The sequence below is a fragment of the Ascaphus truei genome, chromosome 1 (assembly GCF_040206685.1).
Source record: "Ascaphus truei isolate aAscTru1 chromosome 1, aAscTru1.hap1, whole genome shotgun sequence".
NCBI lineage: Eukaryota > Metazoa > Chordata > Amphibia > Anura > Ascaphidae > Ascaphus > Ascaphus truei.
In genome coordinates this window covers 295,919,404-295,991,492 of record NC_134483.1, presented here as the reverse complement: position 1 = coordinate 295,991,492, position 72,089 = coordinate 295,919,404, and the positions used below count along the sequence as shown (strand labels likewise).

The window sequence follows — 72,089 nt, the reverse complement described above, 5'->3', positions numbered from 1 at the left end:
GAGACAGTCCGAACCACAAGTACCGGGTCGATGGTTCTGGGCGTATACTGGGGGGACGGGGACGACTCCAATTAACCCCTGACTATACCGGGGATACGCTTATCACAATGCCTTTCTGGTCTGTGCTGAAGCAGGGCATTCTGGCAGCCAAGTGGCTTGACCTTTATTAGTGAGCCTGGTTACCCCCTCTCGGAACCACAGACTTAGAAATCGCCAGCTCATATACAGTGCATAAAATATATTTATATATATACCCTTATTCACCATTTTAATAAAAAATATCACTAAATTCTTCTAAGTCCCTCGGGAAGAGTGAAAGACGCGCACGTTCATTTTCAGCGCTCCTAGACCTTCCTATAAGAAGTTAGCCAAAAAGTAGCTTCGAAAAACGCTTAGGTTAAGTTTCAGAGTTGCTTCTAATGTACCAAAGCTGGACTTAGACATAATTTCACTCTCACAACATTATGGCTGGTTGGAGACAGTCCGAACCACAAGTCCCGGGTCGATGGTTCTGGGCGTGTACTGGGGGGACGGGGACGACTCCCATTGACCCCTGACTATACCGGGGATACGCTTATCACAATGCCTTTCTGGTCTGTGCTGAAGCAGGGCATTCTGGCAGCCAAGTGGCTTGACCTTTATTAGTGAGCCTGGTTACCCCCTCTCGGAACCACAGACTTAGAAATCGCCAGCTCATATACAGTGCATAAAATATATTTATATATATACCCTTATACACCATTTTAATAAAAAATATCACAAAATTCTTCTAAGTCCCTCGAGAAGAGTGAAAGACGCGCACGTTCATTTTCAGCGCTCCTAGACCTTCCTATAAGAAGTTAGCCAAAAAGTAGCTTCGAAAAACGCTTAGGTTAAGTTTCAGAGTTGCTTCTAATGTACCAAAGCAGGACTTAGACATAATTTCACTCTCACAACATTATGGCTGGTTGGAGACAGTCCGAACCACAAGTACCGGGTCCATGGTTCTGGGCGTATACTGGGGGGACGGGGACGACTCCCATTAACCCCTGACTATACCGGGGATACGCTTATCACAATGCATTTCTGGTCTGTGCTGAAGCAGGGCATTCTGGCAGCCAAGTGGCTTGACCTTTATTAGTGAGCCTTCGTTACCCCCTCTCGGAACCACAGACTTAGAAATCGCCAGCTCATATACAGTGCATAAAATATATTTATATAATATATTTATATATATACCCTTATACACCATTTTAATAAAAAATATCACAAAATTCTTCTAAGTCCCTCGGGAAGAGTGAAAGACGCGCATGTTCATTTTCAGAGCTCCTAGACCTTCCTATAAGAAGTAAGCCAAAAAGTAGCTTCGAAAAACGCTTAGGTTAATTTTCAGAGTTGCTTCTAATGTACCAAAGCTGGACTTAGACATAATTTCACTCTCACAACATTATGGCTGGTTGGAGACAGTCCGAACCACAAGTCCCGGGTCGATGGTTCTGGGCGTATACTGGGGGGACGGGGACGACTCCCATTAACCCCTGACTATACCGGGGATACGCTTATCACAATGCCTTTCTGGTCTGTGCTGAAGCAGGGCATTCTGGCAGCCAAGTGGCTTGACCTTTATTAGTGAGCCTGGTTACCCCCTCTCGGAACCACAGACTTAGAAATCGCCAGCTCATATACAGTGCATAAAATATATTTATATATATACCCTTATTCACCATTTTAATAAAAAATATCACTAAATTCTTCTAAGTCCCTCGGGAAGAGTGAAAGACGCGCACGTTCATTTTCAGCGCTCCTAGACCTTCCTATAAGAAGTTAGCCAAAAAGTAGCTTCGAAAAACGCTTAGGTTAAGTTTCAGAGTTGCTTCTAATGTACCAAAGCTGGACTTAGACATAATTTCACTCTCACAACATTATGGCTGGTTGGAGACAGTCCGAACCACAAGTCCCGGGTCGATGGTTCTATGCGTATACTGGGGGGACGGGGACGACTCCCATTGACCCCTGACTATACCGGGGATACGCTTATCACAATGCCTTTCTGGTCTGTGCTGAAGCAGGGCATTCTGGCAGCCAAGTGGTTTGACCTTTATTAGTGAGCCTGGTTACCCCCTCTCGGAACCACAGACTTAGAAATCGCCAGCTCATATACAGTGCATAAAATATATTTATATATATACCCTTATTCACCATTTTAATAAAAAATATCACAACATTCTTCTAAGTCCCTCGGGAAGAGTGAAAGACGCGCACGTTCATTTTCAGCGCTCCTAGACCTTCCTATAAGAAGTTAGCCAAAAAGTAGCTTCGAAAAACGCTTAGGTTAAGTTTCAGAGTTGCTTCTAATGTACCAAAGCTGGACTTAGACATAATTTCACTCTCACAACATTATGGCTGGTTGGAGACAGTCCGAACCACAAGTACCGGGTCGATGGTTCTGGGCGTATACTGGGGGGACGGGGACGACTCCAATTAACCCCTGACTATACCGGGGATACGCTTATCACAATGCCTTTCTGGTCTGTGCTGAAGCAGGGCATTCTGGCAGCCAAGTGGCTTGACCTTTATTAGTGAGCCTGGTTACCCCCTCTCGGAACCACAGACTTAGAAATCGCCAGCTCATATACAGTGCATAAAATATATTTATATATATACCCTTATTCACCATTTTAATAAAAAATATCACTAAATTCTTCTAAGTCCCTCGGGAAGAGTGAAAGACGCGCACGTTCATTTTCAGCGCTCCTAGACCTTCCTATAAGAAGTTAGCCAAAAAGTAGCTTCGAAAAACGCTTAGGTTAAGTTTCAGAGTTGCTTCTAATGTACCAAAGCTGGACTTAGACATAATTTCACTCTCACAACATTATGGCTGGTTGGAGACAGTCCGAACCACAAGTCCCGGGTCGATGGTTCTGGGCGTGTACTGGGGGGACGGGGACGACTCCCATTGACCCCTGACTATACCGGGGATACGCTTATCACAATGCCTTTCTGGTCTGTGCTGAAGCAGGGCATTCTGGCAGCCAAGTGGCTTGACCTTTATTAGTGAGCCTGGTTACCCCCTCTCGGAACCACAGACTTAGAAATCGCCAGCTCATATACAGTGCATAAAATATATTTATATATATACCCTTATACACCATTTTAATAAAAAATATCACAAAATTCTTCTAAGTCCCTCGAGAAGAGTGAAAGACGCGCACGTTCATTTTCAGCGCTCCTAGACCTTCCTATAAGAAGTTAGCCAAAAAGTAGCTTCGAAAAACGCTTAGGTTAAGTTTCAGAGTTGCTTCTAATGTACCAAAGCAGGACTTAGACATAATTTCACTCTCACAACATTATGGCTGGTTGGAGACAGTCCGAACCACAAGTACCGGGTCCATGGTTCTGGGCGTATACTGGGGGGACGGGGACGACTCCCATTAACCCCTGACTATACCGGGGATACGCTTATCACAATGCATTTCTGGTCTGTGCTGAAGCAGGGCATTCTGGCAGCCAAGTGGCTTGACCTTTATTAGTGAGCCTTCGTTACCCCCTCTCGGAACCACAGACTTAGAAATCGCCAGCTCATATACAGTGCATAAAATATATTTATATAATATATTTATATATATACCCTTATACACCATTTTAATAAAAAATATCACAAAATTCTTCTAAGTCCCTCGGGAAGAGTGAAAGACGCGCATGTTCATTTTCAGAGCTCCTAGACCTTCCTATAAGAAGTAAGCCAAAAAGTAGCTTCGAAAAACGCTTAGGTTAATTTTCAGAGTTGCTTCTAATGTACCAAAGCTGGACTTAGACATAATTTCACTCTCACAACATTATGGCTGGTTGGAGACAGTCCGAACCACAAGTCCCGGGTCGATGGTTCTGGGCGTATACTGGGGGGACGGGGACGACTCCCATTAACCCCTGACTATACCGGGGATACGCTTATCACAATGCCTTTCTGGTCTGTGCTGAAGCAGGGCATTCTGGCAGCCAAGTGGCTTGACCTTTATTAGTGAGCCTGGTTACCCCCTCTCGGAACCACAGACTTAGAAATCGCCAGCTCATATACAGTGCATAAAATATATTTATATATATACCCTTATTCACCATTTTAATAAAAAATATCACTAAATTCTTCTAAGTCCCTCGGGAAGAGTGAAAGACGCGCACGTTCATTTTCAGCGCTCCTAGACCTTCCTATAAGAAGTTAGCCAAAAAGTAGCTTCGAAAAACGCTTAGGTTAAGTTTCAGAGTTGCTTCTAATGTACCAAAGCTGGACTTAGACATAATTTCACTCTCACAACATTATGGCTGGTTGGAGACAGTCCGAACCACAAGTCCCGGGTCGATGGTTCTATGCGTATACTGGGGGGACGGGGACGACTCCCATTGACCCCTGACTATACCGGGGATACGCTTATCACAATGCCTTTCTGGTCTGTGCTGAAGCAGGGCATTCTGGCAGCCAAGTGGCTTGACCTTTATTAGTGAGCCTGGTTACCCCCTCTCGGAACCACAGACTTAGAAATCGCCAGCTCATATACAGTGCATAAAATATATTTATATAATACATTTATATATATACCCTTATACACCATTTTAATAAAAAATATCACAAAATTCTTCGAAGTCCCTCGGGAAGAGTGAAAAACGCGCACGTTCATTTTCAGCGCTCCTAGACCTTCCTATAAGAAGTTAGCCAAAAAGTAGCTTCGAAAAACGCTTAGGTTAAGTTTCAGAGTTGCTTCTAATGTACCAAAGCTGGACTTAGACATAATTTCACTCTCACAACATTATGGCTGGTTGGAGACAGTCCGAACCACAAGTCCCGGGTCGATGGTTCTGGGCGTATACTGGGGGGACGGGGACGACTCCCATTAACCCCTGACTATACCGGGGATACGCTTATCACAATGCCTTTCTGGTCTGTGCTGAAGCAGGGCATTCTGGCAGCCAAGTGGCTTGACCTTTATTAGTGAGCCTGGTTACCCCCTCTCGGAACCACAGACTTAGAAATCGCCAGCTCATATACAGTGCATAAAATATATTTATATAATATATTTATATATATACCCTTATACACCATTTTAATAAAAAATATCACAAAATTCTTCTAAGTCCCTCGGGAAGAGTGAAAAACGCGCACGTTCATTTTCAGCGCTCCTAGACCTTCCTATAAGAAGTTAGCCAAAAAGTAGCTTCGAAAAACGCTTAGGTTAAGTTTCAGAGTTGCTTCTAATGTACCAAAGCTGGACTTAGACATAATTTCACTCTCACAACATTATGGCTGGTTGGAGACAGTCCGAACCACAAGTACCGGGTCGATGGTTCTGGGCGTATACTGGGGGGACGGGGACGACTCCCATTAACCCCTGACTATACCGGGGATACGCTTATCACAATGCCTTTCTGGTCTGTGCTGAAGCAGGGCATTCTGGCAGCCAAGTGGTTTGACCTTTATTAGTGAGCCTGGTTACCCCCTCTCGGAACCACAGACTTAGAAATCGCCAGCTCATATACAGTGCATAAAATATATTTATATATATACCCTTATTCACCATTTTAATAAAAAATATCACAACATTCTTCTAAGTCCCTCGGGAAGAGTGAAAGACGCGCACGTTCATTTTCAGCGCTCCTAGACCTTCCTATAAGAAGTTAGCCTAAAAGTAGCTTCGAAAAACGCTTAGGTTAAGTTTCAGAGTTGCTTCTAATGTACCAAAGCTGGACTTAGACATAATTTCACTCTCACAACATTATGGCTGGTTGGAGACAGTCCGAACCACAAGTCCCGGGTCGATGGTTCTGGGCGTATACTGGGGGGACGGGGACGACTCCCATTAACCCCTGACTATACCGGGGATACGCTTATCACAATGCCTTTCTGGTCTGTGCTGAAGCAGGGCATTCTGGCAGCCAAGTGGTTTGACCTTTATTAGTGAGCCTGGTTACCCCCTCTCGGAACCACAGACTTAGAAATCGCCAGCTCATATACAGTGCATAAAATATATTTATATATATACCCTTATTCACCATTTTAATAAAAAATATCACAACATTCTTCTAAGTCCCTCGGGAAGAGTGAAAGACGCGCACGTTCATTTTCAGCGCTCCTAGACCTTCCTATAAGAAGTTAGCCAAAAAGTAGCTTCGAAAAACGCTTAGGTTAAGTTTCAGAGTTGCTTCTAATGTACCAAAGCTGGACTTAGACATAATTTCACTCTCACAACATTATGGCTGGTTGGAGACAGTCCGAACCACAAGTCCCCGGTCGATGGTTCTGGGCGTATACTGGGGGGACGGGGACGACTCCCATTAACCCCTGACTATACCGGGGATACGCTTATCACAATGCCTTTCTGGTCTGTGCTGAAGCAGGGCATTCTGGCAGCCAAGTGGTTTGACCTTTATTAGTGAGCCTGGTTACCCCCTCTCGGAACCACAGACTTAGAAATCGCCAGCTCATATACAGTGCATAAAATATATTTATATATATACCCTTATTCACCATTTTAATAAAAAATATCACAACATTCTTCTAAGTCCCTCGGGAAGAGTGAAAGACGCGCACGTTCATTTTCAGCGCTCCTAGACCTTCCTATAAGAAGTTAGCCTAAAAGTAGCTTCGAAAAACGCTTAGGTTAAGTTTCAGAGTTGCTTCTAATGTACCAAAGCTGGACTTAGACATAATTTCACTCTCACAACATTATGGCTGGTTGGAGACAGTCCGAACCACAAGTCCCGGGTCGATGGTTCTGGGCGTATACTGGGGGGACGGGGACGACTCCCATTAACCCTTGACTATACCGGGGATACGCTTATCACAATGCCTTTCTGGTCTGTGCTGAAGCAGGGCATTCTGGCAGCCAAGTGGCTTGACCTTTATTAGTGAGCCTGGTTACCCCCTCTCGGAACCACAGACTTAGAAATCGCCAGCTCATATACAGTGCATAAAATATATTTATATATATACCCTTATACACCATTTTAATAAAAAATATCACAAAATTCTTCTAAGTCCCTCGGGAAGAGTGAAAGACGCGCACGTTCATTTTCAGAGCTCCTAGACCTTCCTACTGGTATAAGAAGTTAGCCAAAAAGTAGCTTCGAAAAACGCTTAGGTTAAGTTTCAGAGTTGCTTCTAATGTACCAAAGCTGGACTTAGACATAATTTCACTCTCACAACATTATGGCTGGTTGGAGACAGTCCGAACCACAAGTACCGGGTCCATGGTTCTGGCCATATACTGGGGGGACGGGGACGACTCCCATTAACCCCTGACTATACCGGGGATACGCTTATCACAATGCCTTTCTGGTCTGTGCTGAAGCAGGGCATTCTGGCAACCAAGTGGCTTGACCTTTATTAGTGAGCCTGGTTACCCCCTCTCGGAACTACCGACTTAGAAATCGCCAGCTCATATACAGTGCATAAAATATATTTATATATATACCCTTATACACCATTTTAATAAAAAATATCACAAAATTCTTCTAAGTCCCTCGGGAAGAGTGAAAGACGCGCACGTTCATTTTCAGAGCTCCTAGACCTTCCTATAAGAAGTTAGCCAAAAAGTAGCTTCGAAAAACGCTTAGGTTAAGTTTCAAAGTTGCTTCTAATGTACCAAAGCTGGACTTAGACATAATTTCACTCTCACAACATTATGGCTGGTTGGAGACAGTCCGAACCACAAGTATCGGGTCCATGGTTCTGGGCGTATACTGGGGGGGACGGGGACGACTCCCATTAACCCCTGACTATACCGGGGATACGCTTATCACAATGCCTTTCTGGTCTGTGCTGAAGCAGGGCATTCTGGCAGCCAAGTGGCTTGACCTTTATTAGTGAGCCTGGTTACCCCCTCTCGGAACCACAAACATAGAAATCGCCAGCTCATATACAGTGCATAAAATATATTTATATATATACCCTTATACACCATTTTAATAAAAAATATCACAAAATTCTTCTAAGTCCCTCGGGAAGAGTGAAAGACGCGCACGTTCATTTTCAGAGCTCCTAGACCTTCCTACTGGTATAAGAAGTTAGCCAAAAAGTAGCTTCGAAAAACGCTTAGGTTAAGTTTCAGAGTTGCTTCTAATGTACCAAAGCTGGACTTAGACATAATTTCACTCTCACAACATTATGGCTGGTTGGAGACAGTCCGAACCACAAGTACCGGGTCCATGGTTCTGGCCATATACTGGGGGGACGGGGACGACTCCCATTAACCCCTGACTATACCGGGGATACGCTTATCACAATGCCTTTCTGGTCTGTGCTGAAGCAGGGCATTCTGGCAACCAAGTGGCTTGACCTTTATTAGTGAGCCTGGTTACCCCCTCTCGGAACTACCGACTTAGAAATCGCCAGCTCATATACAGTGCATAAAATATATTTATATATATACCCTTATACACCATTTTAATAAAAAATATCACAAAATTCTTCTAAGTCCCTCGGGAAGAGTGAAAGACGCGCACGTTCATTTTCAGAGCTCCTAGACCTTCCTATAAGAAGTTAGCCAAAAAGTAGCTTCGAAAAACGCTTAGGTTAAGTTTCAAAGTTGCTTCTAATGTACCAAAGCTGGACTTAGACATAATTTCACTCTCACAACATTATGGCTGGTTGGAGACAGTCCGAACCACAAGTATCGGGTCCATGGTTCTGGGCGTATACTGGGGGGGACGGGGACGACTCCCATTAACCCCTGACTATACCGGGGATACGCTTATCACAATGCCTTTCTGGTCTGTGCTGAAGCAGGGAATTCTGGCAGCCAAGTGGCTTGACCTTTATTAGTGAGCCTGGTTACCCCCTCTCGGAACCACAAACATAGAAATCGCCAGCTCATATACAGTGCATAAAATATATTTATATATATATACCCTTATACACCATTTTAATAAAAAATATCACAAAATTCTTCTAAGTCCCTCGGGAAGAGTGAAAGACGCGCACGTTCATTTTCAGCGCTCCTAGACCTTCCTATAAGAAGTTAGCCAAAAAGTAGCTTCGAAAAACGCTTAGGTTAAGTTTCAGAGTTGCTTCTAATGTACCAAAGCTGGACTTAGACATAATTTCACTCTCACAACATTATGGCTGGTTGGAGACAGTCCGAAGCACAAGTACTGGGTCCATGGTTCTGGCCGTATACTGGGGGGACGGGGACGACTCCCATTAACCCCTGACTATACCGGGGATACGCTTATCTCAATGCCTTTCTGGTCTGTGCTGAAGCAGGGCATTCTGGAAACCAAGTGGTTTGACCTTTATTAGTGAGCCTGGTTACCCCCTCTCGGAACCACAGACTTAGAAATCGCCAGCTCATATACAGTGCATAAAATATATTTATATAATATATTTATATATATACCCTTATACACCATTTTAATAAAAAATATCACAAAATTCTTCTAAGTCCCTCGGGAAGAGAGAAAGACGCGCACGTTCATTTTCAGAGCTCCTAGACCTTCCTACTGGTATAAGAAGTTAGCCAAAAAGTAGCTTCGAAAAACGCTTAGGTGAAGTTTCAGAGTTGCTTCTAATGTACCAAAGCTGGACTTATACATCATTTCAATCTCACAACATTATGGCTGGTTGGAGACAGTCCGAACCACAAGAACCGGGTCCATGGTTCTGGCCGTATACTGGGGGGACGGGGACGACTCCCATTAACCCCTGACTATACCGGGGATACGCTTATCACAATGCCTTTCTGGTCTGTGCTGAAGCAGGGCATTCTGGCAGCCAAGTGGCTTGACCTTTATTAGTGAGCCTGGTAACCCCCTCTCGGAACTACCGACTTAGAAATCGCAAGCTCATATACAGTGCATAAAATATATTTATATATATACCCTTATACACCATTTTAATAAAAAATATCACAAAATTCTTCTAAGTCCCTCGGGAAGAGTGAAAGACGCGCACGTTCATTTTCAGAGCTCCTAGACCTTCCTACTGGTATAAGAAGTTAGCCAAAAAGTAGCTTCGAAAAACGCTTAGGTTAAGTTTCAGAGTTGCTTCTAATGTACCAAAGCTGGACTTAGACATCATTTCACTCTCACAACATTATGGCTGGTTGGAGACAGTCCGAACCACAAGAACCGGGTCCATGGTTCTGGCCGTATACTGGGGGGACGGGGACGACTCCCATTAACCCCTGACTATACCGGGGATACGCTTATCACAATGCCTTTCTGGTCTGTGCTGAAGCAGGGCATTCTGGCAGCCAAGTGGCTTGACCTTTATTAGTGAGCCTGGTTACCCCCTCTCGGAACTACCGACTTAGAAATCGCCAGCTCATATACAGTGCATAAAATATATTTATATATATACCCTTATACACCATTTTAATAAAAAATATCACAAAATTCTTCTAAGTCCCTCGGGAAGATTGAAAGACGCGCACGTTCATTTTCAGAGCTCCTAGACCTTCCTATAAGAAGTTAGCCAAAAAGTAGCTTCGAAAAACGCTTAGGTTAAGTTTCAGAGTTGCTTCTAATGTACCAAAGCTGGACTTAGACATAATTTTACTCTCACAACATTATGGCTGGTTGGAGACAGTCCGAACCACAAGTACCGGGTCCATGGTTCTGGGCGTATACTGGGGGGGACGGGGACGACTCCCATTAACCCCTGACTATACCGGGGATACGCTTATCACAATGCCTTTCTGGTCTGTGCTGAAGCAGGGCATTCTGGCAGCCAAGTGGCTTGACCTTTATTAGTGAGCCTGGTTACCCCCTCTCGGAACCACAGACTTAGAAATCGCCAGCTCATATACAGTGCATAAAATATATTTATATAATATATTTATATATATACCCTTATACACCATTTTAATAAAAAATATCACAAAATTCTTCTAAGTCCCTCGGGAAGAGAGAAAGACGCGCACGTTCATTTTCAGAGCTCCTAGACCTTCCTACTGGTATAAGAAGTTAGCCAAAAAGTAGCTTCGAAAAACGCTTAGGTGAAGTTTCAGAGTTGCTTCTAATGTACCAAAGCTGGACTTATACATCATTTCAATCTCACAACATTATGGCTGGTTGGAGACAGTCCGAACCACAAGAACCGGGTCCATGGTTCTGGCCGTATACTGGGGGGACGGGGACGACTCCCATTAACCCCTGACTATACCGGGGATACGCTTATCACAATGCCTTTCTGGTCTGTGCTGAAGCAGGGCATTCTGGCAGCCAAGTGGCTTGACCTTTATTAGTGAGCCTGGTAACCCCCTCTCGGAACTACCGACTTAGAAATCGCAAGCTCATATACAGTGCATAAAATATATTTATATATATACCCTTATACACCATTTTAATAAAAAATATCACAAAATTCTTCTAAGTCCCTCGGGAAGAGTGAAAGACGCGCACGTTCATTTTCAGAGCTCCTAGACCTTCCTACTGGTATAAGAAGTTAGCCAAAAAGTAGCTTCGAAAAACGCTTAGGTTAAGTTTCAGAGTTGCTTCTAATGTACCAAAGCTGGACTTAGACATCATTTCACTCTCACAACATTATGGCTGGTTGGAGACAGTCCGAACCACAAGAACCGGGTCCATGGTTCTGGCCGTATACTGGGGGGACGGGGACGACTCCCATTAACCCCTGACTATACCGGGGATACGCTTATCACAATGCCTTTCTGGTCTGTGCTGAAGCAGGGCATTCTGGCAGCCAAGTGGCTTGACCTTTATTAGTGAGCCTGGTTACCCCCTCTCGGAACTACCGACTTAGAAATCGCCAGCTCATATACAGTGCATAAAATATATTTATATATATACCCTTATACACCATTTTAATAAAAAATATCACAAAATTCTTCTAAGTCCCTCGGGAAGATTGAAAGACGCGCACGTTCATTTTCAGAGCTCCTAGACCTTCCTATAAGAAGTTAGCCAAAAAGTAGCTTCGAAAAACGCTTAGGTTAAGTTTCAGAGTTGCTTCTAATGTACCAAAGCTGGACTTAGACATAATTTTACTCTCACAACATTATGGCTGGTTGGAGACAGTCCGAACCACAAGTACCGGGTCCATGGTTCTGGGCGTATACTGGGGGGGACGGGGACGACTCCCATTAACCCCTGACTATACCGGGGATACGCTTATCACAATGCCTTTCTGGTCTGTGCTGAAGCAGGGCATTCTGGCAGCCAAGTGGCTTGACCTTTATTAGTGAGCCTGGTTACCCCCTCTCGGAACCACAGACTTAGAAATCGCCAGCTCATATACAGTGCATAAAATATATTTATATAATATATTTATATATATACCCTTATACACCATTTTAATAAAAAATATCACAAAATTCTTCTAAGTCCCTCGGGAAGAGTGAAAGACGCGCACGTTCATTTTCAGAGCTCCCAGACCTTCCTACTGGTATAAGAAGTTAGCCAAAAAGTAGCTTCGAAAAACGCTTAGGTTAAGTTTCAGAATTGCTTCTAATATACCAAAGCTAGACTTAGACATCATTTCACTCTCACAACATTATGGCTGGTTGGAGACAGTCCGAACCACAAGTACCGGGTCCATGGTTCTGGCCGTATACTGGGGGGACGGGGACGACTCCCATTAACCCCTGACTATACCGGGGATATGCTTATCACAATGCCTTTCTGGTCTGTGCTGAAGCAGGGCATTCTGGCAGCCAAGTGGCTTGACCTTTATTAGTGAGCCTGGTTACCCCCTCTCGGAACTACCGACTTAGAAATCGCCAGCTCATATACAGTGCATAAAATATATTTATATATATACCCTTATACACCATTTTAATAAAAAATATCACAAAATTCTTCTAAGTCCCTCGGGAAGATTGAAAGACGCGCACGTTCATTTTCAGAGCTCCTAGACCTTCCTATAAGAAGTTAGCCAAAAAGTAGCTTCGAAAAACGCTTAGGTTAAGTTTCAGAGTTGCTTCTAATGTACCAAAGCTGGACTTAGACATAATTTTACTCTCACAACATTATGGCTGGTTGGAGACAGTCCGAACCACAAGTACCGGGTCCATGGTTCTGGGCGTATACTGGGGGGGACGGGGACGACTCCCATTAACCCCTGACTATACCGGGGATACGCTTATCACAATGCCTTTCTGGTCTGTGCTGAAGCAGGGCATTCTGGCAGCCAAGTGGCTTGACCTTTATTAGTGAGCCTGGTTACCCCCTCTCGGAACCACAGACTTAGAAATCGCCAGCTCATATACAGTGCATAAAATATATTTATATAATATATTTATATATATACCCTTATACACCATTTTAATAAAAAATATCACAAAATTCTTCTAAGTCCCTCGGGAAGAGTGAAAGACGCGCACGTTCATTTTCAGAGCTCCCAGACCTTCCTACTGGTATAAGAAGTTAGCCAAAAAGTAGCTTCGAAAAACGCTTAGGTTAAGTTTCAGAATTGCTTCTAATATACCAAAGCTAGACTTAGACATCATTTCACTCTCACAACATTATGGCTGGTTGGAGACAGTCCGAACCACAAGTACCGGGTCCATGGTTCTGGCCGTATACTGGGGGGACGGGGACGACTCCCATTAACCCCTGACTATACCGGGGATATGCTTATCACAATGCCTTTCTGGTCTGTGCTGAAGCAGGGCATTCTGGCAGCCAAGTGGCTTGACCTTTATTAGTGAGCCTGGTTACCCCCTCTCGGAACCACAGACTTAGAAATCGCCAGCTCATATACAGTGCATAAAATATATTTATATATATATTATTATACACCATTTTAATAAAAAATATCACAAAATTCTTCTAAGTCCCTCGGGAAGAGTCAAAGACGCGCACGTTCTTTTTCAGCGCTCCTAGACCTTCCTATAAGAAGTTAGTCAAAAAGTAGCTTCGAAAAACGCTTAGGTTAAGTTTCAGAGTTGCTTCTAATGTACCAAAGCTGGACTTAGACATAATTTCACTCTCACAACATTATGGCTGGTTGGAGACAGTCCGAACCACAAGTCCCGGGTCGATGGTTCTGGGCGTATACTGGGGGGACGGGGACGACTCCCATTAACCCTTGACTATACCGGGGATACGCTTATCACAATGCCTTTCTGGTCTGTGCTGAAGCAGGGCATTCTGGCTGCCAATTGGCTTGACCTTTATTAGTGAGCCTGGTAACCCCCTCTCGGAACCACAGACTTAGAAATCGCCAGCTCATATACAGTGCATAAAATATATTTATATAATATATTTATATATATACCCTTATACACCATTTTAATAAAAAATATCACAAAATTCTTCTAAGTCCCTCGGGAAGAGTGAAAGACGCGCACGTTCATTTTCAGAGCTCCTAGACCTTCCTACTGGTATAAGAAGTTAGCCAAAAAGTAGCTTCGAAAAACGCTTAGGTTAAGTTTCAGAGTTGCTTCTAATGTACCAAAGCTGGACTTAGACATAATTTCACTCTCACAACATTATGGCTGGTTGGAGACAGTCCGAACCACAAGTACCGGGTCCATGGTTCTGGCCGTATACTGGGGGGACGGGGACGACTTCCATTAACCCCTGACTATACCGGGGATACGCTTATCACAATGCCTTTCTGGTCTGTGCTGAAGCAGGGCATTCTGGCAACCAAGTGGCTTGACCTTTATTAGTGAGCCTGGTTACCCCCTCTCGGAACCACAGACATAGAAATCGCCAGCTCATATACAGTGCATAAAATATATTTATATATATATACCCTTATACACCATTTTAATAAAAAATATCACAAAATTCTTTTAAGTCCCTCGGGAAGAGTGAAAGACGCGGACGTTCATTTTCAGAGCTCCTAGACCTTCCTATAAGAAGTTAGCCAAAAAGTAGCTTCGAAAAACGCTTAGGTTAAGTTTCAGAGTTGCTTCTAATGTACCAAAGCTGGACTTAGACATAAGTTCACTCTCACAACATTATGGCTGGTTGGAGACAGTCCGAACCACAAGTACCGGGTCCATGGTTCTGGGCGTATACTGGGGGGACGGGGACGACTCCCATTAACCCCTGACTATACCGGGGATACGCTTATCACAATGCCTTTCTGGTCTGTGCTGAAGCAGGGCATTCTGGAAACCAAGTGGTTTGACCTTTATTAGTGAGCCTGGTTACCCCCTCTCGGAAACACAGACTTAGAAATCGCCAGCTCATATACAGTGCATAAAATATATTTATACAGTATAATATATTTATATATATACCCTTATACACCATTTTAATAAAAAATATCACAAAATTCTTCTAAGTCCCTCGGGAAGAGTGAAAGACGCGCACGTTCATTTTCAGAGCTCCTAGACCTTCCTACTGGTATAAGAAGTTAGCCAAAAAGTAGCTTCGAAAAACGCTTAGGTTAAGTTTCAGAGTTGCTTCTAATGTACCAAAGCTGGACTTAGACATAATTTCACTCTCACAACATTATGGCTGGTTGGAGACAGTCCGAACCACAAGTACCGGGTCGATGGTTCTGGGCGTATACTGGGGGGACGGGGACGACTCCCATTAACCCCTGACTATACCGGGGATACGCTTATCACAATGCCTTTCTGGTCTGTGCTGAAGCAGGGCATTCTGGCAACCAAGTGGCTTGACCTTTATTAGTGAGCCTGGTTACCCCCTCTCGGAACAACAGACATAGAAATCGCCAGCTCATATACAGTGCATAAAATATATTTATATATATATACCCTTATACACCATTTTAATAAAAAATATCACAAAATTCTTCTAAGTCCCTCGGGAAGAGTTAAAGACGCGCACGTTCTTTTTCAGCGCTCCTAGACCTTCCTATAAGAAGTTAGTCAAAAAGTAGCTTCGAAAAACGCTTAGGTTAAGTTTCAGAGATGCTTCTAATGTACCAAAGCTTGACTTAGACATAATTTCACTCTCACAACATTATGGCTGGTTGGAGACAGTCCGAACCACAAGTCCCGGGTCGATGGTTCTGGGCGTATACTGGGGGGACGGGGACGACTCCCATTAACCCTTGACTATACCGGGGATACGCTTATCACAATGCCTTTCTGGTCTGTGCTGAAGCAGGGCATTCTGGCAGCCAAGTGGCTTGACCTTTATTAGTGAGCCTGGTTACCCCCTCTCGGAACCACAGACTTAGAAATCGCCAGCTCATATACAGTGCATAAAATATATTTATATATATACCCTTATACACCATTTTAATAAAAAATATCACAAAATTCTTCTAAGTCCCTCGGGAAGAGTGAAAGACGCGCACGTTCATTTTCAGAGCTCCTAGACCTTCCTACTGGTATAAGAAGTTAGCCAAAAAGTAGCTTCGAAAAACGCTTAGGTTAAGTTTCAGAGTTGCTTCTAATGTACCAAAGCTGGACTTAGACATAATTTCACTCTCACAACATTATGGCTGGTTGGAGACAGTCCGAACCACAAGTACCGGGTCCATGGTTCTGGCCATATACTGGGGGGACGGGGACGACTCCCATTAACCCCTGACTATACCGGGGATACGCTTATCACAATGCCTTTCTGGTCTGTGCTGAAGCAGGGCATTCTGGCAACCAAGTGGCTTGACCTTTATTAGTGAGCCTGGTTACCCCCTCTCGGAACTACCGACTTAGAAATCGCCAGCTCATATACAGTGCATAAAATATATTTATATATATACCCTTATACACCATTTTAATAAAAAATATCACAAAATTCTTCTAAGTCCCTCGGGAAGAGTGAAAGACGCGCACGTTCATTTTCAGAGCTCCTAGACCTTCCTATAAGAAGTTAGCCAAAAAGTAGCTTCGAAAAACGCTTAGGTTAAGTTTCAAAGTTGCTTCTAATGTACCAAAGCTGGACTTAGACATAATTTCACTCTCACAACATTATGGCTGGTTGGAGACAGTCCGAACCACAAGTATCGGGTCCATGGTTCTGGGCGTATACTGGGGGGGACGGGGGGGACTCCCATTAACCCCTGACTATACCGGGGATACGCTTATCACAATGCCTTTCTGGTCTGTGCTGAAGCAGGGCATTCTGGCAGCCAAGTGGCTTGACCTTTATTAGTGAGCCTGGTTACCCCCTCTCGGAACCACAAACATAGAAATCGCCAGCTCATATACAGTGCATAAAATATATTTATATATATATACCCTTATACACCATTTTAATAAAAAATATCACAAAATTCTTCTAAGTCCCTCGGGAAGAGTGAAAGACGCGCACGTTCATTTTCAGCGCTCCTAGACCTTCCTATAAGAAGTTAGCCAAAAAGTAGCTTCGAAAAACGCTTAGGTTAAGTTTCAGAGTTGCTTCTAATGTACCAAAGCTGGACTTAGACATAATTTCACTCTCACAACATTATGGCTGGTTGGAGACAGTCCGAAGCACAAGTACTGGGTCCATGGTTCTGGCCGTATACTGGGGGGACGGGGACGACTCCCATTAACCCCTGACTATACCGGGGATACGCTTATCTCAATGCCTTTCTGGTCTGTGCTGAAGCAGGGCATTCTGGAAACCAAGTGGTTTGACCTTTATTAGTGAGCCTGGTTACCCCCTCTCGGAACCACAGACTTAGAAATCGCCAGCTCATATACAGTGCATAAAATATATTTATATAATATATTTATATATATACCCTTATACACCATTTTAATAAAAAATATCACAAAATTCTTCTAAGTCCCTCGGGAAGAGAGAAAGACGCGCACGTTCATTTTCAGAGCTCCTAGACCTTCCTACTGGTATAAGAAGTTAGCCAAAAAGTAGCTTCGAAAAACGCTTAGGTGAAGTTTCAGAGTTGCTTCTAATGTACCAAAGCTGGACTTAGACATCATTTCACTCTCACAACATTATGGCTGGTTGGAGACAGTCCGAACCACAAGAACCGGGTCCATGGTTCTGGCCGTATACTGGGGGGACGGGGACGACTCCCATTAACCCCTGACTATACCGGGGATACGCTTATCACAATGCCTTTCTGGTCTGTGCTGAAGCAGGGCATTCTGGCAGCCAAGTGGCTTGACCTTTATTAGTGAGCCTGGTTACCCCCTCTCGGAACTACCGACTTAGAAATCGCAAGCTCATATACAGTGCATAAAATATATTTATATATATACCCTTATACACCATTTTAATAAAAAATATCACAAAATTCTTCTAAGTCCCTCGGGAAGAGTGAAAGACGCGCACGTTCATTTTCAGAGCTCCTAGACCTTCCTACTGGTATAAGAAGTTAGCCAAAAAGTAGCTTCGAAAAACGCTTAGGTTAAGTTTCAGAGTTGCTTCTAATGTACCAAAGCTGGACTTAGACATCATTTCACTCTCACAACATTATGGCTGGTTGGAGACAGTCCGAACCACAAGAACCGGGTCCATGGTTCTGGCCGTATACTGGGGGGACGGGGACGACTCCCATTAACCCCTGACTATACCGGGGATACGCTTATCACAATGCCTTTCTGGTCTGTGCTGAAGCAGGGCATTCTGGCAGCCAAGTGGCTTGACCTTTATTAGTGAGCCTGGTTACCCCCTCTCGGAACTACCGACTTAGAAATCGCCAGCTCATATACAGTGCATAAAATATATTTATATATATACCCTTATACACCATTTTAATAAAAAATATCACAAAATTCTTCTAAGTCCCTCGGGAAGATTGAAAGACGCGCACGTTCATTTTCAGAGCTCCTAGACCTTCCTATAAGAAGTTAGCCAAAAAGTAGCTTCGAAAAACGCTTAGGTTAAGTTTCAGAGTTGCTTCTAATGTACCAAAGCTGGACTTAGACATAATTTCACTCTCACAACATTATGGCTGGTTGGAGACAGTCCGAACCACAAGTACCGGGTCCATGGTTCTGGGCGTATACTAGGGGGGACGGGGACGACTCCCATTAACCCCTGACTATACCGGGGATGCGCTTAGCACAATGCCTTTCTGGTCTGTGCTGAAGCAGGGCATTCTGGCAGCCAAGTGGCTTGACCTTTATTAGTGAGCCTGGTTACCCCCTCTCGGAACCACAGACTTAGAAATCGCCAGCTCATATACAGTGCATAAAATATATTTATATATATATTATTATATACCATTTTAATAAAAAATATCACAAAATTCTTCTAAGTCCCTCGGGAAGAGTCAAAGACGCGCACGTTCTTTTTCAGCGCTCCTAGACCTTCCTATAAGAAGTTAGTCAAAAAGTAGCTTCGAAAAACGCTTAGGTTAAGTTTCAGAGTTGCTTCTAATGTACCAAAGCTGGACTTAGACATAATTTCACTCTCACAACATTATGGCTGGTTGGAGACAGTCCGAACCACAAGTCCCGGGTCGATGGTTCTGGGCGTATACTGGGGGGACGGGGACGACTCCCATTAACCCTTGACTATACCGGGGATACGCTTATCACAATGCCTTTCTGGTCTGTGCTGAAGCAGGGCATTCTGGCTGCCAATTGGCTTGACCTTTATTAGTGAGCCTGGTAACCCCCTCTCGGAACCACAGACTTAGAAATCGCCAGCTCATATACAGTGCATAAAATATATTTATATAATATATTTATATATATACCCTTATACACCATTTTAATAAAAAATATCACAAAATTCTTCTAAGTCCCTCGGGAAGAGTGAAAGACGCGCACGTTCATTTTCAGCGCTCCTAGACCTCCCTATAAGAAGTTAGCCAAAAAGTAGCTTCGAAAAACGCTTAGGTTAAGTTTCAGAGTTGCTTCTAATGTACCAAAGCTGGACTTAGACATAATTTCACTCTCACAACATTATGGCTGGTTGGAGACAGTCCGAAGCACAAGTACCGGGTCCATGGTTCTGGCCGTATACTGGGGGGACGGGGACGACTCCCATTAACCCCTGACTATACCGGGGATACGCTTATCACAATGCCTTTCTGGTCTGTGCTGAAGCAGGGCATTCTGGAAACCAAGTGGTTTGACCTTTATTAGTGAGCCTGGTTACCCCCTCTCGGAACCACAGACTTAGAAATCGCCAGCTCATATACAGTGCATAAAATATATTTATATAATATATTTATATATATACCCTTATACACCATTTTAATAAAAAATATCACAAAATTCTTCTAAGTCCCTCGGGAAGAGTGAAAGACGCGCACGTTCATTTTCAGAGCTCCTAGACCTTCCTACTGGTATAAGAAGTTAGCCAAAAAGTAGCTTCGAAAAACGCTTAGGTTAAGTTTCAGAGTTGCTTCTAATGTACCAAAGCTGGACTTAGACATAATTTCACTCTCACAACATTATGGCTGGTTGGAGACAGTCCGAACCACAAGTACCGGGTCCATGGTTCTGGCCGTATACTGGGGGGACGGGGACGACTTCCATTAACCCCTGACTATACCGGGGATACGCTTATCACAATGCCTTTCTGGTCTGTGCTGAAGCAGGGCATTCTGGCAACCAAGTGGCTTGACCTTTATTAGTGAGCCTGGTTACCCCCTCTCGGAACCACAGACATAGAAATCGCCAGCTCATATACAGTGCATAAAATATATTTATATATATATACCCTTATACACCATTTTAATAAAAAATATCACAAAATTCTTTTAAGTCCCTCGGGAAGAGTGAAAGACGCGGACGTTCATTTTTAGAGCTCCTAGACCTTCCTATAAGAAGTTAGCCAAAAAGTAGCTTCGAAAAACGCTTAGGTTAAGTTTCAGAGTTGCTTCTAATGTACCAAAGCTGGACTTAGACATAATTTCACTCTCACAACATTATGGCTGGTTGGAGACAGTCCGAACCACAAGTACCGGGTCCATGGTTCTGGGCGTATACTGGGGGGACGGGGACGACTCCCATTAACCCCTGACTATACCGGGGATACGCTTATCACAATGCCTTTCTGGTCTGTGCTGAAGCAGGGCATTCTGGAAACCAAGTGGTTTGACCTTTATTAGTGAGCCTGGTTACCCCCTCTCGGAACCACAGACTTAGAAATCGCCAGCTCATATACAGTGCATAAAATATATTTATACAGTATAATATATTTATATATATACCCTTATACACCATTTTAATAAAAAATATCACAAAATTCTTCTAAGTCCCTCGGGAAGAGTTAAAGACGCGCACGTTCTTTTTCAGCGCTCCTAGACCTTCCTATAAGAAGTTAGTCAAAAAGTAGCTTCGAAAAACGCTTAGGTTAAGTTTCAGAGTTGCTTCTAATGTACCAAAGCTTGACTTAGACATAATTTCACTCTCACAACATTATGGCTGGTTGGAGACAGTCCGAACCACAAGTCCCGGGTCGATGGTTCTGGGCGTATACTGGGGGGACGGGGACGACTCCCATTAACCCTTGACTATACCGGGGATACGCTTATCACAATGCCTTTCTGGTCTGTGCTGAAGCAGGGCATTCTGGCAGCCAAGTGGCTTGACCTTTATTAGTGAGCCTGGTTACCCCCTCTCGGAACCACAGACTTAGAAATCGCCAGCTCATATACAGTGCATAAAATATATTTATATAATATATTTATATATATACCCTTATACACCATTTTAATAAAAAATATCACAAAATTCTTCTAAGTCCCTCGGGAAGAGTGAAAGACGCGCACGTTCATTTTCAGAGCTCCTGGACCTTCCTATAAGAAGTTAGCCAAAAAGTAGCTTCGAAAAACGCTTAGGTAAAGTTTCAGAGTTGCTTCTAATGTACCAAAGCTGGACTTAGACATAATTTCACTCTCACAACATTATGGCTGGTTGGAGACAGTCCGAAGCACAAGTACTGGGTCCATGGTTCTGGCCGTATACTGGGGGGACGGGGACGACTCCCATTAACCCCTGACTATACCGGGGATACGCTTATCACAATGCCTTTCTGGTCTGTGCTGAAGCAGGGCATTCTGGAAACCAAGTGGTTTGACCTTTATTAGTGAGCCTGGTTACCCCCTCTCGGAACCACAGACTTAGAAATCGCCAGCTCATATACAGTGCATAAAATATATTTATATAATATATTTATATATATACCCTTATACACCATTTTAATAAAAAATATCACAAAATTCTTCTAAGTCCCTCGGGAAGAGTGAAAGACGCGCACGTTCATTTTCAGAGCTCCTAGACCTTCCTACTGGTATAAGAAGTTAGCCAAAAAGTAGCTTCGAAAAACGCTTAGGTTAAGTTTCAGAGTTGCTTCTAATGTACCAAAGCTGGACTTAGACATAATTTCACTCTCACAACATTATGGCTGGTTGGAGACAGTCCGAACCACAAGTACCGGGTCCATGTTTCTGGCCGTATACTGGGGGGACGGGGACGACTCCCATTAACCCCTGACTATACCATGGATACGCTTATCACAATGCCTTTCTGGTCTGTGCTGAAGCAGGGCATTCTGGCAACCAAGTGGCTTGACCTTTATTAGTGAGCCTGGTTACCCCCTCTCGGAACCACAGACATAGAAATCGCCAGCTCATATACAGTGCATAAAATATATTTATATATATATACCCTTATACACCATTTTAATAAAAAATATCACAAAATTCTTCTAAGTCCCTCTGGAAGAGTGAAAGACGCGGACGTTCATTTTCAGAGCTCCTAGACCTTCCTATAAGAAGTTAGCCAAAAAGTAGCTTCGAAAAACGCTTAGGTTAAGTTTCAGAGTTGCTTCTAATGTACCAAAGCTGGACTTAGACATAATTTCACTCTCACAACATTATGGCTGGTTTGAGACAGTCCGAACCACAAGTACCGGGTCCATGGTTCTGGCCGTATACTGGGGGGACGGGGACGACTCCCATTAACCCCTGACTATACCGGGGATACGCTTATCACAATGCCTTTCTGGTCTGTGCTGAAGCAGGGCATTCTGGAAACCAAGTGGTTTGACCTTTATTAGTGAGCCTGGTTACCCCCTCTCGGAACCACAGACTTAGAAATCGCCAGCTCATATACAGTGCATAAAATATATTTATATAATATATTTATATATATACCCTTATACACCATTTTAATAAAAAATATCACAAAATTCTTCTAAGTCCCTCGGGAAGAGTGAAAGACGCGCACGTTCATTTTCAGAGCTCCTAGACCTTCCTACTGGTATAAGAAGTTAGCCAAAAAGTAGCTTCGAAAAACGCTTAGGTTAAGTTTCAGAGTTGCTTCTAATGTACCAAAGCTGGACTTAGACATAATTTCACTCTCACAACATTATGGCTGGTTGGAGACAGTCCGAACCACAAGTACCGGGTCCATGGTTCTGGGCGTATACTGGGGGGACGGGGACGACTCCCATTAACCCCTGACTATACCGGGGATACGCTTATCACAATGCCTTTCTGGTCTGTGCTGAAGCAGGGCATTCTGGCAACCAAGTGGCTTGACCTTTATTAGTGAGCCTGGTTACCCCCTCTCGGAACCACAGACATAGAAATCGCCAGCTCATATACAGTGCATAAAATATATTTATATATATATACCCTTATACACCATTTTAATAAAAAATATCACAAAATTCTTCTAAGTCCCTCGGGAAGAGTGAAAGACGCGGACGTTCATTTTCAGAGCTCCTAGACCTTCCTATAAGAAGTTAGCCAAAAAGTAGCTTCGAAAAACGCTTAGGTTAAGTTTCAGAGTTGATTCTAATGTACCAAAGCTGGACTTAGACATAATTTCACTCTCACAACATTATGGCTGGTTGGAGACAGTCCGAACCACAAGTACCGGGTCCATGGTTCTGGCCGTATACTGGGGGGACGGGGACGACTCCCATTAACCCCTGACTATACCGGGGATACGCTTATCACAATGCCTTTCTGGTCTGTGCTGAAGCAGGGCATTCTGGCAACCAAGTGGCTTGACCTTTATTAGTTAGCCTGGTTACCCCCTCTCGGAACCACAGACATAGAAATCGCCAGCTCATATACAGTGTATAAAATATATTTATATATATATACCCTTATACACCATTTTAATAAAAAATATCACAAAATTCTTCTAAGTCCCTCGGGAAGAGTTAAAGACGCGCACGTTCTTTTTCAGCGCTCCTGGACCTTCCTATAAGAAGTTAGCCAAAAAGTAGCTTCGAAAAACGCTTAGGTAAAGTTTCAGAGTTGCTTCTAATGTACCAAAGCTGGACTTAGACATAATTTCACTCTCACAACATTATGGCTGGTTGGAGACAGTCCGAAGCACAAGTACCGGGTCCATGGTTCTGGCCGTATACTGGGGGGACGGGGACGACTCCCATTAACCCCTGACTATACCGGGGATACGCTTATCACAATGCCTTTCTGGTCTGTGCTGAAGCAGGGCATTCTGGAAACCAAGTGGTTTGACCTTTATTAGTGAGCCTGGTTACCCCCTCTCGGAACCACAGACTTAGAAATCGCCAGCTCATATACAGTGCATAAAATATATTTATATAATATATTTATATATATACCCTTATACACCATTTTAATAAAAAATATCACAAAATTCTTCTAAGTCCCTCGGGAAGAGTGAAAGACGCGCACGTTCATTTTCAGAGCTCCTAGACCTTCCTACTGGTATAAGAAGTTAGCCAAAAAGTAGCTTCGAAAAACGCTTAGGTTAAGTTTCAGAGTTGCTTCTAATGTACCAAAGCTGGACTTAGACATAATTTCACTCTCACAACATTATGGCTGGTTGGAGACAGTCCGAACCACAAGTACCGGGTCCATGTTTCTGGCCGTATACTGGGGGGACGGGGACGACTCCCATTAACCCCTGACTATACCGGGGATACGCTTATCACAATGCCTTTCTGGTCTGTGCTGAAGCAGGGCATTCTGGCAACCAAGTGGCTTGACCTTTATTAGTGAGCCTGGTTACCCCCTCTCGGAACCACAGACATAGAAATCGCCAGCTCATATACAGTGCATAAAATATATTTATATATATATACCCTTATACACCATTTTAATAAAAAATATCACAAAATTCTTCTAAGTCCCTCTGGAAGAGTGAAAGACGCGGACGTTCATTTTCAGAGCTCCTAGACCTTCCTATAAGAAGTTAGCCAAAAAGTAGCTTCGAAAAACGCTTAGGTTAAGTTTCAGAGTTGCTTCTAATGTACCAAAGCTGGACTTAGACATAATTTCACTCTCACAACATTATGGCTGTTTTGAGACAGTCCGAACCACAAGTACCGGGTCCATGGTTCTGGCCGTATACTGGGGGGACGGGGACGACTCCCATTAACCCCTGACTATACCGGGGATACGCTTATCACAATGCCTTTCTGGTCTGTGCTGAAGCAGGGCATTCTGGAAACCAAGTGGTTTGACCTTTATTAGTGAGCCTGGTTACCCCCTCTCGGAACCACAGACTTAGAAATCGCCAGCTCATATACAGTGCATAAAATATATTTATATAATATATTTATATATATACCCTTATACACCATTTTAATAAAAAATATCACAAAATTCTTCTAAGTCCCTCGGGAAGAGTGAAAGACGCGCACGTTCATTTTCAGAGCTCCTAGACCTTCCTACTGGTATAAGAAGTTAGCCAAAAAGTAGCTTCGAAAAACGCTTAGGTTAAGTTTCAGAGTTGCTTCTAATGTACCAAAGCTGGACTTAGACATAATTTCACTCTCACAACATTATGGCTGGTTGGAGACAGTCCGAACCACAAGTACCGGGTCCATGTTTCTGGCCGTATACTGGGGGGACGGGGACGACTCCCATTAACCCCTGAATATACCGGGGATACGCTTATCACAATGCCTTTCTGGTCTGTGCTGAAGCAGGGCATTCTGGCAACCAAGTGGCTTGACCTTTATTAGTGAGCCTGGTTACCCACTCTCGGAACCACAGACATAGAAATCGCCAGCTCATATACAGTGCATAAAATATATTTATATATATATACCCTTATACACCATTTTAATAAAAAATATCACAAAATTCTTCTAAGTCCCTCGGGAAGAGTTAAAGACGCGGAAGTTCATTTTCAGAGCTCCTAGACCTTCCTATAAGAAGTTAGCCAAAAAGTAGCTTCGAAAAACGCTTAGGTTAAGTTTCAGAGTTGCTTCTAATGTACCAAAGCTGGACTTAGACATAATTTCACTCTCACAACATTATGGCTGGTTGGAGACAGTCCGAACCACAAGTACCGGGTCGATGGTTCTGGGCGTATACTGGGGGGACGGGGATGACTCCCATTAACCCCTGACTATACCGGGGATACGCTTATCACAATGCCTTTCTGGTCTGTGCTGAAGCAGGGCATTCTGGCAACCAAGTGGCTTGACCTTTATTAGTGAGCCTGGTTACCCCCTCTCGGAACCACAGACATAGAAATCGCCAGCTCATATACAGTGCATAAAATATATTTATATATATATACCCTTATACACCATTTTAATAAAAAATATCACAAAATTCTTCTAAGTCCCTCGGGAAGAGTGAAAGACGCGGACGTTCATTTTCAGAGCTCCTAGACCTTCCTATAAGAAGTTAGCCAAAAAGTAGCTTCGAAAAACGCTTAGGTTAAGTTTCAGAGTTGATTCTAATGTACCAAAGCTGGACTTAGACATAATTTCACTCTCACAACATTATGGCTGGTTGGAGACAGTCCGAACCACAAGTACCGGGTCCATGGTTCTGGCCGTATACTGGGGGGACGGGGACGACTCCCATTAACCCCTGACTATACCGGGGATACGCTTATCACAATGCCTTTCTGGTCTGTGCTGAAGCAGGGCATTCTGGCAACCAAGTGGCTTGACCTTTATTAGTTAGCCTGGTTACCCCCTCTCGGAACCACAGACATAGAAATCGCCAGCTCATATACAGTGTATAAAATATATTTATATATATATACCCTTATACACCATTTTAATAAAAAATATCACAAAATTCTTCTAAGTCCCTCGGGAAGAGTTAAAGACGCGCACGTTCTTTTTCAGCGCTCCTGGACCTTCCTATAAGAAGTTAGCCAAAAAGTAGCTTCGAAAAACGCTTAGGTAAAGTTTCAGAGTTGCTTCTAATGTACCAAAGCTGGACTTAGACATAATTTCACTCTCACAACATTATGGCTGGTTGGAGACAGTCCGAAGCACAAGTACCGGGTCCATGGTTCTGGCCGTATACTGGGGGGACGGGGACGACTCCCATTAACCCCTGACTATACCGGGGATACGCTTATCACAATGCCTTTCTGGTCTGTGCTGAAGCAGGGCATTCTGGAAACCAAGTGGTTTGACCTTTATTAGTGAGCCTGGTTACCCCCTCTCGGAACCACAGACTTAGAAATCGCCAGCTCATATACAGTGCATAAAATATATTTATATAATATATTTATATATATACCCTTATACACCATTTTAATAAAAAATATCACAAAATTCTTCTAAGTCCCTCGGGAAGAGTGAAAGACGCGCACGTTCATTTTCAGAGCTCCTAGACCTTCCTACTGGTATAAGAAGTTAGCCAAAAAGTAGCTTCGAAAAACGCTTAGGTTAAGTTTCAGAGTTGCTTCTAATGTACCAAAGCTGGACTTAGACATAATTTCACTCTCACAACATTATGGCTGGTTGGAGACAGTCCGAACCACAAGTACCGGGTCCATGTTTCTGGCCGTATACTGGGGGGACGGGGACGACTCCCATTAACCCCTGACTATACCGGGGATACGCTTATCACAATGCCTTTCTGGTCTGTGCTGAAGCAGGGCATTCTGGCAACCAAGTGACTTGACCTTTATTAGTGAGCCTGGTTACCCCCTCTCGGAACCACAGACATAGAAATCGCCAGCTCATATACAGTGCATAAAATATATTTATATATATATACCCTTATACACCATTTTAATAAAAAATATCACAAAATTCTTCTAAGTCCCTCTGGAAGAGTGAAAGACGCGGACGTTCATTTTCAGAGCTCCTAGACCTTCCTATAAGAAGTTAGCCAAAAAGTAGCTTCGAAAAACGCTTAGGTTAAGTTTCAGAGTTGCTTCTAATGTACCAAAGCTGGACTTAGACATAATTTCACTCTCACAACATTATGGCTGTTTTGAGACAGTCCGAACCACAAGTACCGGGTCCATGGTTCTGGCCGTATACTGGGGGGACGGGGACGACTCCCATTAACCCCTGACTATACCGGGGATACGCTTATCACAATGCCTTTCTGGTCTGTGCTGAAGCAGGGCATTCTGGAAACCAAGTGGTTTGACCTTTATTAGTGAGCCTGGTTACCCCCTCTCGGAACCACAGACTTAGAAATCGCCAGCTCATATACAGTGCATAAAATATATTTATATAATATATTTATATATATACCCTTATACACCATTTTAATAAAAAATATCACAAAATTCTTCTAAGTCCCTCGGGAAGAGTGAAAGACGCGCACGTTCATTTTCAGAGCTCCTAGACCTTCCTACTGGTATAAGAAGTTAGCCAAAAAGTAGCTTCGAAAAACGCTTAGGTTAAGTTTCAGAGTTGCTTCTAATGTACCAAAGCTGGACTTAGACATAATTTCACTCTCACAACATTATGGCTGGTTGGAGACAGTCCGAACCACAAGTACCGGGTCCATGTTTCTGGCCGTATACTGGGGGGACGGGGACGACTCCCATTAACCCCTGAATATACCGGGGATACGCTTATCACAATGCCTTTCTGGTCTGTGCTGAAGCAGGGCATTCTGGCAACCAAGTGGCTTGACCTTTATTAGTGAGCCTGGTTACCCCCTCTCGGAACCACAGACATAGAAATCGCCAGCTCATATACAGTGCATAAAATATATTTATATATATATACCCTTATACACCATTTTAATAAAAAATATCACAAAATTCTTCTAAGTCCCTCGGGAAGAGTTAAAGACGCGGAAGTTCATTTTCAGAGCTCCTAGACCTTCCTATAAGAAGTTAGCCAAAAAGTAGCTTCGAAAAACGCTTAGGTTAAGTTTCAGAGTTGCTTCTAATGTACCAAAGCTGGACTTAGACATAATTTCACTCTCACAACATTATGGCTGGTTGGAGACAGTCCGAACCACAAGTACCGGGTCCATGGTTCTGGCCGTATACTGGGGGGACGGGGACGACTCCCATTAACCCCTGACTATACCGGGGATACGCTTATCACAATGCCTTTCTGGTCTGTGCTGAAGCAGGGCATTCTGGCAGCCAAGTGGCTTGACCTTTATTAGTGAGCCTGGTTACCCCCTCTCGGAACCACAGACTTAGAAATCGCCAGCTCATATACAGTGCATAAAATATATTTATATATATACCCTTATACACCATTTTAATAAAAAATATCACAAAATTCTTCTAAGTCCCTCGGGAAGAGTCAAAGACGCGCACGTTCTTTCTTAGCGCTCCTAGACCTTCCTATAAGAAGTTAGTCAAAAAGTAGCTTCGAAAAACGCTTAGGTAAAGTTTCAGAGGTGCTTCTAATGTACCAAAGCTGGACTTAGACATAATTTCACTCTCACAACATTATGGCTGGTTGGAGACAGTCCGAACCACAAGTACCGGGTCGATGGTTCTGGGCGTATACTGGGGGGACGGGGACGACTCCCATTAACCCCTGACTATACCGGGGATACGCTTATCACAATGCCTTTCTGGTCTGTGCTGAAGCAGGGCTTTCTGGCAGCCAAGTGGCTTGACCTTTATTAGTGCGCCTGGTTACCCCCTCTCGGAACCACAGACTTAGAAATCGCAAGCTCATATACAGTGCATAAAATATATTTATATATTTACCCTTATACACCATTTTAATAAAAAATATCACAAAATTCTTCTAAGTCCCTCGGGAAGAGTGAAAGACGCGCACGTTCATTTTCAGAGCTCCTAGACCTTCCTATAAGAAGTTAGCCAAAAAGTAGCTTCGAAAAACGCTTAGGTTAAGTTTCAGAGTTGCTTCTAATGTACCAAAGCTGGACTTAGACATAATTTCACTCTCACAACATTATGGCTGGTTGGAGACAGTCCGAACCAGAAGTACCGGGTCCATGGTTCTGGGCGTATACTGGGGGGACGGGGACAACTCCCATTAACCCCTGACTATACCGGGGATACGCTTAATACAATGCCTTTCTGGTCTGTGCTGAAGCAGGGCATTCTGGCAGCCAAGTGGCTTGACCTTTATTAGTGAGCCTGGTTACCCCCTCTCGGAACCACAGACTTAGAAATCGCCAGCTCATATACAGTGCATAAAATATATTTATATATATACCCTTATACACCATTTTAATAAAAAATATCACAAAATTCTTCTAAGTCCTTCGGGAAGAGTGAAAGACGCGCACATTCATTTTCAGAGCTCCTAGACCTTCCTATAAGAAGTTAGCCAAAAAGTAGCTTCGAAAAACGCTTAGGTTAAGTTTCAGAGTTGCTTCTAATGTACCAAAGCTGGACTTAGACATAATTTCACTCTCACAACATTATGGCTGGTTGGAGACAGTCCGAACCACAAGTACCGGGTCCATGGTTCTGGGCGTATACTGGGGGGGACGGGGACGACAACCATTAACCCCTGACTATACCGGGGATACGCTTATCACAATGCCTTTCTGGTCTGTGCTGAAGCAGGGCATTCTGGCAGCCAAGTGGCTTGACCTTTATTAGTGAGCCTGGTTACCCCCTCTCGGAACCACAGACATAGAAATCGCCAGCTCATATACAGTGCATAAAATATATTTATATAATATATTTATATATATACCCTTATACACCATTTTAATAAAAAATATCACAAAATTCTTCTAAGTCCCTCGGGAAGAGTGAAAGACGCGCACGTTTATTTTCAGAGCTCCTAGACCTTCCTATAAGAAGTTAGCCAAAAAGTAGCTTCGAAAAACGCTTAGGTTAAGTTTCAGAGTTGCTTCTAATGTACCAAAGCTGGACTTAGACATAATTTCACTCTCACAACATTATGGCTGGTTGGAGACAGTCCGAACCACAAGTACCGGGTCCATGGTTCTGGGCGTATACTGGGGGGGACGGGGACGACAACCATTAACCCCTGACTATACCGGGGATACGCTTATCACAATGCCTTTCTGGTCTGTGCTGAAGCAGGGCATTCTGGCAGCCAAGTGGCTTGACCTTTATTAGTGAGCCTGGTTACCCCCTCTCGGAACCACAGACATAGAAATCGCCAGCTCATATACAGTGCATAAAATATATTTATATAATATATTTATATATATACCCTTATACACCATTTTAATAAAAAATATCACAAAATTCTTCTAAGTCCCTCGGGAAGAGTGAAAGACGCGCACGTTTATTTTCAGAGCTCCTAGACCTTCCTATAAGAAGTTAGCCAAAAAGTAGCTTCGAAAAACGCTTAGGTTAAGTTTCAGAGTTGCTTCTAATGTACCAAAGCTGGACTTAGACATTTTTTCACTCTCACAACATTATGGCTGGTTGGAGACAGTCCGAACCACAAGTACCGGGTCGATGGTTCTGGGCGAATACTGGGGGGACGGGGACGACTCCCATTAACCCCTGACTATACCGGGGATACGCTTATCAAAATGCCTTTCTGGTCTGTGCTGAAGCAGGGCATTCTGGCAGCCAAGTGGCTTGACCTTTATTAGTGAGCCTGGTTACCCCCTCTCGGAACCACAGACTTAGAAATCGCCAGCTCATATACAGTGCATAAAATATATTTATATATATACCCTTATACACCATTTTAATAAAAAATATCACAAAATTCTTCTAAGTCCCTCGGGAAGAGTGAAAGACGCGCACGTTTATTTTCAGAGCTCCTAGACCTTCCTATAAGAAGTTAGCCAAAAAGTAGCTTCGAAAAACGCTTAGGTTAAGTTTCAGAGTTGCTTCTAATGTACCAAAGCTGGACTTAGACATAATTTCACTCTCAAAACATTATGGCTGGTTGGAGACAGTCCGAACCACAAGTACCGGGTCGCTGGTTCTGGGCGTATACTGGGGGGACGGGGACGACTCCCATTGACCCCTGACTATACCGGGGATACGCTTATCACAATGCCTTTCTGGTCTGTGCTGAAGCAGGAGGTAGAAGAGGAAAAACGGTCACTACTTCCCAGTGAACCAAACAAGTAATTGTTGAATAAAAAGTTCTTTATTTCAAAAGGCTGAGCATCATGAAAACACTCTGACGCGTTTCATCCCTTAGAAGGGACTTTTTCAAATACTCTTTGAAAAAGTCCCTTCTAAGGGATGAAACGCGTCAGAGTGTTTGCATGATGCTCAGCCTTTTGAAATAAAGAACTTTTTATTCAACAATTATTTGTTTGGTTCACTGGGAAGTAGTGACCGTTTTTCCTCTTCTACCTCCTATGCCACGTTTTACGAACGGAGCACACAGGAGTCTACAACTGCAGCAGGTATTCTCCCTATCCTACGGAGGAGGCGGCGTCCAGCTGACACACGCTGCAAGGCATCGCACACAGGCTCCCCGGTCTTCACACAGCTGATTGCCGTCTGGTTGCGGCTCGAGGATCATCCGTGCGTGCTGACGCACCATCACGTGGGTCCCCAGATCGACGCGGCTGGTACAGACACGCAGCTCCCATTCCACCTACATCGGTGAGCAGAAGGGGAAGGCTTGCAAGCCAGATAGCGGTGCAGCGATACCTTTTACCGGAGTGTCAGGCAAGGACGCCACACACGTGGGATTCACAGTATCGTGTACCCGGCAGCCGTGCATGGTTTAATACGGGGTACCATCCCAGCATACTGTTTGCCTTCAGGGGTTGTTCCGGATACCAGTCGGGTAAGGTTAGCATTATTGGGACATTTCAAGGGTCACAGCACTTGTTACGGTTGTCACATTTTCCTGTACCCCTGGTCCACATTTGCTTAATTAACCCCCGACTGGTTTGTCTCATATCCATCATCAACTCCTACTTTATCTTATACTTTTTTCTAATTTATACCTGCTGGAGACTCCACTCCTAGTTACACCTGGACAGAGATTGCTTATCACTATTATATATGATTGTGTAGCATTGGAACTCAGGAGTTTATTCTCCATTTTTTCCCCCTGTGCTGAAGCAGGGCATTCTGGCAGCCAAGTGGCTTGACCTTTATTAGTGAGCCTGGTTACCCCCTCTCGGAACCACAGACTTAGAAATCGCCAGCTCATATACAGTGCATAAAATATATTTATATATATATACCCTTATACACCATTTTAATAAAAAATATCACAAAATTCTTCTAAGTCCCTCGGGAAGAGTGAAAGACGCGCACGTTCATTTTCAGAGCTCCTAGACCTTCCTATAAGAAGTTAGCCAAAAAGTAGCTTCGAAAAACGCTTAGGTTAAGTTTCAGAGTTGCTTCTAATGTACCAAAGCTGGACTTAGACATAATTTCACTCTCACAACATTATGGCTGGTTGGAGACAGTCCGAACCACAAGTACCGGGTCCATGGTTCTGGGCGTATACTGGGGGGGACGGGGACGACTCCCATTAACCCCTGACTATACCGGGGATACGCTTATCACAATGCCTTTCTGGTCTGTGCTGAAGCAGGGCATTCTGGCAGCCAAGTGGCTTGACCTTTATTAGTGAGCCTGGTTACCCCCTCTCGGAACCACAGACTTAGAAATCGCCAGCTCATATACAGTGCATAAAATATATTTATATAATATATTTATATATATACCCTTATACACCATTTTAATAAAAAATATCACAAAATTCTTCTAAGTCCCTCGGGAAGAGTGAAAGACGCGCACGTTCATTTTCAGAGCTCCTAGACATTCCTATGAGAAGTTAGCCAAAAAGTAGCTTCGAAAAACGCTTAGGTTAAGTTTCAGAGTTGCTTCTAATGTACCAAAGCTGGACTTAGACATAATTTCACTCTCACAACATTATGGCTGGTTGGAGACAGTCCGAACCACAAGTACCGGGTCCATGGTTCTGGGCGTATACTGGGGGGACGGGGACGACTCCCATTAACCCCTGACTATACCGGGGATACGCTTATCACAATGCCTTTCTGGTCTGTGCTGAAGCAGGGCATTCTGGCAGCCAAGTGGCTTGACCTTTATTAGTGAGCCTGGTTACCCCCTCTCCGAACCACAGACTTAGAAATCGCCAGCTCATATACAGTGCATAAAATATATTTATATAATATATTTATATATATACCCTTATACACCATTTTAATAAAAAATATCACAAAATTCTTCTAAGTCCCTCGGGAAGAGTGAAAGACGCGCACGTTTATTTTCAGAGCTCCTAGACCTTCCTATAAGAAGTTAGCCAAAAAGTAGCTTCGAAAAACGCTTAGGTTAAGTTTCAGAGTTGCTTCTAATGTACCAAAGCTGGACTTAGACATAATTTCACTCTCACAACATTATGGCTGGTTGGAGACAGTCCGAACCACAAGTACCGGGTCGATGGTTCTGGGCGAATACTGGGGGACGGGGACGACTCCCATTAACCCCTGACTATACCGGGGATACGCTTATCACAATGCCTTTCTGGTCTGTGCTGAAGCAGGGCATTCTGGCAGCCAAGTGGCTTGACCTTTATTAGTGAGCCTGGTTACCCCCTCTCGGAACCACAGACTTAGAAATCGCCAGCTCATATACAGTGCATAAAATATATTTATATATATACCCTTATACACCATTTTAATAAAAAATATCACAAAATTCTTCTAAGTCCCTCGGGAAGAGTGAAAGACGCGCACGTTCATTTTCAGAGCTCCTAGACCTTCCTATAAGAAGTTAGCCAAAAAGTAGCTTCGAAAAACGCTTAGGTTAAGTTTCAGAGTTGCTTCTAATGTACCAAAGCTGGACTTAGACATAATTTCACTCTCACAACATTATGGCTGGTTGGAGACAGTCCGAACCACAAGTACCGGGTCCATGGTTCTGGGCGTATACTCGGGGGGACGGGGACGACTCCCATTAACCCCTGACTATACCGGGGATACGCTTATCACAATGCCTTTCTGGTCTGTGCTGAAGCAGGGCATTCTGGCAGCCAAGTGGCTTGACCTTTATTAGTGAGCCTGGTTACCCCCTCTCGGAACCACAGACTTAGAAATCGCCAGCTCATATACAGTGCATAAAATATATTTATATAATATATTTATATATATACCCTTATACACCATTTTAATAAAAAATATCACAAAATTCTTTTAAGTCCCTCGGGAAGAGTGAAAGACGCGCACGTTCATTTTCAGAGCTCCTAGACCTTCCTATGAGAAGTTAGCCAAAAAGTAGCTTCGAAAAACGCTTAGGTTAAGTTTCAGAGTTGCTTCTAATGTACCAAAGCTGGACTTTGACATAATTTCACTCTCACAACATTATGGCTGGTTGGAGACAGTCCGAACCACAAGTGCCGGGTCCATGGTTCTGGGCGTATACTGGGGGGACGGGGACGACTCCCATTAACCCCTGACTATACCGGGGATACGCTTATCACAATGCCTTTCTGGTCTCTGCTGAAGCAGGGCATTCTGGCAACCAAGTGGCTTGACCTTTATTAGTGCGCCTGGTTACCCCCTCTCGGAACCACAGACTTAGAAATCGCCAGCTCATATACAGTGCATAAAATATATTTATATATATACCCTTATACACCATTTTAATAAAAAATATCACAAAATTCTTCTAAGTCCCTCGGGAAGAGTGAAAGACGCGCACGTTCATTTTCAGAGCTCCTAGACCTTCCTATAAGAAGTTAGCCAAAAAGTATCTTCGAAAAATGCTTAGGTTAAGTTTCAGAGTTGCTTCTAATGTACCAAAGCTGGACTTAGACATAATTTCACTCTCACAACATTATGGCTGGTTGGAGACAGTCCGAACCAGAAGTACCGGGTCCATGGTTCTGGGCGTATACTGGGGGGACGGGGACAACTCCCATTAACCCCTGACTATACCGGGGATACGCTTATCACAATGCCTTTCTGGTCTGTGCTGAAGCAGGGCATTCTGGCAGCCAAGTGGCTTGACCTTTATTAGTGAGCCTGGTTACCCCCTCTCGGAACCACAGACATAGAAATCGCAAGCTCATATACAGTGCATAAAATATATTTATATAATATATTTATATATATACCCTTATACACCATTTTAATAAAAAATATCACAAAATTCTTCTAAGTCCCTCGGGAAGAGTGAAAGACACGCATGTTCATTTTCAGAGCTCCTAGACCTTCCTATAAGAAGTTAGCCAAAAAGTAGCTTCGAAAAACGCTTAGGTTAAGTTTCAGAGTTGCTTCTAATGTACCAAAGCTGGACTTAGACATAATTTCACTCTCACAACATTATGGCTGGTTGGAGACAGTCCGAACCACAAGTACCGGGTCCATGGTTCTGGGCGTATACTGGGGGGGACGGGGACGACTCCCATTAACCCCTGACTATACCGGGGATACGCTTATCACAATGCCTTTCTGGTCTGTGCTGAAGCAGGGCATTCTGGCAGCCAAGTGGCTTGACCTTTATTAGTGAGCCTGGTTACCCCCTCTCGGAACCACAGACATAGAAATCGCCAGCTCATATACAGTGCATAAAATATATTTATATATATATACCCTTATACACCATTTTAATTAAAAATATCACAAAATTCTTCTAAGTCCCTTGGGAAGAGTGAAAGACGCGGACGTTCATTTTCAGAGCTCCTAGACCTTCCTATAAGAAGTTAGCCAAAAAGTAGCTTCGAAAAACGCTTAGGTTAATTTTCAGAGTTGCTTCTAATGTACCAAAGCTGGACTTAGACATCATTTCACTCTCACAACATTATGGCTGGTTGGAGACAGTCCGAACCACAAGTACCGGGTCGATGGTTCTGGGCGTATACTGGGGGGACGGGGACGACTCCCATTAACCCCTGACTATACCGGGGATACGCTTATCACAATGCCTTTCTGGTCTGTGCTGAGGCAGGGCATTCTGGCAGCCAAGTGGCTTGACCTTTATTAGTGAGAATGGTTACCCCCTCTCGGAACCACAGACTTAGAAATCGCCAGCTCATATACAGTGCATAAAATATATTTATATAATATATTAGTAGTAGGGAGGCATACATTATGTCAAACTTTTTTTGACAGGTACCACGCCCCCTTTTCCCCTAAGCCCCGCCCCTTTTGGCCTTAAACCCGCCCTATGTCCCGCCCCTTCCGTATCCGGTCCCGCCCCATCCGTATCCGGCCCCGCCCCCTGCGCATTTTTTAGGTTGCCGCCCCCTGCGCCAAAAAAACGCGGTTGACGCCCCCTACGCCAAAAAACCGCAGTTGACGCCCCCTACGCCAAAAAAACGCAGTTGATGCCCCCTAAGCCAAAAAACCGCGGTTGACATCCCCCAGACTCCATTTTTTATTATGATGTGCATTTTTTATTCTTTTTTGTGATTGGTGCGTACTGTTGACGTAGATTGGAGGGGGCGTATACATACGCGGGGCATGTCCGGGCATGTTTATAGGCTTTTGGGGCATGCCCGAACATGTTTTTTTCATACTGGGGCATGTCTGGACATGTTTATTCTGAAATAACGCCGTGCGCATGTCAGAAAAGTTCAAATGACGTTGAAAAGAGGGCGTAGCATTTTTTTTTAAATTCAGACAGAATACGGCTTTAAGAGGCTAAACCCTCAAGTGTCAGGGTGGCTGAGTGGTTTAAGGCGTTGGACTTAAGATCCAATGGACGTATGTCCACGTGGGTTCGAATCCCACCCCAGACATAATATTTTTATATATTTTTTTTTTATTTGTATATATTTTTTTTATTTGTATAGAGACGGTACAGGGATTAGCCGCAACAGTCGGGGGTTACATATAAATAAAAAGCACAATTGTATGAGTCAAAAATTGCTTATTTTATTTTTTAAAAGATAACAGAGTTTTCACCAGGAAATAATTACAAGACGTATTTACAAGTAAAAAAGTAAAACGGCTGTTAAGGCCTTAATAGACTAAAATCATCTAGAGGCGTGGAGTTAGTACGATACATAGTATAGAGGGACAGCAATACAATGTCTTATTTTACAGAGGGAAAAAAAAAATTAAACAGCTTATTTACAGTTTCAACCAGTCAGCCGACGGCAATAATAGACTACCCCTCCTCTTGTTTAGTAAATAACCCGGCGGGGATGTTAAGCCAGGGGCACTTAAAGAACTGTAACGCAAATCAGAGGTTCTTTTCTGCGGAGTTAAAAGGGATGATGAAGGAGGGTTCGTTGTATCGGGGGGCAGTATTTTTAAGCGATCCAGGCTTTCTCTATTTGTTGCATTACCCACAACCGATGAGGGGATATTCAGTTCAGCCATCGCAGCCAGAAAAGGGCTCCAACCCTGTGGTATTTTACGCTTTGTAACAGTGTGACTTTGTGTAACACCGCGTACCAAATCCAGTAAATTAGAGCCCGGTATAACCTGTTTTTTATAAATAAACTCCCCTTTGTCATTCCAGCTTGTAATATGTTTAGCCTGAAACATTTTACTGAGCAATAACTCTGCATTTTTCTTGAAGCGGACATTCACGTTAGTAACAACCTCACGAATCAAACTGTCAGGCGTATCTGATGATGCAATATCCTGGAAATGTAAAGGGTGAGAGGCTGTTTCATCAGTGGGCATTAAAAGGGTTAGGCGGTTCTTCTCCCCGTCGCTCTGTTTAGCATGCACCAAGTATTTCTGCAGTACAGTAGTGTATCTTTTTATCTTTTCATCCTCTGATAAATTATGGCTATTTAAGATCGCATTAATGTCTGTATCTAGGCGATGCATGGCAACTTCACGTATGTCGCCCACTCGTTGTGGGGGGCGCTGTAAACGATCCATATCTTGTTTGGGGACCAGGTACATTTTCTCAGCATATTCCATTAGCGGTTAGTGAGAAGGCCAGTCAGCAGCGGTATAGCAAAACCCAAAAGAGAGCCAATAAAGCCGCCGGACTGCTTCACCAGGCGTTTCTTTTTTACAATTGTAAATTTTTTGTCGCACAGCTTTTTTATAATTTTACGCCACTTTTTAAGTATGCCAATTTGCCGTTTTGATAAAGGTATTTTACCTTTTAGAGCATTGAGGGCTATCTCGCATATGGCGGTGACTAAATCATTAGATGCTGAACACAGAATAAATTTTCTTTGCTTTGGTGAAGCCCTTATTAATGCTTTTAAAGTATGCCAATTGCGGCGTAGTCGGTTAGACATGTTTACAACGGCGGAGCGACTACAAGTAATGACAATTTACAGATAGTTATCTCTTTTTAGAACCGCTTTTTTTTTTTTAAAACATAAACTGTGGGGTTGTCAGGCGGAAAGATACCGGTTCTTAAGCGGTACTCATCAGGGGTCGTGGCTCTTAAATCTACTAACAAAAAACCATAGGGGGACCGTGTGGCATCTTCAAATGCCTCTAAAAAGAATTGTGATTTACCAGGATACATTTGACGAGCTAAGGTGTTAATTTGTAATTTATCCCTTGGATTTTTAAAAAGAACCATATATTTAGTGTTTAAATTTATGGTTCTGCTTTTTTTACCCTGGCAAAAAACATTTTGTACGAGGTACATGATACTGAGGTTTCTGTGATGCACATACTTGGTGAATGCTTTTTCAATTTCAGAGCTCTCACTGGCTGCTTCCATCAAGTCATCAACGATTGTCAAATTCACTTTACCAGGGGGAAAAAGAGCATCGTCATTAAATGTAGCGGGTATACCCTCAATAAATCTAATGTGGGGCATAGTGCTTAACAGTTCATCATAAAGATATTGCCAGCATGCATAAAACCATACGATATTATCAGGCCGGTGCGACAAGTGAGTGCTAGAATGTTGCAAAAGCTGGTTAACAAAATAGCTTTTCCCTGAATTTGACGGCCCGGCTAAAATACACGAGAAAGGATGTTGAAGCCTGATATCCATTACAGATTTATAATTAGTAACCAAAGGGTAGGGTTGTGAAGTCGTTGGTCAGCTGTCGTTTCGTGTACACACACTTTTGTGTTTTCTGTAGAGGACGAGTCTCAATCTGCCAGTAACGTTTATTTCGGACAATCCCAGCCTGTTGTACCACAATCTTTTTCTGATCTTCAGGATCAGAGTGTAAGGGGTAGTCCAGGACAATATCTTTTAAAGTGTCAAAGTTAATCAATTCAGCGTTTGCAGCGTTCAGTGTTATACCTTTAACTTTTAGACACGTTTTACCAGTAGAAAGCTTGTAACCGTAAGTCTTGGGACCGGCAGAAACAAATTCTGTAATGTGTGTACCATTCAGTAGTTCACTAGTCAGCTCCCCTAAGTAGTCACCCAGAGGCGGATTCCAGTCACCTGTTTTGCTAACAAAAATGACAGAGTCAGTGTCATGGTAGAGACACCGCTCTTGTAGCTTGTCCAAAACATTGTACAGTTCAAGACGGGCATAGGCCGTCGTAAAACAGGCAATAAAAATATTGACATTACGACCTACAGTGTATCCCTCCTTTGTATACTTCCAGCTAACCATGGCCGTGTCATCATCTAGGAAGTCTAAAGATGACACATCGTATTGCGTTGAAAAGGCGTAACCAAAAAGTTCATCAGGGCTTGTTACAATGCTTGTATTTTGTAAATTAGTCTTTTGACCGAATTTACCCCACAAAGAATTTAGAAACAGTTTAGAAATTTGTCTTTTTGCCGGGTTAATGTCTATTTTATCAGCGCGTAAACGTATACCCTCTTTTGAAAAATACTCGCTGATGTATTTTTGTTTTTTGACCTCGTCTGTACACCAGCTGGGGTATCCAGATGCCTCCTGTTTGTCCCTGAGGTGCACCTTAATGTATTTAGCAAACAATTTTTTTGTATAACATGCAAAGTGCCAAATTTCAAAAATTTTACACAGCCGGTACCCTTTCTTCAACGCTGCCTGGATTTCAATGGTACACCACGTACCGGTCAATGAGGGCTCCTCATCCGTATGACAGCAAGGCGTCGTCTGATTGGTGACGGCGCATGTGCTGCATAGCGGAAACATGAGCTTGCCATTCATTTTAACAGGAAGGATGGGGAAAAATAAGCCTCTAGGCGGATAGACTTTTACTTTAGCAATCCCAAAGTACCTGTCAAAAGAGAGAAAATTCTCATAGATGATCTTAGGGTGACCGGTGGGGTACATTTTGGTTTTGTTGATAAAAGGATACAAGCTGGTAAAATCATAGTAATGTATACTCTCACCGGGCGCCGTTTTGTGGTACAGCTTAATAGCGTTTGTGCGGCCGCCGTAAAGTGCATCACGGGGGTTCATGGGTTGTGGAAAATCACTTTTAAGTAGAAACGCCTTTAGGTCCGTATCAGTCTCTAACATGTGTTTCCACTCGTGCTCCCACAGCTCACGCACCGCATAGCCACATTTGGTTTTTAGAAAATGTGTTTTGATGGATGTTTTGTGGTACAATTGACCATATGTGAGAGATGTAACAGTGTTTGTATCTTTTTCATTGTAACACATGGGACATCCGTGGTAAAAGCAGCCGTTGAATTCAAAGGCTGTTTGAACACCATTAATCACTGCATAACCATCCAGAAAATAGTTACCCACCATCTTTTCACCGCCCCTTAAAGCATGTTGTATGACTATATTCTCCTTGTAGGCCACTACAAGTAGCCACTGTGTGGCGGGCGTAGAGAAGCGTTTTTTTGTGATGTTGTAATTGTCAGGGGGTACAATGGCGATGGTGTTACTGGGTAAAAATTTGAGCCGATACATAGCCATGCACACAGAGGCGAGGGTTGTCAGCTGAAAGGGGTCCACATTATAGACATCTTCCTCACCAATCTGAGACTCACGGTCGCTCATTACCGTATGCTCTGTCATTTCTATGACACTGGTTCTAAAGCAGATACAGGCTTTCTTCAAAATGTTTACATCCTCAATGCAATAGCTTTTAAGCTCAGCCTGAAAATTGAAATCACAATGTTTGTTCGCTTCATACCATGTCATGAACCCCGTTTTCTCGTCGGCCATCATGTACTGGGGGCCGTAATGCTCTATAGAGGGCATAGAACCGCTGTAATTTTGATTCTGTACTGTGTTAAAAAAGTGTGGGAAATATCCTTTACTGCCTGTAAACCCCAGGGCCTGTGGCAACTTACTGAGCTTCATGGGGAGGAAATTTAAAGAGTCGATAAATCTGATATTCAGATCAGGTATTGTTACACATAATAATTTACCGCCTTGTGCTAGTAATTCTATTTTTATCTTCTCTTTAAGCAGCTGTTGCACCACAAAATAGGAATCGTAACGGCCGGCATTATGTGCGATGAAAGTGTACTCCCTAAAGGGCCTGTCTATGAATTTTTTTACAAAATCAGCCAAACACTCTGGACCCTGGAACTCCCAACCCACAGTGCCGTCTAAAGACTGGGCACAACCTTTTTCTTCATCATCCCTTAAAGGCATGGCGTAGACATAATTTGGTATGTGTACGCCCGTCTCCTGCATGCACTCAAAGTCATAAAAAATGTAGTTGTCAGTGAGGACCGGTGGTTTGTATGGGCGCATGTAGCACAGGTGATTGTCAAAACTGGCGATGTAAGCATAACAGACTCTACACTGCAAACCTCTGCATTCATCATGATCGTCATCTGTGTAGCGACCGCAACGGTCGCAGTATTTCTTGCGTTTACAATCTATTTTAGCAGCTTGGGCTAGTTTCTTGTGTTCACTCAAACAATCCTGTGAACGACAAAATGCCCGACACATAGGACACCTAGGCATGTCTGCTATGACCTCAACACAATTCCGTCTGTGGCACGATCGGCAAAAATAGCGGCATGAATGGTTATTTTTGTGAGCGAATGGAGTATGACAAAAATCGCAAAAGTAATTGGCCCCGATGAAAGCGTTTATTTTTTTTACGCCAAAGTAATGTGTGTCTTCATGGTATATAAATAAAACCCTCTCTTTGCAGGGCTCACTTGTATTAAAAAACTGCCATTCTCCCCGATTGTGGTAGAACACTTTAATGGTTACATTCAAGTGCTTTTCAAAGTCGGGTATGTCGCTAAAACTGACTAGACGATCATCAGGAATACCCAGGGTGCGATGTATCAAACGTGCTTTCTCCAGTAACACAGCGTCAGCCGTATCTCTCTTTTCTAACAGGGCACAAAGACTGGCTGCTAGACACAAGTTATGGCTGTCGTTATGTACAGCAGCGGCAGCTTTTATTCGAGTAAAAGCCGCCGGCTGCATGCGTCTGGGAAGCGGGTAGCCGCGGCGCGTGGCGGCGCACTGTGACGTCACAGTAACATGCGCGCCCGGCTTCCCCGTCTTCCCCGTCTTCCCCGGCTTCCGCAGGCTTCCCCGACACCCCTGGAGATCAAATGAAGGTAAGCGGGGGTGCGGGGAAGCAGAGCGGCATAGCAGGAGCCTTGTACGGGGTCGGGAAGGGATTTAAATTGCGCGCGAAGTGGAGGGGGGGTGCGTGGGGGAAACGCGGCGGCGCGCGGTTGTTACTGGCGGCAGCTGGGGTAGATCCCGGCTTGCCGGCGGCATTCAGTGCAATAAAAGATGTCGCTACTGTAAGTCAAAGAGTAATTGTCTTTTTTTGTTTACGATGCGACTGTAAGGCGTTGAATTAATGCGTCTACGGTGCATCACACCACCAACTCTGTTCTTAACAATTATGACCAATAGTCTTAAAGTACCGTCACCAAGAACCTCCGCGTTGCTTTGTAACATGTTTGCCACATGTTCCAAAAACGTCTCAGCGCTTAAGGCGTCCTTAGAGCGTTTAATAGAGTATAAAGCTCTATTTAACGTGTCACCGTCTAGACGTAATTGCACCATGTCATGGGGTCCTATGTCGGGCAGTAGTCTATTCAATGTACACTGTATAGAATCATGTACCGCCTGTAATGCCACTGAAAATGATGTTATACGATCAAGATTTACAAATTGAAAATGTTCAAAATGTTCCACAGCATTAAAATTTTGTCGTACTCTTTGGTACTGCGCTACACGTTCCAAAAATACAGACTGATCCGCCGCATCGTTAGGGGGCTGTATTATCAGTGGTGTATGTATTTCAACACTATTTTCAACCGGCAGTACAGACCTTTCAACATTAATTTCATTTACAGATGGCTCTGACTGTACAGAAATTAATGGCATTATACCCCTCTGGGGATGTTCGACCGCAATTAAGTTGGGGCTCATAACGGGGGTCGATAAATCACCTGTACTAACGGGCATTAATGAGCATTCTGGCGTGTGTTCTGAGTTGTTGTCTACAACATAATTTATCTGCTGGCCGCTCTGCGTGCTTCTGTTTAACGTGGGGTGTTGATCTAAGCCCCTGCCCACCATATTTAGTCATGAATTGGTTAGTAATTGGGCCCCGTTGCTAAATACAGTCGTTAAACGATCAAGTTTTAGTTTGAACGCCGGCTCCATACACATGTTGCGTTCGACATGAGGCACCCAACAATGTGAATACAGTTCACGCATGAATGCGTTGATAGACCTCTTTACATCCACCCAGAAAAGGTATTCAGTACAACCCCGGCTCTCAATGTCAGATTCGTCCTCTATACACAGCGCTGTTGTGGCTTTTGGGTGTGTATTGTCAGTACACGGTGTTGTTATTATTACGTCGTGTATTATGTTTTGGTTGTTGGCCCCTGAATCCCCCTTTAGATGCATTACACCCTTGTGAAATATATCGCTTGAACGGCGAAGCCTTAATAACAAGGCTTTCATGCGCTCTAAATCGCGTTCATGCTCTTTCACAAAAATCAATGTTTTCAAGTCGCTTATTACATTTTCTATAAGCCGATTTAAATCTATCCAAAAAACAAAATGATTATAGAACCATCGCCAATAATGCGGTGTATCAATGTCATTAATCGTCGTACAGTTACCTGACTGACCTTTCTGCGCCCCATGATCATTGTTTGTGACAATCGTGATGTCCTGTAAAGGAAACCCTTGACTTTTACTGTTTGTGACCGGTGTGATGTCCTGTAAAGGCACCCTTCGTCTTTTAATTGTTGGCTGTGCAACAGCAGGGTCATTTACACGTGGGCGTCTGCCAAAGTCAATTCTACGCAATATATTTTCCAACTGGGCTTGTTGCATGCCTGATACAGGCGTTGTGTTTATGCGTGCTGACTCACCGCCGGTGGCACGCGAAATGATATCCGCCTTTGCTGTTGGGGAGTTCAACATTGTAGCTGGTGGTGGTTCGATTGTAACCGTAACCGTTGTTGTTGGTCGCTTTACACCGTACAAAGCTTTTGATGTGCTGGGCTGCTCATTGTCGTGTGCAGGGGTACATTTATCAGGAACACGTCTAGTGGCATGCCTTACGGTCGTCTTTGAGGCTAAAAACATCAAAAAAAAAAAAAAAAAAAAAAAGAATACTGTCAGCTCATTTCATTAATAGATTAAAGTCCAGACAGCTTGAGGAACTATGTTAGTACTACATTACGCAACACCACGTATATAGAGGCTTGAATTACAGCACAATAGACTCACCATGCTTTTCAGGTTGCGGGGCCCGTGGTTTCTTGTTCTGGGTTTGTATTTCAGCGTTGACTTTCTTTTCAGGTTGCGGGGCCCGTGGTTTCTTGTTCTGGATTTGCATTTCAGCGGCGACTTTTGGGCTTCTAACGCTTTGGTGCCGGTGCATTTTTGAAGCTGTGAACAATGACCTCATTATTAAAAAGTTTTATAATAGACAGCAGCATTTAAAAATAAAAAAAATAACTACACAATTATTGTGGCTGCATGACCCCTAATGTCGGCTATAAAAAAAAAGTGTAATAAAATGAATAGAAACACTATCTTAGTCCACTTAGATATATAATTACAGCCGTAATCTATAAAGTTTTAAATAAGTTCAAAACATGTCTATAGTGTTAGTTTTAAATATAACAGCGATACATTGTCATACATACCCCGTTTTTGATTTGTCATTATGGACGGATCAGGGTTGTGCTGTTTGATCGTACGTTTGACAGATCGTACACCGTTTTCCGTACCCCCCTTGGTTTGTTCTGTACGGCATAAATGACCGCATAGGCGGTTATTCATGTACACAGGTAACTTTAAAAGTAAAAAAAAAAAAAGTATATGCAACCGCTTTTATATAAATACGCACCATCGGTAACCTGTTTTCCAAATCGACAGTCTAGAGCGTCATTAGCCAACCGCTCAGCTTGAAGTGCAGCAGCCAAAACTACATGAAAGAAAATTACAAAAATAAATAAATAATAATAAAGAAATAAAAATAAAAAAAAAGAGCTGTCTTAAGCGGTCTCTGTCGATTCTTACATTCTTGGTCTGCCTCTGTGGAACTCCCCTGTGTATTTTCGGCAATATATGTTTGGAAGCGGTCAGCCTGCATGTATTATAAAGTACAATCAATTCTAGGCCTTTAAATATTATCATTAAAAGTCCTTCAATATAGTCTGATAAAAAAACGGACAAAAAACAAAACAATCAATGCTATTAAAATACACTAAATATCATGATATAAAATAGATGATACTATATTATCACGGGGGCCCCCTTTTTAGAAAAATAAAGTACATTAAATGTTACTTTGAAAAGACATATATGAATAAAACAATACACTTGCCCCTTTTTAGAAAAATAAAGTACATTAAATGTTACTTTGAAAAGACATATATGAATAAAACAATACACTCAATATACGCTAATAAAAAAAAGGCCCTGTATATTACATAAAGTTTACATAAAAATACATTCAATGCCCTTAAAATACAGTAATTAGCAGTCTATAAAATAATATATCAAGGGTTTAGGTATATTATATCACATTTTTAGGTCTAATATATTATGGCCTTAGGTTCTACAGTATGTACTATATTATCAACGGGGCCACTTTTTAGAAAAACATTAAATGCTACTTTGAAAAGACATATATGAATAAAACAATACACTCAATATACGCTAATAAAAAAAAAGGTCCTGTATATTACATAAAGTTTACATAAAAATACATTCAATGCCCTTAAAATACAGTAATTAGCAGTCTATAAAATAATATATCAAGGGTTTAGGTATATTATATCACATTTTTAGGTCTAATATATTATGGCCTTAGGTTCTACAGTATGTACTATATTATCAACGGGGCCACTTTTTAGAAAAACATTAAATGCTACTTTGAAAAGACATATATGAATAAAACAATACACTCAATATACGCTAATAAAAAAAAAAGGTCCTGTATATTACATAAAGTTTACATAAAAATACATTCAATGCCATTAAAATACAGTAATTATCATTCTATAAAATAATATATCAGGGTTTAGGTATATTATATCACAGTTTTGAAAAAAAGACAGACATGAATAAAACAATACAATCAATATTATGTTTACTCACCATGCCGTTATATTGAGAGCACTGCTAGGCACAGACTGGATGTAAGGGCACTCACGATCAATGAGGCTAGAGACAGAAGTATTTCAAAAGCCCCCTCTTAAATAGTTTTTTCTTGAGGCTCTAACAATTCGTAGCTCCACCTTCAATGGCTAGTGGGGGTGTGAATAATCCTCTTGAGGCTGTCTTGTTCTTTGTTTAATAGCTTTAATTATTATAAGGTCTGTTCTTAACCCTTCTGATTTATTATATATCTATTTATTTATTTTTTACTAACTTATCTATATTATCAAAGTGCTGCAAAAGACCATAAAAATAAAACAAAACAAGACATTGTTGGCAGTGTATAATATAATTAGTCTTTTATTAAACATTACACATCAGACACATGTTTTTAAAAAAATGGCCTTATATATTTTTATAACAGGCCACACATTTTTGTGTACAGTCAATGTGTACATATCGCCGCTTAAAATGGCTCATACGCTTTCTCACAAAATTAGCGACTATGCGGTCATTTTTTTTTAAATCATTAGTGAAACTTTTTAAGATCTCTTCAAATGTTAAACCTTTACACATGTGATGAATGAAAAAAATACAAAATTCACCGCAGACAGACGACAAAGTATCTTGCAACTGTGCGTTCTGAAACGTTATACGATTCACGTTCGTATTTAAAAACTGTAAAATTTCTTTAGGAAAGAGTTCACTTTTTGGTGATAATCCGTATGAGTCGAAAAAATGTCCAGAACCATCTGTATCAAAAAAAATCGCCAACCAGTGCTCACCAGGACCGTTATGAGGATGTGTATTTATGATGAAACATGTGGGTGCATTTGTCAGCGCGCGACGGGGTAATAAATCGCAGGGGTAAATTCCTTGAAACAATCCACGGGTGAATCGATCGGCGCTTAAAAACTGTGTTATTTGCACGGTATTCATTCTTTTTTTTTTTATTCAGAGAAAGTCATATAACACTTCTCTTCTCTGATTTATCTCAATAACGTTATCAAAAACGCCGTACACAATAATATTAACGGTTCTATCCAGAGCCCTTGAAAAGCGTATTTCAGCCCTCAGGTTTCCATTGCGAATTAGTGAGAAGTGACCACCGCGTTCCTGATCGGGTGACAAATCAAACGCAAATAGCGTGTACCCCTCAACATACTCTTCACGATTAATGAGAAATCCAGCGTCTGCATTTTGTTTACCGGCAATTTGTACCAGGGCCATGTATTCTCTAATAGAATTAGCATTCTCAAAGTCTGGTTGAAACGGTTTTGTCGGTATTTGTTCGCCGTCTAAATACAGCGCTGCAAAATTCACATGGTTGTGTTTGAAACAAAGGGGGTTTTTATCGTAAGCACCAGAAAAAGCGTCATTATCAACGAATCCTATAATGACCAGTTTGGGTAATTGACCCAAAAACAGGTTTTCTAGATTCTAGACGCGACTTCCGACCGCGATGCTATAAATTTTCATCCCCACACGGTCGATAGTGTATTTTGCGTTGCCGCTTAAAAGCCCCTGCGCATGACCTATGCGCACTGCCGGCGCAATTTGCACCCTTTTGACAAACAGCGACGCGTTTAGAATTTGAATCTTAAACGGCTCAGCCTCAGCAGACATTAAACAAAATGTATCTTTATTTCTAGTGAGTTTAATTTTTAAGTCCAGACCGTTCAGTATAAGTTTCTCTTGAAAAAATATATCGCTATGTAGATGTCCCAGTAATTCTACGGCTTTACCACGTTCTGTCATTTGGGAACGCTTTGTAAAACCATGGTTATCACCACCCACTGTGTGGGTTTGGTGTTGCCCCGCTGTATCCTTGTAAAATAAACCGGTGGTAAACTGCGTGGATAATGCATCAGCGCTATAGTTCAGAATTGTTTCAATATACGCCCGATATGCGTACAGGTTATTGGATTGCGATATGAGTCTGTCCCCCAAAGTTACATCTAACTGATTGAAAAGCGTTGCTATCGGATAATTGATTAGACTCACGCGTGCTCCATCAGCAATCGGTGTATTGTCCTGTTTGACGATTTTACACGTAATGTAAATCAAAGTATTATTGAGGTCGAAATAATGTTCCCCGTTGCCAGCGATATAAAACTCCAACGGTGCCGTTTCTGAAAGGGCGGCCAACGGTTGTATTTCCACATACAGACTTTTTTCTATGCTCGTCTGTGTAGGCTGTATTTCAAAGATATCCAGTTCAGATTTAGCGCATTCTATGGAGTTGGTGTGAATAAACGCCATGCTGAAATAACTTTTATTTATTTTTTTGTCTTGTCAAATGAATCAAAAGATGTCGTTTAAGTTCTGTCGCGAGGTTTTTTTCTTCTTTCTGACGTTGCGACTGTTCTTTTTGTTTTGATAACGGGTTGTGCTGGGTGGGAATGCAACGCTGCGCTTGCGTTTGCCTTTAGCACTGCTTCTACTGATGTACACGAGTCCTGATCCGTCTTGTGCTGCACCACCCATTTTATTCGTCACAGCGGTTGAAACACGACCCACAACGTCTCTAGCGATATTTAGTGCTGCAGTTTTTACATGAGGTTTTACAATATCAAAGCCGCGCCTGAATAAAGGCACCGCCCGTCTAAAGAGACTGCGGAAAACGCCTGCTAATCCACGGCCGTACATATAAGGGCTCCCATGAAAGCCCTGTAAGCCATTTCCCGCTTGTGCTCTATAGTACATACTGTAAACCTGTGGTTCTCCATAGTTTTTAACAGCCACCATGTTGCCGGACCCTCAATACAGAGAGCCTTTGCGCGGCCGAAAGTGCAGTTTTACAATGGCCTTCCCGTACTTGAATGAGACGTTCTTATTTTGGTCGTTCTTTATCTCGATTGTAATGCAATCGATGTGATATTTACTGACGGGTATGTAATCAGGCTTTATGTAGCACTGCGTAATGATATCATTATTATTGCCGGTGATTTCAACAGTCCGCAGTAGGGGGACAAAACTGTGACCTACGCGTTGATGCATAATGATATCGGTATAAACAAATATTGTATAAAAGCCGTTTTTTATATCTGCACATATTTTATCACATTTTTCAATTTTATCGATATTATTAGAATCCATGCCTAGAATGTTCATCATACGCTCTGAGGCTGTAAAGCGATGTGAACCCGGAACAGATACTGTTCTTTCAAAGTCGTCATATTTCAATTTCACTTTACTGATGGCCATCGCCTCGTTAATAGACCTAACCAATTCATTAATATCACTATAATACCCCGCTTTTACCATGAAGTTTGATTTAATGGCGTTTAGCGTTGATACATGTAATGTGCTGTCTGGCGCAGCATTCCGTAACGGCGGTCTTAGTTGTGTTACAGATACGTTACCGTCCACGTTTTCAAATGTATTCCAAGTATGCGGATACTGTATTTCTGTTAAAGCAACCTCCCATTCACCTTTTAAAATAATGGGCTTGGCTAGTTTTGTCGTATAATTAGAAATGTCATTTTGGGGGAACGTTTCGTATGACGCATTACTAGGCAGCGTTACATAAAAGGCAATATCCTCCATGGTGACGTCTTTTTACAAACGAGTTAGTTGTGCTTTTTCTATCCAGCTGTTGAATTTTGTAGGGTATCCACACCATTTAACGTAGTAGACGATTTTACGCCTTACGCTTTTTTGTTTTAATATCTTCTCAATTCTGTAAACGCGATTTAAATTATTTGGTATTTTTTGTATCTCTTCAGCGTAGAATGAGCCTTCTATGGCCTCACCAGCGCTATCTGTGATCTTATACAGAGGTTTTACGCCTTTCGTGCGTACATCAGCAATAATAAATATTTCATCTGTAAAGCACTGTTCATAACCCTTTGTAAAAACTCCTTTATATTTTGATATCCGAACGTGGTCTCCAATTTTTAAAAGTGGCTTAAGTTTCTTAGAACACACATGTGACCTATAAATAGTATTCCAAACGGTGAGAGAATTCGCTTGTGTTACATCCTTTGGCGCACACTTAATGGTGCGATGTGGCGTGTGGTTATAGCTGTATATTAAGTCTGATAACACATCGCTGTACCTGTGCGTATTATGTGCTGTGAAAAAACGCCACATTTTCGTTTTTAATGTCCTATTAAAGCGTTCAATAATGGCTGCCTTAACGGCGTTGCCGGCGATGAACCTGTTAACGCCATATTTTTGGAGCAGTAAATTAACATTCTTATTCAAGAATTCTTTACCCCCGTCAGTTTGTAACTTTTGAGGCACCCTTCCCTCTAAAAAAATCTCTTGTAACGCATTAGCGACGCTTAACCCTTTTTTATTTTGCAACAATTTTGCCCAGGCGTATTTTGACAAAATATCGATAACGGTCAGAATATAACGATTTCCGTCGTTACACTTGGCAAAATCAATCATTGATACGAGGTCGGCCTGCCACTGCGAATCGATATTGGACACTAAAATCATATTCCTTTTGAAATTTTTTCGCGCCGGTTTGTATAACGTATAGACATCTTGCTCTGAAAGATAATTTTTGACCGTTGCGTTTGAAATACCGTATTTTTGTGCTGCATTATTTAAACTCTGTATGCCGCCAAAGGAACCAGGCGTTTTCGGCGTGTAATATATTTTTCGTAATTGTGCATCCGCTTTTTTTGAGCTTGTATGGCTATGCATTCTTTAATAGTATTTCATAAAACAATATAATGCTTCTATGGTGTTTTCAGCCTCTGTTTAAAACAATCTCCCGCAGTTCAAGGCTCTTCCAAGTCTTTTGAAATGCCTTATTTACCGCTGTTAATGAGGCTGTTCCCACGACACCTCTGCTCTCAGTTAACAACCATGGTGTTTGTCTAGCTTCTTGTCATTATGACCCCACACCATCTGCTAATGAGGTTATTGCGTCAATTGCTATGACACGCTTTTCAAAGACTTTTGAAACGACTTATTTACTTTTTTTACTATGGCCCCACAACATCTGCTAATGAGGTTATTGCATCAATTGCTATGAAACGCTTTTCAAAGACTTTTGAAATGACTCACTTACTTTTTTACTTGTAAATACGAATTGTAATTATTGCCTGGTTGAAACTGTAAATAAGCTGTTTAATTTTTTTTTTTTCCCTCTGTAAAATAAGACATTGTATTGCTGTCCCTCTATACTATGTATCGTACTAACTCAACGCCTCTAGATGATTTTAGTCTATTAAGGCCTTAACAGCCGTTTTACTTTTTTACTTGTAAATACGTCTTGTAATTATTTCCTGGTGAAAACTGTGTTATCTTTTAAAAAATAAAATAAGCAATTTTTGACTCATACAATTGTGCTTTTTATTTATATGTAACCCCCGACTGTTGCGGCTAATCCCTGTACCGTCTCGATACAAATAAAAAAAATATATACAAATAAAAAAAAAATATATAAAAATATTATGTCTGGGGTGGGATTCGAACCCACGTGGACATACGTCCATTGGATCTTAAGTCCAACGCCTTAAACCACTCGGCCACCCTGACACTTGAGGGTTTTGCCTCTTAAAGCCGTATTCTGTCTGAATTTAAAAAAAAATGCTACGCCCTCTTATCAACGTCATTTGAACTTTTCTGACATGCGCACAGCGTTATTTCAGAATAAACATGTCCAGACATGCCCCAGTATGAAAAAAACATGTTCGGGCATGCCCCAAAAGCCTATAAACATGCCCGGACATGCCCCGCGTATGTATACGCCCCCTCCAATCTACGTCAACAGTACGCACCAATCACAAAAAAGAATAAAAAATGCACATCATAATAAAAAATGGAGTCTGGGGGATGTCAACCGCGGTTTTTTGGCTTAGGGGGCGTCAACTGCGTTTTTTTGGCGCAGGGGGCGTCAACTGCGTTTTTTGGCGTAGGGGGCGTCAACCGCGGTTTTTTGGCGCAGGGGGCGGCAACCTAAAAATGCGCAGGGGGCGGGGCCGGATACGGATGGGGCGGGACCGGATACGGAAGGGGCGGGACATAGGGCGGGTTTAAGGCCAAAAGGGGCGGGGCTTAGGGGAAAAGGGGGCGTGGTACCTGTCAAAAAAAGTTTGACATAATGTATGCCTCCCTACTACTTATATTTATATATATACCCTTATACACCATTTTAATAAAAAATATCACAAAATTCTTCTAAGTCCCTCGGGAAGAGAGAAAAACGCGCACGTTCATTTTCAGCGCTCCTAGACCTTCCTATAAGAAGTTAGCCAAAAAGTATCTTCGAAAAACGCTTAGGTTAATTTTCAGAGTTGCTTCTAATGTACCAAAGCTGGACTTAGACATAATTTCACTCTCACAACATTATGGCTGGTTGGAGACAGTCCGAACCACAAGTACCGGGTCGCTGGTTCTGGACGTATACTGGGGGGACGGGGACGACTCCCATTAACCCCTGACTATACCGGGGATATGCTTATCACAATGCCTTTCTGGTCTGTGCTGAAGCAGGGCATTCTGGCAGCCAAGTGGCTTGACCTTTATTAGTGAGCCTGGTTACCCCCTCTCGGAACCACAGACTTAGAAATCGCCAGCTCATATACAGTGCATAAAATATATTTATATATACCCTTATACACCATTTTAATAAAAAATATCACAAAATTCTTCTAAGTCCCTCGGGAAGAGTGAAAGACGCGCACATTCATTTTCAGAGCTCCTAGACCTTCCTATAAGAAGTTAGCCAAAAAGTAGCTTCGAAAAACGCTTAGGTTAAGTTTCAGAGTTGCTTCTAATGTACCAAAGCTGGACTTAGACATAATTTCACTCTCACAACATAATGGCTGGTTGGAGACAGTCCGAACCACAAGTACCGGGTCCATGGTTCTGGGCGTATACTGGGGGAAGGGGACGACTCCCATTAACCCCTGACTATACCGGGGATACGCTTATCACAATGCATTTCTGGTCTGTGCTGAAGCAGGGCATTCTGGCAGCCAAGTGGCTTGACCTTTATTAGTGAGCCTGGTTAACCCCTCTTGGAACCACAGACTTAGAAATCGCCAGCTCATATACAGTGCATAAAATATATTTATATAATATATTTATATATATACCCTTATACACCATTTTAATAAAAAATATCACAAAATTCTTCTAAGTCCCTCGGGAAGAGTGAAAGACGCGCACGATCATTTTCAGAGCTCCTAGACCTTCCTATAAGAAGTTAGCCAAAAAGTAGCTTCGAAAAACGCTTAGGTTAAGTTTCAGAGTTGCTTCTAATGTACCAAAGCTGGACTTAGACATAATTTCACTCTCACAACATTATGGCTGGTTGGAGACAGTCCGAACCACAAGTACCGGGTCGATGGTTCTGTGCGTATACTGGGGGGACGGGGACGGGGACGACTCCCATTAACCCCTGACTATACCGGGGATACGCTTATCACAATGCCTTTCTGGTCTGTGCTGAAGCAGGGCATTCTGGCAGCCAAGTGGCTTGACCTTTATTAGTGAGCCTGGTTACCCCCTCTTGGAACCACAGACTTAGAAATCGCCAGCTCATATACAGTGCATAAAATATATTTATATAATATATTTATATATATACCCTTATACACCATTTTAATAAAAAATATCACAAAATTCTTCTAAGTCCCTCGGGAAGAGTGAAAGACGCGCACGTTCATTTTCAGAGCTCCTAGACCTTCCTACTGGTATAAGAAGTTAGCCAAAAAGTAGCTTCGAAAAACGCTTAGGTTAAGTTTCAGAGTTGCTTCTAATGTACCAAAGCTGGACTTTGACATAATTTCACTCTCACAACATTATGGCTGGTTGGAGACAGTCCGAACCACAAGTACCGGGTCCATGGTTCTGGGCGTATACTGGGGGGACGGGGACGACTCCCATTAACCCCTGACTATACCGGGGATACGCTTATCACAATGCCTTTCTGGTCTGTGCTGAAGCAGGGCATTCTGGCAGCCAAGTGCCTTAACCTTTATTAGTGAGCCTGGTTACCCCCTCTCGGAACCACAGACTTAGAAATCGCCAGCTCATATACAGTGCATAAAATATATTTATATAATATATTTATATATATACCCTTATACACCATTTTAATAAAAAATATCACAAAATTCTTCTAAGTCCCTCGGGAAGAGTGAAAGACGCGCACGTTCATTTTCAGAGCTCCTAGACCTTCCTATAAGAAGTTAGCCAAAAAGTAGCTTCGAAGAACGCTTAGGTTAAGTTTCAGAGTTGCTTCTAATGTACCAAAGCTGGACTTAGACATAATTTCACTCTCACAACATTATGGCTGGTTGGAGACAGTCCGAAGCACAAGTACCGGGTCCATGGTTCTGGGCGTATACTGGGGGGACGGGGACAACTCCCATTAACCCCTGACTATACCGGGGATACGCTTATCACAATGCCTTTCTGGTCTGTGCTGAAGCAGGGCATTCTGGCAGCCAAGTGGCTTGACCTTTATTAGTGAGCCTGGTTACCCCCTCTCGGAACCACAGACTTAGAAATCGCCAGCTCATATACAGTGCATAAAATATATTTATATATATACCCTTATACACCATTTTAATAAAAAATATCACAAAATTCTTCTAAGTCCCTCGGGAAGAGTGAAAGACGCGCACGTTCATTTTCAGAGCTCCTAGACCTTCCTATAAGAAGTTAGCCAAAAAGTAGCTTCGAAAAACGCTTAGGTTAAGTTTCAGAGTTGCTTCTAATGTACCAAAGCTGGACTTAGACATAATTTCACTATCACAACATTATGGCTGGTTGGAGACAGTCCGAACCACAAGTACCGGATCGATGGTTCTGGGCGTATACTGGGGGGACGGGGACGACTCCCATTAACCCCTGACTATACCGGGGATACGCTTATCACAATGCCTTTCTGGTCTGTGCTGAAGCAGGGCATTCTGGCAGCCAAGTGGCTTGACCTTTATTAGTGAGCCTGGTTACCCCCTCTTGGAACCACAGACTTAGAAACCGCCAGCTCATATACAGTGCATAAAATATATTTATATAATATATTTATATATATACCCTTATACACCATTTTAATAAAAAATATCACAAAATTCTTCTAAGTCCCTCGGGAAGAGTGAAAGACGCGCACGTTCATTTTCAGAGCTCCTAGACCTTCCTACTGGTATAAGAAGTTAGCCAAAAAGTAGCTTCGAAAAACGCTTAGGTTAAGTTTCAGAGTTGCTTCTAATGTACCAAAGCTGGACTTTGACATAATTTCACTCTCACAACATTATGGCTGGTTGGAGACAGTCCGAACCACAAGTACCGGGTCCATGGTTCTGGGCGTATACTGGGGGGACGGGGACGACTCCCATTAACCCCTGACTATACCGGGGATACGCTTATCACAATGCCTTTCTGGTCTGTGCTGAAGCAGGGCATTCTGGCAGCCAAGTGCCTTAACCTTTATTAGTGAGCCTGGTTACCCCCTCTCGGAACCACAGACTTAGAAATCGCCAGCTCATATACAGTGCATAAAATATATTTATATAATATATTTATATATATACCCTTATACACCATTTTAATAAAAAATATCACAAAATTCTTCTAAGTCCCTCGGGAAGAGTGAAAAACGCGCACGTTCATTTTCAGCGCTCCTAGACCTTCCTATAAGAAGTTAGCCAAAAAGTAGCTTCGAAAAACGCTAGGTTAAGTTTCAGAGTTGATTCTAATCTACCAAAGCTGGACTTAGACATAATTTCACTCTCACAACATTATGGCTGGTTGGAGACAGTCCGAACCACAAGTACCGGGTCCATGGTTCTGGGCGTATACTGGGGGGGACGGGGACGACTACCATTAACCCCTGACTATACCGGGGATACGCTTATCACAATGCCTTTCTGGTCTGTGCTGAAGCAGGGCATTCTGGCAGCCAAGTGGCTTGACCTTTATTAGTGAGCCTGGTTACCCCCTCTCGGAACCACAGACATAGAAATCGCCAGCTCATATACAGTGCATAAAATATATTTATATAATATATTTATATATATACCCTTATACACCATTTTAATAAAAAATATCACAAAATTCTTCTAAGTCCCTTGGGAAGAGTGAAAGACGCGGACGTTCATTTTCAGAGCTCCTAGACCTTCCTATAAGAAGTTAGCCAAAAAGTAGCTTCGAAAAACGCTTAGGTTAATTTTCAGAGTTGCTTCTAATGTACCAAAGCTGGACTTAGACATCATTTCACTCTCACAACATTATGGCTGGTTGGAGACAGTCCGAACCACAAGTACCGGGTCGATGGTTCTGGGCGTATACTGGGGGGACGGGGACGACTCCCATTAACCCCTGACTATACCGGGGATACGCTTATCACAATGCCTTTCTGGTCTGTGCTGAGGCAGGGCATTCTGGCAGCCAAGTGGCTTGACCTTTATTAGTGAGAATGGTTACCCCCTCTCGGAACCACAGACTTAGAAATCGCCAGCTCATATACAGTGCATAAAATATATTTATATATATACCCTTATACACCATTTTAATAAAAAATATCACAAAATTCTTCTAAGTCCCTCGGGAAGAGTGAAAGACGCGCACGTTCATTTTCAGCGCTCCTAGACCTTCCTATAAGAAGTTAGCCAAAAAGTAGCTTCGAAAAACGCTTAGGTTAAGTTTCAGAGTTGCTTCTAATGTACCAAAGCTGGACTTAGACATAATTTCACTCTCACAACATTATGGCTGGTTGGAGACAGTCCGAACCAGGAGTACCGGGTCGATGGTTCTGGGCGTATACTGGGGGGACGGGGACGACTCCCATTAACCCCTGACTATACCGGGGATACGCTTATCACAATGCCTTTCTGGTCTGTGCTGAAGCAGGGCATTCTGGCAGCCAAGTGGCTTGACCTTTATTAGTGAGCCTGGTTACCCCCTCTTGGAACCACAGACTTAGAAACCGCCAGCTCATATACAGTGCATAAAATATATTTATATAATATATTTATATATATACCCTTATACACCATTTTAATAAAAAATATCACAAAATTCTTCTAAGTCCATCGGGAAGAGTGAAAGACGCGCACGTTCATTTTCAGAGCTCCTAGACCTTCCTATAAGAAGTTAGCCAAAAAGTAGCTTCGAAAAACGCTTAGGTTAAGTTTCAGAGTTGCTTCTAATGTACCAAAGCTGGACTTAGACATAATTTCACTCTCACAACATTATGGCTGGTTGGAGACAGTCCGAACCACAAGTACCGGGTCCATGGTTCTGGGCGTATACTGGGGGGACGGGGACAACTCCCATTAACCCCTGACTATACCGGGGATACGCTTATCACAATGCCTTTCTGGTCTGTGCTGAAGCAGGGCATTCTGGCAGCCAAGTGGCTTGACCTTTATTAGTGAGCCTGGTTACCCCCTCTCCGAACCACAGACTTAGAAATCGCCAGCTCATATACAGTGCATAAAATATATTTATATAATATATTTATATATATACCCTTATACACCATTTTAATAAAAAATATCACAAAATTCTTCTAAGTCCCCCGGGAAGAGTGAAAAACGCGCACGTTCATTTTCAGCGCTCCTAGACCTTCCTATAAGAAGTTAGCCAAAAAGTAGCTTCGAAAAACGCTAGGTTAAGTTTCAGAGTTGATTCAAATCTACCAAAGCTGGACTTAGACATAATTTCACTCTCACAACATTATGGCTGGTTGGAGACAGTCCGAACCACAAGTACCGGGTCCATGGTTCTGGGCGTATACTGGGGGGGACGGGGACGACTACCATTAACCCCTGACTATACCGGGGATACGCTTATCACAATGCCTTTCTGGTCTGTGCTGAAGCAGGGCATTCTGGCAGCCAAGTGGCTTGACCTTTATTAGTGAGCCTGGTTACCCCCTCTCGGAACCACAGACATAGAAATCGCCAGCTCATATACAGTGCATAAAATATATTTATATAATATATTTATATATATACCCTTATACACCATTTTAATAAAAAATATCACAAAATTCTTCTAAGTCCCTCGGGAAGAGTGAAAGACACGCATGTTCATTTTCAGAGCTCCTAGACCTTCCTATAAGAAGTTAGCCAAAAAGTAGCTTCGAAAAACGCTTAGGTTAAGTTTCAGAGTTGCTTCTAATGTACCAAAGCTGGACTTAGACATAATTTCACTCTCACAACATTATGGCTGGTTGGAGACAGTCCGAAGCACAAGTACCGGGTCCATGGTTCTGGGCGTATACTGGGGGGGACGGGGACGACTACCATTAACCCCTGACTATACCGGGGATACGCTTATCACAATGCCTTTCTGGTCTGTGCTGAAGCAGGGCATTCTGGCAGCCAAGTGGCTTGACCTTTATTAGTGAGCCTGGTTACCCCCTCTCGGAACCACAGACATAGAAATCGCCAGCTCATATACAGTGCATAAAATATATTTATATAATATATTTATATATATACCCTTATACACCATTTTAATAAAAAATATCACAAAATTCTTCTAAGTCCCTCGGGAAGAGTGAAAGACACGCATGTTCATTTTCAGAGCTCCTAGACCTTCCTATAAGAAGTTAGCCAAAAAGTAGCTTCGAAAAACGCTTAGGTTAAGTTTCAGAGTTGCTTCTAATGTACCAAAGCTGGACTTAGACATAATTTCACTCTCACAACATTATGGCTGGTTGGAGACAGTCCGAAGCACAAGTACCGGGTCCATGGTTCTGGGCGTATACTGGGGGGGACGGGGACGACTCCCATTAACCCCTGACTATACCGGGGATACGCTTATCACAATGCCTTTCTGGTCTGTGCTGAAGCAGGGCATTCTGGCAGCCAAGTGGCTTGACCTTTATTAGTGAGCCTGGTTACCCCCTCTCGGAACCACAGACATAGAAATCGCCAGCTCATATACAGTGCATAAAATATATTTATATATATATACCCTTATACACCATTTTAATTAAAAATATCACAAAATTCTTCTAAGTCCCTTGGGAAGAGTGAAAGACGCGGACGTTCATTTTCAGAGCTCCTAGACCTTCCTATAAGAAGTTAGCCAAAAAGTAGCTTCGAAAAACGCTTAGGTTAATTTTCAGAGTTGCTTCTAATGTACCAAAGCTGGACTTAGACATCATTTCACTCTCACAACATTATGGCTGGTTGGAGACAGTCCGAACCACAAGTACCGGGTCGATGGTTCTGGGCGTATACTGGGGGGACGGGGACGACTCCCATTAACCCCTGACTATACCGGGGATACGCTTATCACAATGCCTTTCTGGTCTGTGCTGAGGCAGGGCATTCTGGCAGCCAAGTGGCTTGACCTTTATTAGTGAGAATGGTTACCCCCTCTCGGAACCACAGACTTAGAAATCGCCAGCTCATATACAGTGCATAAAATATATTTATATATATACCCTTATACACCATTTTAATAAAAAATATCACAAAATTCTTCTAAGTCCCTCGGGAAGAGTGAAAGACGCGCACGTTCATTTTCAGCGCTCCTAGACCTTCCTATAAGAAGTTAGCCAAAAAGTAGCTTCGAAAAACGCTTAGGTTAAGTTTCAGAGTTGCTTCTAATGTACCAAAGCTGGACTTAGACATAATTTCACTCTCACAACATTATGGCTGGTTGGAGACAGTCCGAACCAGGAGTACCGGGTCGATGGTTCTGGGCGTATACTGGGGGGACGGGGACGACTCCCATTAACCCCTGACTATACCGGGGATACGCTTATCACAATGCCTTTCTGGTCTGTGCTGAAGCAGGGCATTCTGGCAGCCAAGTGGCTTGACCTTTATTAGTGAGCCTGGTTACCCCCTCTTGGAACCACAGACTTAGAAACCGCCAGCTCATATACAGTGCATAAAATATATTTATATAATATATTTATATATATACCCTTATACACCATTTTAATAAAAAATATCACAAAATTCTTCTAAGTCCCTCGGGAAGAGTGAAAAACGCGCACGTTCATTTTCAGCGCTCCTAGACCTTCCTATAAGAAGTTAGCCAAAAAGTAGCTTCGAAAAACGCTAGGTTAAGTTTCAGAGTTGATTCTAATCTACCAAAGCTGGACTTAGACATAATTTCACTCTCACAACATTATGGCTGGTTGGAGACAGTCCGAACCACAAGTACCGGGTCCATGGTTCTGGGCGTATACTGGGGGGGACGGGGACGACTACCATTAACCCCTGACTATACCGGGGATACGCTTATCACAATGCCTTTCTGGTCTGTGCTGAAGCAGGGCATTCTGGCAGCCAAGTGGCTTGACCTTTATTAGTGAGCCTGGTTACCCCCTCTCGGAACCACAGACATAGAAATCGCCAGCTCATATACAGTGCATAAAATATATTTATATAATATATTTATATATATACCCTTATACACCATTTTAATAAAAAATATCACAAAATTCTTCTAAGTCCCTTGGGAAGAGTGAAAGACGCGGACGTTCATTTTCAGAGCTCCTAGACCTTCCTATAAGAAGTTAGCCAAAAAGTAGCTTCGAAAAACGCTTAGGTTAATTTTCAGAGTTGCTTCTAATGTACCAAAGCTGGACTTAGACATCATTTCACTCTCACAACATTATGGCTGGTTGGAGACAGTCCGAACCACAAGTACCGGGTCGATGGTTCTGGGCGTATACTGGGGGGACGGGGACGACTCCCATTAACCCCTGACTATACCGGGGATACGCTTATCACAATGCCTTTCTGGTCTGTGCTGAGGCAGGGCATTCTGGCAGCCAAGTGGCTTGACCTTTATTAGTGAGAATGGTTACCCCCTCTCGGAACCACAGACTTAGAAATCGCCAGCTCATATACAGTGCATAAAATATATTTATATATATACCCTTATACACCATTTTAATAAAAAATATCACAAAATTCTTCTAAGTCCCTCGGGAAGAGTGAAAGACGCGCACGTTCATTTTCAGAGCTCCTAGACCTTCCTATAAGAAGTTAGCCAAAAAGTAGCTTCGAAAAACGCTTAGGTTAAGTTTCAGAGTTGCTTCTAATGTACCAAAGCTGGACTTAGACATAATTTCACTCTCACAACATTATGGCTGGTTGGAGACAGTCCGAACCACAAGTACCGGGTCCATGGTTCTGGGCGTATACTGGGGGGACGGGGACAACTCCCATTAACCCCTGACTATACCGGGGATACGCTTATCACAATGCCTTTCTGGTCTGTGCTGAAGCAGGGCATTCTGGCAGCCAAGTGGCTTGACCTTTATTAGTGAGCCTGGTTACCCCCTCTCCGAACCACAGACTTAGAAATCGCCAGCTCATATACAGTGCATAAAATATATTTATATAATATATTTATATATATACCCTTATACACCATTTTAATAAAAAATATCACAAAATTCTTCTAAGTCCCTCGGGAAGAGTGAAAAACGCGCACGTTCATTTTCAGCGCTCCTAGACCTTCCTATAAGAAGTTAGCCAAAAAGTAGCTTCGAAAAACGCTAGGTTAAGTTTCAGAGTTGATTCAAATCTACCAAAGCTGGACTTAGACATAATTTCACTCTCACAACATTATGGCTGGTTGGAGACAGTCCGAACCACAAGTACCGGGTCCATGGTTCTGGGCGTATACTGGGGGGGACGGGGACGACTACCATTAACCCCTGACTATACCGGGGATACGCTTATCACAATGCCTTTCTGGTCTGTGCTGAAGCAGGGCATTCTGGCAGCCAAGTGGCTTGACCTTTATTAGTGAGCCTGGTTACCCCCTCTCGGAACCACAGACATAGAAATCGCCAGCTCATATACAGTGCATAAAATATATTTATATAATATATTTATATATATACCCTTATACACCATTTTAATAAAAAATATCACAAAATTCTTCTAAGTCCCTCGGGAAGAGTGAAAGACACGCATGTTCATTTTCAGAGCTCCTAGACCTTCCTATAAGAAGTTAGCCAAAAAGTAGCTTCGAAAAACGCTTAGGTTAAGTTTCAGAGTTGCTTCTAATGTACCAAAGCTGGACTTAGACATAATTTCACTCTCACAACATTATGGCTGGTTGGAGATAGTCCGAAGCACAAGTTCCGGGTCCATGGTTCTGGGCGTATACTGGGGGGGACGGGGACGACTACCATTAACCCCTGACTATACCGGGGATACGCTTATCACAATGCCTTTCTGGTCTGTGCTGAAGCAGGGCATTCTGGCAGCCAAGTGGCTTGACCTTTATTAGTGAGCCTGGTTACCCCCTCTCGGAACCACAGACATAGAAATCGCCAGCTCATATACAGTGCATAAAATATATTTATATAATATATTTATATATATACCCTTATACACCATTTTAATAAAAAATATCACAAAATTCTTCTAAGTCCCTCGGGAAGAGTGAAAGACACGCATGTTCATTTTCAGAGCTCCTAGACCTTCCTATAAGAAGTTAGCCAAAAAGTAGCTTCGAAAAACGCTTAGGTTAAGTTTCAGAGTTGCTTCTAATGTACCAAAGCTGGACTTAGACATAATTTCACTCTCACAACATTATGGCTGGTTGGAGACAGTCCGAAGCACAAGTACCGGGTCCATGGTTCTGGGCGTATACTGGGGGGGACGGGGACGACTCCCATTAACCCCTGACTATACCGGGGATACGCTTATCACAATGCCTTTCTGGTCTGTGCTGAAGCAGGGCATTCTGGCAGCCAAGTGGCTTGACCTTTATTAGTGAGCCTGGTTACCCCCTCTCGGAACCACAGACATAGAAATCGCCAGCTCATATACAGTGCATAAAATATATTTATATATATATACCCTTATACACCATTTTAATTAAAAATATCACAAAATTCTTCTAAGTCCCTTGGGAAGAGTGAAAGACGCGGACGTTCATTTTCAGAGCTCCTAGACCTTCCTATAAGAAGTTAGCCAAAAAGTAGCTTCGAAAAACGCTTAGGTTAATTTTCAGAGTTGCTTCTAATGTACCAAAGCTGGACTTAGACATCATTTCACTCTCACAACATTATGGCTGGTTGGAGACAGTCCGAACCACAAGTACCGGGTCGATGGTTCTGGGCGTATACTGGGGGGACGGGGACGACTCCCATTAACCCCTGACTATACCGGGGATACGCTTATCACAATGCCTTTCTGGTCTGTGCTGAGGCAGGGCATTCTGGCAGCCAAGTGGCTTGACCTTTATTAGTGAGAATGGTTACCCCCTCTCGGAACCACAGACTTAGAAATCGCCAGCTCATATACAGTGCATAAAATATATTTATATATATACCCTTATACACCATTTTAATAAAAAATATCACAAAATTCTTCTAAGTCCCTCGGGAAGAGTGAAAGACGCGCACGTTCATTTTCAGCGCTCCTAGACCTTCCTATAAGAAGTTAGCCAAAAAGTAGCTTCGAAAAACGCTTAGGTTAAGTTTCAGAGTTGCTTCTAATGTACCAAAGCTGGACTTAGACATAATTTCACTCTCACAACATTATGGCTGGTTGGAGACAGTCCGAACCAGGAGTACCGGGTCGATGGTTCTGGGCGTATACTGGGGGGACGGGGACGACTCCCATTAACCCCTGACTATACCGGGGATACGCTTATCACAATGCCTTTCTGGTCTGTGCTGAAGCAGGGCATTCTGGCAGCCAAGTGGCTTGACCTTTATTAGTGAGCCTGGTTACCCCCTCTTGGAACCACAGACTTAGAAACCGCCAGCTCATATACAGTGCATAAAATATATTTATATAATATATTTATATATATACCCTTATACACCATTTTAATAAAAAATATCACAAAATTCTTCTAAGTCCCTCGGGAAGAGTGAAAGACGCGCACGTTCATTTTCAGAGCTCCTAGACCTTCCTATAAGAAGTTAGCCAAAAAGTAGCTTCGAAAAACGCTTAGGTTAAGTTTCAGAGTTGCTTCTAATGTACCAAAGCTGGACTTAGACATAATTTCACTCTCACAACATTATGGCTGGTTGGAGACAGTCCGAACCACAAGTACCGGGTCCATGGTTCTGGGCGTATACTGGGGGGACGGGGACAACTCCCATTAACCCCTGACTATACCGGGGATACGCTTATCACAATGCCTTTCTGGTCTGTGCTGAAGCAGGGCATTCTGGCAGCCAAGTGGCTTGACCTTTATTAGTGAGCCTGGTTACCCCCTCTCCGAACCACAGACTTAGAAATCGCCAGCTCATATACAGTGCATAAAATATATTTATATAATATATTTATATATATACCCTTATACTGTACACCATTTTAATAAAAAATATCACAAAATTCTTCTAAGTCCCTCGGGAAGAGTGAAAAACGCGCACGTTCATTTTCAGCGCTCCTAGACCTTCCTATAAGAAGTTAGCCAAAAAGTAGCTTCGAAAAACGCTAGGTTAAGTTTCAGAGTTGATTCTAATCTACCAAAGCTGGACTTAGACATAATTTCACTCTCACAACATTATGGCTGGTTGGAGACAGTCCGAACCACAAGTACCGGGTCCATGGTTCTGGGCGTATACTGGGGGGGACGGGGACGACTACCATTAACCCCTGACTATACCGGGGATACGCTTATCACAATGCCTTTCTGGTCTGTGCTGAAGCAGGGCATTCTGGCAGCCAAGTGGCTTGACCTTTATTAGTGAGCCTGGTTACCCCCTCTCGGAACCACAGACATAGAAATCGCCAGCTCATATACAGTGCATAAAATATATTTATATAATATATTTATATATATACCCTTATACACCATTTTAATAAAAAATATCACAAAATTCTTCTAAGTCCCTCGGGAAGAGTGAAAGACACGCATGTTCATTTTCAGAGCTCCTAGACCTTCCTATAAGAAGTTAGCCAAAAAGTAGCTTCGAAAAACGCTTAGGTTAAGTTTCAGAGTTGCTTCTAATGTACCAAAGCTGGACTTAGACATAATTTCACTCTCACAACATTATGGCTGGTTGGAGACAGTCCGAAGCACAAGTACCGGGTCCATGGTTCTGGGCGTATACTGGGGGGGACGGGGGGGACTCCCATTAACCCCTGACTATACCGGGGATACGCTTATCACAATGCCTTTCTGGTCTGTGCTGAAGCAGGGCATTCTGGCAGCCAAGTGGCTTGACCTTTATTAGTGAGCCTGGTTACCCCCTCTCGGAACCACAGACATAGAAATCGCCAGCTCATATACAGTGCATAAAATATATTTATATATATATACCCTTATACACCATTTTAATTAAAAATATCACAAAATTCTTCTAAGTCCCTTGGGAAGAGTGAAAGACGCGGACGTTCATTTTCAGAGCTCCTAGACCTTCCTATAAGAAGTTAGCCAAAAAGTAGCTTCGAAAAACGCTTAGGTTAATTTTCAGAGTTGCTTCTAATGTACCAAAGCTGGACTTAGACATCATTTCACTCTCACAACATTATGGCTGGTTGGAGACAGTCCGAACCACAAGTACCGGGTCGATGGTTCTGGGCGTATACTGGGGGGACGGGGACGACTCCCATTAACCCCTGACTATACCGGGGATACGCTTATCACAATGCCTTTCTGGTCTGTGCTGAGGCAGGGCATTCTGGCAGCCAAGTGGCTTGACCTTTATTAGTGAGAATGGTTACCCCCTCTCGGAACCACAGACTTAGAAATCGCCAGCTCATATACAGTGCATAAAATATATTTATATATATACCCTTATACACCATTTTAATAAAAAATATCACAAAATTCTTCTAAGTCCCTCGGGAAGAGTGAAAGACGCGCACGTTCATTTTCAGCGCTCCTAGATCTTCCTATAAGAAGTTAGCCAAAAAGTAGCTTCGAAAAACGCTTAGGTTAAGTTTCAGAGTTGCTTCTAATGTACCAAAGCTGGACTTAGACATAATTTCACTCTCACAACATTATGGCTGGTTGGAGACAGTCCGAACCAGGAGTACCGGGTCGATGGTTCTGGGCGTATACTGGGGGGACGGGGACGACTCCCATTAACCCCTGACTATACCGGGGATACGCTTATCACAATGCCTTTCTGGTCTGTGCTGAAGCAGGGCATTCTGGCAGCCAAGTGGCTTGACCTTTATTAGTGAGCCTGGTTACCCCCTCTTGGAACCACAGACTTAGAAACCGCCAGCTCATATACAGTGCATAAAATATATTTATATAATATATTTATATATATACCCTTATACACCATTTTAATAAAAAATATCACAAAATTCTTCTAAGTCCCTCGGGAAGAGTGAAAGACGCGCACGTTCATTTTCAGAGCTCCTAGACCTTCCTACTGGTATAAGAAGTTAGCCAAAAAGTAGCTTCGAAAAACGCTTAGGTTAAGTTTCAGAGTTGCTTCTAATGTACCAAAGCTGGACTTTGACATAATTTCACTCTCACAACATTATGGCTGGTTGGAGACAGTCCGAACCACAAGTACCGGGTCCATGGTTCTGGGCGTATACTGGGGGGACGGGGACGACTCCCATTAACCCCTGACTATACCGGGGATACGCTTATCACAATGCCTTTCTGGTCTGTGCTGAAGCAGGGCATTCTGGCAGCCCAGTGCCTTAACCTTTATTAGTGAGCCTGGTTACCCCCTCTCGGAACCACAGACTTAGAAATCGCCAGCTCATATACAGTGCATAAAATATATTTATATAATATATTTATATATATACCCTTATACACCATTTTAATAAAAAATATCACAAAATTCTTCTAAGTCCCTCGGGAAGAGTGAAAGACGCGCACGTTCATTTTCAGAGCTCCTAGACCTTCCTATAAGAAGTTAGCCAAAAAGTAGCTTCGAAAAACGCTTAGGTTAAGTTTCAGAGTTGCTTCTAATGTACCAAAGCTGGACTTAGACATAATTTCACTCTCACAACATTATGGCTGGTTGGAGACAGTCCGAACCACAAGTACCGGGTCCATGGTTCTGGGCGTATACTGGGGGGACGGGGACAACTCCCATTAACCCCTGACTATACCGGGGATACGCTTATCACAATGCCTTTCTGGTCTGTGCTGAAGCAGGGCATTCTGGCAGCCAAGTGGCTTGACCTTTATTAGTGAGCCTGGTTACCCCCTCTCCGAACCACAGACTTAGAAATCGCCAGCTCATATACAGTGCATAAAATATATTTATATAATATATTTATATATATACCCTTATACACCATTTTAATAAAAAATATCACAAAATTCTTCTAAGTCCCTCGGGAAGAGTGAAAAACGCGCACGTTCATTTTCAGCGCTCCTAGACCTTCCTATAAAAAGTTAGCCAAAAAGTAGCTTCGAAAAACGCTAGGTTAAGTTTCAGAGTTGATTCTAATCTACCAAAGCTGGACTTAGACATAATTTCACTCTCACAACATTATGGCTGGTTGGAGACAGTCCGAACCACAAGTACCGGGTCCATGGTTCTGGGCGTATACTGGGGGGGACGGGGACGACTACCATTAACCCCTGACTATACCGGGGATACGCTTATCACAATGCCTTTCTGGTCTGTGCTGAAGCAGGGCATTCTGGCAGCCAGGTGGCTTGACCTTTATTAGTGAGCCTGGTTACCCCCTCTCGGAACCACAGACATAGAAATCGCCAGCTCATATACAGTGCATAAAATATATTTATATAATATATTTATATATATACCCTTATACACCATTTTAATAAAAAATATCACAAAATTCTTCTAAGTCCCTCGGGAAGAGTGAAAGACACGCATGTTCATTTTCAGAGCTCCTAGACCTTCCTATAAGAAGTTAGCCAAAAAGTAGCTTCGAAAAACGCTTAGGTTAAGTTTCAGAGTTGCTTCTAATGTACCAAAGCTGGACTTAGACATAATTTCACTCTCACAACATTATGGCTGGTTGGAGACAGTCCGAAGCACAAGTACCGGGTCCATGGTTCTGGGCGTATACTGGGGGACGGGGACGACTCCCATTAACCCCTGACTATACCGGGGATACGCTTATCACAATGCCTTTCTGGTCTGTGCTGAGGCAGGGCATTCTGGCAGCCAAGTGGCTTGACCTTTATTAGTGAGAATGGTTACCCCCTCTCGGAACCACAGACTTAGAAATCGCCAGCTCATATACAGTGCATAAAATATATTTATATAATATATTTATATATATACCCTTATACACCATTTTAATAAAAAATATCACAAAATTCTTCTAAGTCCCTCGGGAAGAGTGAAAGACGCGCACGTTCATTTTCAGCGCTCCTAGACCTTCCTATAAGAAGTTAGCCAAAAGGTATCTTCGAAAAACGCTTAGGTTAATTTTCAGAGTTGCTTCTAATGTACCAATGCTGGACTTAGACATAATTTCACTCTCACAACATTATGGCTGGTTGGAGACAGTCCGAACCACAAGTACCGGGTCGCTGGTTCTGGGCGTATACTGGGGGGACGGGGACGACTCCAATTAATCCCTGACTATACCGGGGATATGCTTATCACAATGCCTTTCTGGTCTGTGCTGAAGCAGGGCATTCTGGCAGCCAAGTGGCTTGACCTTTATTAGTGAGCCTGGTTACCCCCTCTCGGAACCACAGACTTAGAAATCGCCAGCTCATATACAGTGCATAAAATATATTTATATATATACCCTTATACACCATTTTAATAAAAAATATCACAAAATTCTTCTAAGTCCCTCGGGAAGAGTGAAAGACGCGCACGTTCATTTTCAGAGCTCCTTAACCTTCCTATAAGAAGTTAGCCAAAAAGTAGCTTCGAAAAACGCTTAGGTTAAGTTTCAGAGTTGCTTCTAATGTACCAAAGCTGGACTTAGACATAATTTCACTCTCACAACATTATGGCTGGTTGGAGACAGTCCGAACCACAAGTACCGGGTCCGTGGTTCTGGGCGTATACTGGGGGGACGGGGACGACTCCCATTAACCCCTGACTATACCGGGGATACGCTTATCACAATGCATTTCTGGTCTGTGCTGAAGCAGGGCATTCTGGCAGCCAAGTGGCTTGACCTGTATTAGTGCGCCTGGTTAACCCCTCTCGGAACCACAGACTTAGAAATCGCCAGCTCATATACAGTGCATAAAATATATTTATATATATACCCTTATACACCATTTTAATAAAAAATATCACAAAATTCTTCTAAGTCCCTCGGGAAGAGTGAAAGACGCGCACGTTCATTTTCAGAGCTCCTAGACCTTCCTATAAGAAGTTAGCCAAAAAGTAGCTTCGAAAAAAGCTTAGGTTAAGTTTCAGAGTTGCTTCTAATGTACCAAAGCTGGACTTAGACATAATTTCACTCTCACAACATTATGGCTGGTTGGAGACAGTCCGAACCACAAGTACCGGGTCCATGGTTCTGGGCGTATACTGGGGGGACGGGGACGACTCCCATTAACCCCTGACTATACCGGGGATACGCTTATCACAATGCATTTCTGGTCTGTGCTGAAGCAGGGCATTCTGGCAGCCAAGTGGCTTGACCTTTATTAGTGAGCCTGGTTACCCCCTCTCGGAACCACAGACTTAGAAATCGCCAGCTCATATACAGTGCATAAAATATATTTATATAATATATTTATATATATACCCTTATACACCATTTTAATAAAAAATATCACAAAATTCTTCTAAGTCCCTCGGGAAGAGTGAAAGACGCGCACGTTCATTTTCAGAGCTCCTAGACCTTCCTATAAGAAGTTTGTCAACAAATAGCTTCGAAAAACGCTTAGGTTAAGTTTCAGAGTTGCTTCTAATGTACCAAAGCTGGACTTAGACATAATTTCACTCTCACAACATTATGGCTGGTTGGAGACAGTCCGAACCACAAGTACCGGGTCCATGGTTCTGGGCGTATACTGGGGGGACGGGGACGACTCCCATTAACCCCTGACTATACCGGGGATACGCTTATCACAATGCATTTCTGGTTTGTGCTGAAGCAGGGCATTCTGGCAGCCAAGTGGCTTGACCTTTATTAGTGAGCCTGGTTACCCCCTCTCGGAACCACAGACTTAGAAATCGCCAGCTCATATACAGTGCATAAAATATATTTATATAATATATTTATATATATACCCTTATACACCATTTTAATAAAAAATATCACAAAATTCTTCTAAGTCCCTCGGGAAGAGTGAAAGACGCGCACGTTCATTTTCAGAGCTCCTTGACCTTCCTATAAGAAGTTAGCCAAAAAGTAGCTTCGAAAAACGCTTAGGTTAAGTTTCAGAGTTGCTTCTAATGTACCAAAGCTGGACTTAGACATAATTTCACTCTCACAACATTATGGCTGGTTGGAGACAGTCCGAACCACAAGTACCGGGTCCATGGTTCTGGGCGTATACTGGGGGGACGGGGACGACTCCCATTAACCACTGACTATACCGGGGATACGCTTATCACAATGCATTTCTGGTCTGTGCTGAAGCAGGGCATTCTGGCAGCCAAGTGGCTTGACCTTTATTAGTGAGCCTGGTTACCCCCTCTCGGAACCACAGACTTAGAAATCGCCAGCTCATATACAGTGCATAAAATATATTTATATAATATATTTATATATATACCCTTATACACCATTTTAATAAAAAATATCACAAAATTCTTCTAAGTCCCTCGGGAAGAGTGAAAGACGCGCACGTTCATTTTCAGAGCTCCTTAACCTTCCTATAAGAAGTTAGCCAAAAAGTAGCTTCGAAAAACGCTTAGGTTAAGTTTCAGAGTTGCTTCTAATGTACCAAAGCTGGACTTAGACATAATTTCACTCTCACAACATTATGGCTGGTTGGAGACAGTCCGAACCACAAGTACCGGGTCCGTGGTTCTGGGCGTATACTGGGGGGACGGGGACGACTCC

The 72,089-nt window shown here is 42.8% G+C and overlaps 1 protein-coding gene and 2 non-coding genes across 3 annotated transcripts; 1 reads left to right on the top strand and 2 right to left on the bottom strand.

The window, feature by feature from the left end:
- The first annotated feature begins 37,527 nt into the window (after positions 1–37,527).
- TRNAL-UAA (transfer RNA leucine (anticodon UAA)) lies at positions 37,528–37,611 on the top strand. Its single transcript has one exon. It is a non-coding gene; the product is annotated as a tRNA-Leu (tRNA).
- Positions 37,612–43,459: 5,848 nt separating this feature from the next.
- On the bottom strand, positions 43,460–46,415 carry LOC142496644 (uncharacterized). Its single transcript, XM_075603360.1, has 5 exons — positions 46,192–46,415; positions 46,019–46,096; positions 45,816–45,914; positions 45,394–45,555; positions 43,460–45,239 (listed from the first exon to the last, which is right to left on the bottom strand). The coding sequence occupies exons 1-5, from the start codon at positions 46,262–46,264 to the stop codon at positions 44,230–44,232; spliced, it is 1,422 nt and encodes a 473-aa protein (XP_075459475.1). The 5' UTR covers positions 46,265–46,415; the 3' UTR covers positions 43,460–44,229.
- Positions 46,416–52,689: 6,274 nt separating this feature from the next.
- On the bottom strand, positions 52,690–52,773 carry TRNAL-UAA (transfer RNA leucine (anticodon UAA)). The gene has a single exon. It is a non-coding gene; the product is annotated as a tRNA-Leu (tRNA).
- Positions 52,774–72,089: the final 19,316 nt, after the last annotated feature.

Coding starts and splice junctions, on each gene's coding strand:
- LOC142496644 (XM_075603360.1), bottom strand. CDS start 46,264: ATGCAGGCTGACCGCTTCCAAACATATATTGCCGAAAATACACAGGGG. Junction 45,915..46,018: donor TGGAAAACAGGTTACCGATG/GTGCGTATTTAT, acceptor TATGCCGTACAG/AACAAACCAAGGGGGGTACG. Junction 45,556..45,815: donor AATGACAAATCAAAAACGGG/GTATGTATGACA, acceptor CATTGTTCACAG/CTTCAAAAATGCACCGGCAC.